Source organism: Armigeres subalbatus, chromosome 3 (genome assembly GCF_024139115.2).
Source record: "Armigeres subalbatus isolate Guangzhou_Male chromosome 3, GZ_Asu_2, whole genome shotgun sequence".
NCBI classification, from domain to species: Eukaryota; Metazoa; Arthropoda; class Insecta; order Diptera; family Culicidae; genus Armigeres; species Armigeres subalbatus.
In genome coordinates, this window is record NC_085141.1 from 126,079,424 (window position 1) to 126,151,512 (window position 72,089).

Genomic DNA, 72,089 nt, shown 5'->3' on the forward strand with positions numbered 1-72,089 from the left:
TCCAAGGAACTTAGACTGTCGGTGAAGATGAAAAAGTGGTCAGGAGGTAGGAATGCGATTTGCTCGAGTGAATAGTGTATAACTGCTATCTCAGCAGTATATACGGAACTAGGCTGTTTGAGCTCAAAGTAGGTGCGATGAAGAACGTTAGAAACACCGAAACCAGTGGAGTCATCAATTTTTGACTCGCCTGTGAAAAAGCTTCTCTTCTCGCTAGCGTGTCCGTATTTGCTTGCAAATAATGGAGGTATGACCTCCGCACGAAGGAAGTCTACTACTTCATGAACCTCCTGCTTCGTGGACAGATCAAAAGTAACAGAGGAACTGTTAGAGTTTAAGAAGTTAGCACGATTGGTGTCTACAGAAGAAAGACTTACCTCCAGCGTTATGTACCAGTGGTAAATACTCATGAATCGAGATTGGGGGTTTTGTTCGAGCAGCTTCTCGAAGTTGTCAATGACCAATGGATTGAGAACCTCACAGCGGATGAGGAACCGGAGCGATAATTCCGCGAAACGATCTGTCAGAGGCAGTACTCCCGCGAGTACTTCCAAGCTCATCGTATGAGTCGAATTCATACAACCTAACAGCGGTACTGAATCCGTTGAAGCTTCAGCATGTGTGTTTAAGCCGCGGACTGGAAGCAAAAACTGCCGTATTCGAGGACCGACAAAATGGTTGTTCGATACAACGTTATAACATCTGCGAGGAAAATCTAATCGACGGTAAATTCTTCTTCGATATCATGTCTGCACTTACTGACTACTACCTCGTTGCAGCATGGCTACGCTCAAAGAACGCAGTAGAACGCCGCAGCTAAATAATAGGCGGCTAAAGCACGGCCCCAAAACTAAGCGCAGCTACAGGATATGGCACATCCTACGAAAGAGCCGCTAGCGTAGTATTTCTTGAAGATGGCTGGAAAGATATTCGATTGGTAGAACCGCAGCCACTGCGCTAGGCTCGATAGCAACGGATTAAAGAAACGACTGGTATGACGGATGATGTAAGCAGTTGGTGAAGGAGATTAATGCCTCAATTAATTGGACGAAACTCAATTTTTCGGAGGATGCTGGATGCAGGATGATCGAGATCGTGAAAAGACGGAAAAACTGCACTACGATAATATAGAAATGAAGTTATACGAGATGTAAAACTCTTTCAGGCAAGGGGCCATGTGCCACAATCATGTGTCCTTACTAAGGACATATATTTTAACCAGAGCGTTAATGAATAAAGCTTCCAATGAATGATTAAATTTGTTATGATTAAATCATTCAACTCTATGATTGAAGATTATGATTAATGATTTAATCATTTTTGATAATGATTAATGATTATGATTAACGATTAGATAAATTTTTGACAATGATTAACGATTATAATTAATGAATAAAACGTTTGGAGTATGATTAACGATTACCGATCGTGATTAAATACTGACACAATACGTGTATGATTAATGATTAAAGATCGGTATGAATAATGATTAATGATTATGAATAATCAAATTGAATGGTTTGCGTATTGATCAATTATCAAGTAACATTTTTACCAAATTGGGTTATTAAAAGGTATGAAAATTAAATGATTATGATTAAATATTAATGAATAAAAGCGATGTATGCAATGATTAAAAGTGATGATTAATGATTAAATTCAAAACAATTATGAATATGATTAGTGATTAATGATTAAATATGAAATTCTATGATTAACGATTAGTGATTAATGATTGAATCATATTTTTTGTATGATTATGATTAATGAATAATGATTAAATAACCCATTATTCATTAATCATGATTAAATTTATGATTAATCACTAATGCTCTGATTTTAACCTTCTTACGAATGAGTGTGTGGTGATTCAAAGGTGGCTGGAGCGCCACGAATAGCACCTGAATAGCGATGTGGAAGATAACGGTGAACGAACCTGGAGTTACGTGCGCAGGGCATGAGCTTTCCAGCTCCGGACTTCCAGAAAATCCAGCAGGAGTTTGGCCGGCTAGAAAAAAAACAATCCCACTGGGGTTGACCTACTACTACCAAGAATTCTTAATATGGAGCTACTTTAACACAGTGTAGGACACCGTTTAATCGCATTGTTTGACGTAGCCTTCAAGGTCTACAAGATTTATACCATCGACTAGTAGCAATTACAAGAGAGTTCCTAGGACAGTACCAGGCGGAATTAATGGACCAACGAAAATCAGACGACTGCGGTGGGTCAAGCATGTAGTGGAAATGGTTCTTGATGCGACGATTGTTTACCCTCCGCGGACTGGGTGGTTGGCGACCTGCAGCTGTAGACCGAGTTGAATGTAAACGACTATTATGTACTGCAGAGGCCACTCCGGTCTCAGCCTGAACACATAAATAACTCATCAGTTTTGCGAGGAAGTTTCTGGAAAAAAATTTAAGAAATATTACAGTAGGTCCATTGAGTCGATATGATTAATTTATTACTTTTACAATAAACCTTTGATATTTTGCAAGACGTATTGGAGCTCCACTCATTATGTCTACTTGGCCAACCACCTCCTAAACGACATTTCACAGAAATATCTCAGAGGGTAAATCAAGTTCGTACTTTTTCAAGCTACTTCAGATCTTTTGATGTCCTGGAGCTCAGATCATTGGGTCTATCCGATCAACTCTACATTGATTGATATATGCTTGCACTGAGAAATACCAAAGTAGATCCTTTCGGTTGATATTTCGAAAGATTTCGTAACACGCATGAGTTCATTAAACTTGATCAAATATAGATTCTGGGGATATTGCATTGATTATTGTAGATGCTTTGATCTCAATTAAAGGATGTTTTGAAAACCCCAGCCATCACATACACGAGAAAATCGAAGTTTTCTGATAAATATCCACATTGTTTAACCCCACTGGGTTCGGATATTTTATAGTTTCAGGAATAAGGGTTTCATAAAATGGTTGGATATACAGCTACTGGGGACATTGCAATAGTTTTGGTTGATCACGTAGATACTTTGATCTAAACTCAATAACGTTTTGGAGCACTTTGAACATCTCCCCTCCATATGATCATTGGCAAGCTTACTCGTTTGAGTATTTCAAATTATTACACAGTGCAATGCGGAGTTTTATTACTACTGTTTCCTCCACATGCTCTCATAGATACGAGTTATGTTGAAGTTCAACTTGGCATAACATATTTTTCCTGGATAACGGGTTTCCAGTAGTCTTGCGAGTAAAGACGTAGGATTGCCAATCCGGAGATGGTGAGCTCGATTCTCGGTCTGGTCTAGGATGTTTTCGAGTTGTAAAAACATTCTCGACTCCCTGGGCAAAGTGTATCCATTGTACTTGCCACAGAAGATTCATACACATGCAAATGGCGGGCATAGAAAAGCTTTCAATTAACTTAGGAAATGCTAATAGAATACTAAGTTGAAAAGCAGGCGAAGTTCAAGTTGGAATGTAGAGCCATAGAAGCAGAAGAAGAAGAGGAACTTAGGAAATGCTAATAAAAGGAAAAGCAGGCGAAGAAGAAGAAGAACCAACAATTTATGGGGAAAAAAACTGCTGAAGAAATTAGGTTCAACTTGTTCAATTATACGCCTACAAAGCAGACCATGCAGTTTCTAGGTTCAAATCGCCAACCGATATGAGTGATATTCTAAGCTTCCTAAGTCCCTTGGGTGAGAAGTGTTAAAGCTAAAGGAGAAGAAGGAGAAGAAGTTTTACTGGACAAGGTGTCGCATGTAAAGGAGAAAGCCTTCAAGGAGATTAGTAATAAAGGACGTTTTCACAATATTGGTACTTTTTCGAATTCAATGTTCAACCGGCACGAAACCCTCAATACTGAAACATGATGAGTCTTTATTTCTGCACAGCATTCATCTTAAAGTATAGTGGAAATTTGTCCCATCAGACCTCTGGAGATCTTACCATACAAGCTTACAAGACTAGTTTTGTTATCTACCTACAACACTTAAGATAATCGATACTCTATATTGCTTCCATCTAGAAATACCGAAGCTATCGGCTGTTTCACCATCAGCAGTGTTTGACGCTGCAACGTTCGTAGCATAATGCGAAGGATATTTTTTGTTGTAATTCCTAGTAGCTATTTGTGTAACAACTTCACCGAGAATGTTTGACCACCATGTGGTTTTAGACATACTACAAATCACGTTGTTTCTTTTCTTCTATTGTCAGGATTAAGCAATTCAAATCAAGTCATCTGAAACATGACGACTTGAACAAAGTCCAATACGTTTTACTATAAAGCAATTCAGGTCAATTGAGTGGAAAAATGTACAGTTCCGTTTGCCTAGAATTCAAGTGTCTTGATGAATTTGTTTTCTCTATCGCACTTCATCGCATTGTACGGTGTCTGCTTCTTATAACCCATTTCCTTTTCTTGGCGATGCTCGGCGCACTTTTTTTCTGCCCGTCTACTCATCTGGAATTAGCTCGCGGGCTGACTTCAGAGAGAATATTCTCTTGTTGCGCAAATACTGTTTCTTCTTCCGGAATTCTTCGTTCGTGCCATGGAGGGTGTCCCACCAACCGAAGAGTCCATAGCACTGGTTAAATCTGAAATTGAGTACGTGCATTAGAAGTCGAATGTAATGGAGGATTTTGTGGTTGCTGGCAGACATATATGAGTCTATAAATGGGAGTACTGAACTAATGTAGAAAAACCAGCGACTCATGGGACAATGTCCTGTCACAACGACACAGTGGATCAAGTGTAAAATAAGGATTAAAATAGAACAGTGTCATGCCTTAAATTTCAGCGATATGGATAAACGAGTGACGCATAATTATTTTTTATCATAGCATTCGCGTATTTAAGGTGTTAATAAATGTATCGGGAAAAGTGGTCATGGGAACCTTATTTTGTATTGAACATCAAATTAAAAAAAAAAACTCGCCAAACTAATGTGCTTTTATTGTGTGTGGAAATAGACTAAAAAAAAATAAAGCTTGAGATTGTTTTCAGTATACTCAACGAGGCAATAGTTTTTGCCGCATAGAACACTTAAATATGATCACTATTTACGCAGCAATATTCCAAATGGAATGAAAAACTAGTTTGTATTTGAGCAGATATATCGCAGTCAATGGATCACAACATTGTATGATGACGTAGAATCGCTTGAGGGTTTGCACGGGCCCTAGTTGTCTGCTGTTTGCTATTTATTGGTACCTATGTCAAATTTACCGGTAAGGTACATTGCCTTGCCTTGGCATTCGTCGCTCATTATCAACGTATGGCGCGGTAATGGCTAAATGTAGATTGGGAAATTGAAATTTTTGGGGGCATGTCTTGAGCATATTAAACATCCTCAAATGTTGTCCGTTCTAAATTTAACCTGCATCTTAAATTGTGTGAGTTTTGGTACAATCGGGGAAAACCTAACAACTTGTTGTAGATCCCTAACTTCATTTTACTACTATCTCAGCAAACAGCGGTCAATGAGCGAGATTATTATTTCTAATATCGTAAAACTGTGCCTTATGATCAAACATACTTTATTGATCCATCTAGTAGTGATACTGTCTTTTTAGCATTTAGCCAAGAAACCAGACTTTGTTCTCTGTCGAATGCAGCTTGTGAGAAAATCGGTTGAGAATATGAACTGTATATGAAAGGTTGGCTAATGGTATACACGGACAGACAGATATTTGCTCAGTTCGTCGAGCTGAGTCGATTGGTATCTATGGGTCTCCGACCTTCTTGAAAAACTTCATTTTGGAGTGAACGTTAGTTTGTTTCACAAAAATGACGAAAATATTAAAACAGTATTTAATTTATGAGAATTGTTTCTATTTAAAATATTTTAAAATATATAATAATTTTTTTTACAATTATTGAGAGTTTTTCACTTTTATGATAATTGTCTTATTACTGCAGTTTTAGCTTTAGCTCAGTGACCAATGTAGATACAAAAAAAGCTTTTGTTACGGAAATCTATATAGTAAGATTTTAAAGTAAGAAAAGAAGTAAGAAAAAGTCCTTTGTTAAAAAAGTTCAGGTTTCAGAGAATCTGGCGAAACTTGTTGCAATTCTCGATTTGTGGACTGTTTCTGTACGAGGCCTTTTCGTCACAATTTTTGCTTTACGACAAAGAGTTGTTTGCCAACTATGTAATGCGGCTTGTCGATCACGCGAAGGTTTGGTTGCCCATGCGAAAGGTCGGCATCGCGGAGCACGAACGCTATTGCAGTTTTGCAACTTCTATGAGACGCTAGCTGAGCTCAAAAAGCTGCTTAGAGTTGGTAGACCGCTGGTGAGTATTCGTTATCGTTTCATTCTCAGTATTAACAAAACACAATTCGAGCTTGAAAATCTTTGAATAGCAATTTAAAGTGTTGATGTTGAAATCCGTACTCGTTTCTAGCACGAATCGAAAAAACAATTGATGTTACTTTCAATCAGCCGAAAATCAGCGTTTTTAGAACCTGCGGCATAATCCTAGCTTCTATTACAGTGAATACTTCCAAAACCATTGTCGATCGTAGAAGTATTCATCGATAACGTGGAAGCACATTTTGAAGTTTAGAAAATTTTATATTCATATTTTATTTCTTCAGAAAACGAACAATTCAATTTAATGTCTGAACCCCTTGGCCAATTTCAACCAAATTTGGAACACATGTTCTCTCATACTACATAGACAATTATATTGTTGGTGGAAGGGTCATTAGAAGACGTTAAGGGTCTGAGGGGTGGTGTATTGTTTAGTTTTTGATCTACTCAGTGTTACTCCTGAACCCCTTGACCGATTTTAACCAAATTTTGAACACACATTCTCTGTCTAAGGAAGACGATATTAGACTGAGTGGGAGTGCCAAAGATCAGCGGTTCTCAACATGGGGTACATGTACGCCTGGAGGTACCTTCGCTGGCCCCCAGGCCCCCCTCGGGCAAAAAATTCTAATGGAAGAGGCTCGGAAGCCTCCTTTCAAGAGGCTCGGAAGCCTCCTTTCAAGAGGCTCGGAAGCCTCCTTTCAAGAGGCTCGGAAGCCTCCTTTCAAGAGGCTCGGAAGCCTCCTTTCAAGAGGCTCGGAAGCCTCCTTTCAAGAGGCTCGGAAGCCTCCTTTCAAGAGGCTCAGGAAGCCTCCTTTCAAGAGGCTCAGGCCTCCTTTCAAGAGGCTCAGAAGCCTCCTTTCAAGAGGCTCAGAAGCCTCCTTTCAAGAGGCTCAGAAGCCTCCTTTCAAGAGGCTCAGAAGCCTCCTTTCAAGAGGCTCAGAAGCCTCCTTTCAAGAGGCTCAGAAGCCTCCTTTCAAGAGCTCAGAAGCCTCCTTTCAAGAGGCTCAGAAGCCTCCTTTCAAGAGGCTCAGAAGCCTCCTTTCAAGAGGCTCAGAAGCCTCCTTTCAAGAGGCTCAGAGCCTCCTTTCAAGAGGCTCAGAAGCCTCCTTTCAAGAGGCTCAGAGCCTCCTTTCAAGAGGCTCAGGAAGCCTCCTTTCAAGAGGCTCAGAAGCCTCCTTTCAAGAGGCTCAAGCCTCCTTTCAAGAGGCTCAGAAGCCTCCTTTCAAGAGGCTCAGAAGCCTCCTTTCAAGAGGCTCAGAGCCTCCTTTCAAGAGGCTCAGAGCCTCCTTTCAAGAGGCTCAGAAGCCTCCTTTCAAGAGGCTCAGAAGCCTCCTTTCAAGAGGCTCAGAAGCCTCCTTTCAAGAGCTCAGAGCCTCCTTTCAAGAGGCTCAGAAGCCTCCTTTCAAGAGGCTCAAGCCTCCTTTCAAGAGGCTCAGAAGCCTCCTTTCAAGAGGCTCAGAAGCCTCCTTTCAAGAGGCTCAGAAGCCTCCTTTCAAGAGGCTCAGAAGCCTCCTTTCAAGAGGCTCAAGCCTCCTTTCAAGAGGCTCAGAAGCCTCCTTTCAAGAGGCTCAGAAGCCTCCTTTCAAGAGGCTCAGAAGCCTCCTTTCAAGAGGCTCAGAAGCCTCCTTTCAAGAGGCTCAGAAGCCTCCTTTCAAGAGCTCAGAAGCCTCCTTTCAAGAGGCTCAGAAGCCTCCTTTCAAGAGGCTCCAGCCTCCTTTCAAGAGGCTCAGGCCTCCTTTCAAGAGGCTCAGAAGCCTCCTTTCAAGAGGCTCAGAAGCCTCCTTTCAAGAGGCTCAGAAGCCTCCTTTCAAGAGGCTCAGGAAGCCTCCTTTCAAGAGGCTCAGAGCCTCCTTTCAAGAGGCTCAGAAGCCTCCTTTCAAGAGGCTCAGAGCCTCCTTTCAAGAGCTCAGAAGCCTCCTTTCAAGAGCTCAGGAAGCCTCCTTTCAAGAGGCTCAGGAAGCCTCCTTTCAAGAGCTCAGAAGCCTCCTTTCAAGAGGCTCAGAAGCCTCCTTTCAAGAGGCTCAGAAGCCTCCTTTCAAGAGGCTCAGAGCCTCCTTTCAAGAGGCTCAGAAGCCTCCTTTCAAGAGGCTCAGGAAGCCTCCTTTCAAGAGGCTCAGAAGCCTCCTTTCAAGAGGCTCAGAGCCTCCTTTCAAGAGGCTCAGAAGCCTCCTTTCAAGAGGCTCAGAAGCCTCCTTTCAAGAGGCTCGGAAGCCTCCTTTCAAGAGGCTCAGGAAGCCTCCTTTCAAGAGGCTCAGAAGCCTCCTTTCAAGAGGCTCAGAGCCTCCTTTCAAGAGGCTGGAAGCCTCCTTTCAAGAGGCTCAGAGCCTCCTTTCAAGAGGCTCAGAAGCCTCCTTTCAAGAGCTCAGAAGCCTCCTTTCAAGAGGCTCAGAAGCCTCCTTTCAAGAGGCTCAGAGCCTCCTTTCAAGAGGCTCAGAAGCCTCCTTTCAAGAGGCCTGGAAGCCTCCTTTCAAGAGGCTCAGAGCCTCCTTTCAAGAGGCTCAGGCCTCCTTTCAAGAGGCTCGGAAGCCTCCTTTCAAGAGGCTCAGAAGCCTCCTTTCAAGAGGCTCAGGCCTCCTTTCAAGAGGCTCAGAAGCCTCCTTTCAAGAGGCTCAGAGCCTCCTTTCAAGAGGCTCAGAGCCTCCTTTCAAGAGGCTCAGAAGCCTCCTTTCAAGAGGCTCAGAAGCCTCCTTTCAAGAGGCTCAGAAGCCTCCTTTCAAGAGGCTCAGAGCCTCCTTTCAAGAGGCTCAAGCCTCCTTTCAAGAGGCTCAGAAGCCTCCTTTCAAGAGGCTCAGAAGCCTCCTTTCAAGAGCTCAAGCCTCCTTTCAAGAGGCTCAGGAAGCCTCCTTTCAAGAGGCTCAGAAGCCTCCTTTCAAGAGGCTCGGAAGCCTCCTTTCAAGAGGCTCAGAGCCTCCTTTCAAAGAGCTCAGAAGCCTCCTTTCAAGAGGCTCAGAAGCCTCCTTTCAAGAGGCTCAGGAAGCCTCCTTTCAAGAGGCTCAGAAGCCTCCTTTCAAGAGGCTCAGCCTCCTTTCAAGAGGCTCAGAAGCCTCCTTTCAAGAGGCTCAGAAGCCTCCTTTCAAGAGGCTCAGAGCCTCCTTTCAAGAGCTCAGGAAGCCTCCTTTCAAGAGGCTCAGAAGCCTCCTTTCAAGAGGCTCAGAGCCTCCTTTCAAGAGGCTCAGAAGCCTCCTTTCAAGAGGCTCAAGCCTCCTTTCAAGAGGCTCAGAAGCCTCCTTTCAAGAGCTCAGAAGCCTCCTTTCAAGAGGCTCAGAAGCCTCCTTTCAAGAGGCTCAGAAGCCTCCTTTCAAGAGGCTCAGAAGCCTCCTTCAAGAGGCTCAGAAGCCTCCTTCCAAGAGGCTCAGAAGCCTCCTTCCAAGAGGCTCAGGAAGCCTCCTTCAAGAGGCTCAGAGCCTCCTTCCAAGAGGCTCAGAGCCTCCCTTCAAGAGGCTCAGAGTCTCCCTTCAAGAGGCTCAGAAGCCTCCTTTCAAGAGGCTCGGAAGCCTCCTTTCAAGAGTCTCAGAAGCCTCTTTTAAGAGGCTCAGGAAGCCTCCTTTCAAGAGGCTCAGAAGCCTCCTTTCAAGAGGCTCAGGCCTCCTTTCAAGAGGCTCAGAAGCCTCCTTTCAAGAGGCTCAGAGCCTCCTTTCAAGAGGCTCAGAGCCTCCTTTCAAGAGGCTCAAGCCTTTTCAAGAGGCTCAGGAAGCCTTTTTCAAGAGGCTCAGGAAGCCTCCTTTCAAAAGGCTCAGAAGCCTCCCTTCAGGAGGCTCGGAAGCCTCGTTTCAAGACACTCAGAAGCCTTCTTTTAAGAGCTCAGGAAGCCTCGTTCAAGAGGCTCAGAAGCCTCGTTTCAAGAGGCTCAGAAGCCTCCTTTCAAGAGGCTCAGAAGCCTCCTTTCAAGAGGCTCAGAAGCCTCCTTTCAAGAGGCTCAGAAGCCTCCTTTCAAGAGGCTCGGAAGCCTCCTTTCAAGAGGCTCGGAAGCCTCCTTTCAAGAGGCTCGGAAGCCTCCTTTCAAGAGGCTCGGAAGCCTCCTTTCAAGAGGCTCGGAAGCCTCCTTTCAAGAGGCTCGGAAGCCTCCTTTCAAGAGGCTCGGAAGCCTCCTTTCAATAGGCTCGTAAGCCTCCTTTCAAGAGGCTTAGAAGCCTCCTTTCAAGAGGCTCGGAAGCCTCCTTTCAAGAGGCTCGGAAGCCTCCTTTCAAGAGGCTCGGAAGCCTCCTTTCAAGAGGCTCGGAAGCCTCCTTTCACAAGAGGCACCCCAAGGCTGCTAGAACAACAATAGCCGAAGAAACCGTTTGTATTCTGCCATGGAAATACGACCTCATTACGTGGTTGAATTGAAGGAGGAATTGTGACCTGTTCTTCTTCTCAGATTCGGATTTAACAGGGGTTTACCCATTGGCGTAACTACAGGGGGGCTAGGCGGGGGGGCTATAGCCCCACCTAGAATGAAGTTAGCCCCCCCTAGAATTTCTACGACTTTGCATGAGTACTGTTTATATGTATCTGGTGCTCTGATCATATCTGGGCGTAACTGCAAATAATTAACTTTTATCATCTCTCTCTACAGTTAGTTTAATATATTTTATCATGTTTTCTAACTTCGAAAAATTAATATATCTTGGGTTAGGAATGCTAAACACGAAGGATATTACGCTCCCTTGATCCTCAGCCACACGTATAATTGGTTAAGGTGAATTTCATACGAATCTAATTTCTAAAGTAAATTACACTTTCGGAGGAACATAACTTCAAAACACAACTCGTTTTCAGGACGCACAAAATTGTTTTTAGATGTGCTTATCACCTATGAATTGACATTTGTGCTGCCAAAATGAGAGATGAGCCAATGTGAGAAATAGGACGGGTATGGTTACATTCATTTTGGGACTTTGTCGAGAGAAATGTTGAATTTGGAACAGTATTTTCATGCTGATTCAATGCTGATTAAATAAATAATAGAAGTAACTGACTAACAGAACAATACAATGGCAAAAATTTTGATTGAATAAAGAATATTCAAGTAAAATAATATACTGCCCGTAATATTTAGACAACATGAAAAAGACAATTGTTTAACTTGAGCAGGAGACACAAGATGCTCAGGTTACTGAAGAATTTCTAACAAATCTTGACTTTTATTTATCAGCAAATCATTAATTCTTCAAGATTTTTAGGTTTGCATTGTACAAAAAGGCTCCCTTCGATTCGACTTATTTTTCCATCATTTTTTAAAATTACAGTTCATCGTAACTATGGAGGTTGTATTGAAGTTGGATGTAAATTTAGGGTTTATTGAACACAAAAGTATGGGTTCAAATATTTCCATAGCGTTTAATTTTCAGAATTTTTAAGTGTGTTACTAAAATGTAAATGAGAAATAACTTGAAATTATTTTTAATCTATATACATAAAAATGAATTTCTGTCTGTCTGAACTTTATAGACTCGGAAACTACTGAACCGATCGGCGTGAATATTTATATGTAAAGGTTTTTAGGCCAGGGAAGGTTCTTAAGTTGGTTCGAGACCCCTCCCCTCTTTAGAAAGAAGTGCTCCCATACAAATAAAACACCAATTTCATCATAATTCAAGAATTAATCAAGTAAATGGAACCAAATCTAGCATGTGAAGGTTTTCAAAGGGAAGATATATTTCTGTTGTGGTTTGAAACCTATCCCCTTCTGGAAAAGGGGGCTTCCAGACAAATGAACCAGAGAGATCTGCATAACTCAAGAACTAATCAGTGGATATTTTTTTAGGCTAAACGAAGTTTGTCGGGTATGCTAGTGGATATATAAAACTCAGTCTTATGTATCTGAAGCTCTTATGTTTTTTACGTACCACGACATTTCTAGATTTTTATTTCAGAGCTGTTCAAGTCGTCACTGGATGTATTGAAATACCCAAGCAGCACAAATCAGACCGATTTGGTTGTTGCAACTCAAATGTAACCAAATTCAGTTATATATAGGTTACAGGAACCTCTGTGGGTAGCTGTTTGGTGGGCCAACTTGCGGACAGTTGAACAAATACAATAACTTTTTTATGTTGACTGTAAGAATAGAAAAAAGTTAGCCCCCCCTAGAATTTTTCCTTAGTTACGCCAATGGGTTTACCTCACAAGTTTCGTTTACGTTACAAGCAAAAACGTCGAGGATTTCTGGTGGAAAAGACTTTCGATTGTTTGGAAATAATATGTCATCGAAAGTCATGGGAAAATTTATTCTAGAACACCAGAAATTAATGTCTTTATGAATAAGAAAGCTGTATGTAAGGGCAATAAATCAATAATTCAGGATGGATGTAGAACCACAAAAAATGAAGGTTGACTTCCATCAAGGATAGAAATCGGTAAAACTGATCAGGAACTTTCTGAAGTTATATGTCTCTACTTTTGCGACTACGATCTTCCTCTGCGATTGTTTTTTCGCTGTTTCATCATGTCGGATGTTCTCTTTGTAGCCCAAAATTTTTCAACCACCTTTACAGAGCTATAATACCTACTTAGTTTTATTGAGCAGTTATGATCACTGTATTAGACGTACATACGTCATGGTTCAGGTGCTATATATATTTAAAGGGGTTTTTGTCCGAGATTTTTATAGTCTTGGTGTTAACTCAGTCGTAAGACACCATGAACTGGCAAAACGAATAAACGATTAACGTCACTAACATATGAGCTGTGAGTTTTTGGAACAGTAATAGCTTATCCAAATTACGCCATTCATGATAATAAATATCATGATAAAGAGTAACTTGATGCCAATCTCCAAACATTAAATTTCCTTTCTAATATTTGACACGTTGATTGTCATAATATAACACTGTATGCAAATCTGACGAGTCGTTTTAATAGTGGTTGGTCATTTCTCACACTTCGTCTTGAAATGTGCAGAGATTTTACAAGTAAAGAGAAGTGTATTGATTCACACTAGAGAGCGTTCACACGTGCGTGTGATTGAAGCCAAGAGAAACATAATCGATAAAGAGTGAGAATATTTTCGGTCGCGTGTGTTTTACTGTTGCATATAAAAAGGTCTATGTTTAGGCGCTCACAACAACGTATTTACATGGAAGAATTAGAACGTAGCCTAAATGTATGCATTTCAGTAAACAGCAAATTGCCATTTTCCTTTACACTTTACACTTGAGGGCTTGTGTGATGAAGAGTGGGTATGACGCACCCTCTTTCATACAAAGATAAAGTGTATTTCAGCACAATGCACTCGGATAACAGATCGAGAAAGAGAAGTTTTTACACGTTCTCTTGAATACACCTCAGAGCGAACCAACCCTGTTTAATACCTACGTTTTTTCAACCATGTTCTGACTTTACCCTCATTGCATTTTTTCGAACCAAACTTACTTCAAATGATGGTAATCGTGCTGTTCGGAGCTTCCCAGGAAGGGCAGGTGGTACCCCGAGTGATCCACCAGGGTGTCCATCATGACAAACACGAACCAGATGGCAATCGTCACCGGGTGGCTGGTCATCAGGGCCGGTCCGACATACACCGGCAGCAGATCGCTGATGACGAACTCGAACGGGTGGGCGTACATGGCGGCCCAGGCGATCGGTGCCGGCCACTCGTGGTGCTTCTTGTGGATGTACTTGTACCAGAAGTTGGCGTGCAGCAATCGGTGGCTGTAATAGAATGTGATTTCCCACATCACGATACAAACCAGCATGTCCCGGAAGATGATTTCCAGCGAGGGTAGCTCCCGAATGGGTGGAAATTCGTTTGTGTTCGTTATGAATTTTCGGCTGTTATAGGTGAGGTACGATGTCGGAATGCCGTACACTATCTGATTGATGATGACGGTTTTGACCAGGGGTTTCAGCTTGCTCCATTCCAGGGGCTCGTGTGTTCCGGGTTGGTTTTTGTACTTGCGCATGAATTTCGGTTTGTTGGTGATATCCATGAACACGAACATTCCTCCGATGATCCAGTACAGGCTGTATGTCCATATCGTAAGCCCCCAAAAATAGAGAACGTCCGGATCGTCACCTGAAAATGGGAAAATGCAGATGAAACGTATTTGCTATAGGGATTTTTTATGGGCTTAAAACAGAACGAATAAACTAAGCATAGGGGAAGAGGCCCCAAAACGCCCCCCCGATGCAAAACGCCTTTTGTGGTTTCCCTCATATTTACCGTCATTAATATGTCCGTAACAAAACTAGATCTAAAATTATGTAGGATAGGCGAAAAAAGTTTCAAAATAGTGCATGTGAAGGTCGGAAAAACCGAAAATTTCCACATTTTGAAGAAACATCTAACATTTTGGCGAGGCAAAACGCCCTAGTGGCAATAACCTACAAAGTACTTGCGTCTCCACGGACTATCCATACTAGAATGCTGATTCGCCGACGCGTGGTACTTTGTTCCCTAGGAGCCGCCAGCTGAAAGGCGTTTTGCCTCATGAGTTTTCCGGCAACAAAATATCACCACTTTTTTGAAATGTGAATATTATCAATATGATTGAGATTTTTGACAATTTTTGAATGGCATCAACAAGCTATCTTGTTTAACTGATGCATAATGTAAAAATACCCATGAATAGCGTTACAAATAAGACAATAGAGCAGTGTTTGCTTAGCTAGGGCATATTGCCCCCCCTTCCCCTAACGAAGATTCAAATGGTTCTCAAGGTCAGAGTAGTTGATAACACATCCAGCCTACGTTGTACCGCGATCAATATGCTCGATCAAGTTTTAGGGTGGTGACTGTCATTATGCCAATTTGTATTCGTATCTGTTTGCGTTCATAAAGATGAGAATCGAAGAACAAAGTGACAAATTATTCACACAACTTCGTATGAGGTTCGGATACTAATTGCCTTCTTTCGTGGCTAAATGGTGAAACATTGTGGTGAGTTTGTGTAATATCGATGATAATGGTATGATTGAACGCAAACAGCTGGGTCTCATGTTTTACGAAATTCAAATCACCAGAAAGACTGTGAAGAAACATTTGAATTGCAAAATCTTCTACTCTAAGGTGATGTATCGATGTCTCGGGCTTTTTTTGTTTCATAATTGTAATCGACTTACAGTAATATTCCAATTTTATTTGCTCATGGTGAATTTTGGGATGATACAATGGGAAATGTGACAAAATAAAAAAAAATCGGTTCCTTAATTTGTTTCACAAATAATACGGGAACAGAACGCATATTTTTTGTCGAAAAGGCTTTTAAAATTCTTTAAAGGTAGGTACTCAGAAATAATCCACGTTGCTCTCAATTTATATAAGGCATGCATCATCGTTGCAAGTTGGATTAATTAGGGCTCATTGCAACTATGTTTTGCACACAAAATGTGACCATTTAGTTATGTCTCTTCGGAATACGTCATCGCATCGCTATCTTTACCTCAGCGGACGCTGTACGTGGCTTCTCGCATAAGCCCAGTACTTGCAGTCAACATGCGTTAGATAATTATGGCAGGACGCGACGGCTCAGTGTCATTGAACTTGACCACCATGTAGCACAACGTGGCTCGTGAATTCCATCGTAGGCCCGGCGAAGGGGCTTGTTCAAAGTTTTCATTGACGTTTCGCGGCTAGTCGCGAACAGGTTTAAGATTCATGGATCCAAAATTATGGTGGTCCGTTTGGTGAGGTGCGTATGGTTTGCGGCTAGACTAGTGCAACTGTTATGATGATTGGGTCATAAGCAGAAGCAATTTGTTCACTATACGTTGCTTTACCATGCATTTGTGCGATTAACCGGTATTTAGAAGCCACTATTTTCACGCAATTGTTTACCACGATGAAGAGATATTTTGTTGTTCATAGTAATCTGAAAGCGAGTCATAATTTGAGACATAATTTATAATTTTATCTCAATCCATCCTTTACAAAACATATCTAAGTTTCAAAGGCAGGCAAAATGCAAAGCACCTTTATTAACCCTTTTCATAAATAAGGGTTTGGTAGTGTCACGTATTAATGCATATGATCAAGCAGAAGTGTATTTATCCATGTTACGAAACAAACACACCCGTCGTTCGGTGGCACGCTTAGCTGACATTGCCTAACGCAAAACAAATGTCTAGCAATAGCTGCATTGTGTATCACAAATTAGAATTCCTATTCGAATAAAATGAAGTAGTTGTTCTGCAACGAATAACATACCAAATTTTTGCATTGACATGAAATAGGTTTTAATATAAGAATTCGGGACAAAAATATACTCCTGTCTGACTTACTTCACATGCTAAAATATCAAATTGGCGCAGACATCAATCAATTTCCATGTTTCCATGCATTACGCAGCTCGATAAACCATCCAGTGTTGTTGAACCTGAGACATGTCCGCCATTAAACATTCTAAGAGAAATTTAAATAATGGCAAGCATTTTGAGGATCAAATTAGACAATCATATGGATTGAATGCAGTGGCATTGAGGAGACGCGTCTATGTGTCATAGAGAATATCAACGCTTTAGTCTGTCGTAGGTAAGTCCTTATGGAGCTGGAAAAAGACATCGTCTACCAAACCTTCCATAGGTAAAACGGATGATGTGATCATGCTTTTGACAAAGTTCGTTATCGGTACAGGGCGTACTCGATTATCCGGAGCGTCGAAAAAAATTCACTCCGGATAATCGAGCCATTTTGTTGTTGCTGAAAATATAACTTTTGTTCAAATAATTTTTATTCCAGTAAAATAAAAGCTTAGAAAATATCCCGTTGGCTCGTGCATGAGTTATGGGGGTTGTGACCACTATTAGAGGTCTGCGCCGATCTGCAAATCGTCGGCGACGGAGTTTGTCATCATTTTGGTCGGCGGCATTTTCGGCGTCAAACAGGATACAGCGTGAATCGGCGTGGCATTTTTTTCAATTGCGTTTGTTACCTACAAATTTTTTCAAAACAGAATTTCCGCGAGCATTTTTTTATTTTCTAAAGTTTTCAAATTTTTTTAGAGTTTTTTTCCCCAAAGAAGATTTTGAAGAATTTTCGCATAAAAATTGGCATTTCTAAGGGATTTCTTTTTAATTGACGGGAAATTGTTACAAATTTTTCAGGAAAATGGTTTTGATATTCTTCCGAACTTACAAAGAAATGTTTTCTAAATATCCGTAAAAAGGAGTGTTTACAACAATTTTTTTTAAATTTCACAAGAAATTATTTAGAATTTACAGAAAAAAAAATCTATGAAAATTCTCCAGAAATTCAGGTTTTGCGGAAAATTGTTCAAAGTGTAGATTTCAACAAGAAATTCTTTGGTTTTCATCGGAAAATTGTTCAGACTGTTCTTAAGAAAATTCTTCAAGAGTTTCACAGGAATCTCTTCGGAATTTACATAAGAATTTTACAGTTTTTGCTCGGAGTTTCCAGTACGAATTTTTGGGAAATTTTACAATTTTTTATCAGAACCTCTTCGCTAAATTTTCAAGCTTCGTCAAAATGCTTCCAACGGAATTTCAATTGGCCAAAAGCCACTTTGCCGAAGCTGATGGCCATGTAGCCAAACTACATTTGGCTATAACGGTTATTGGTGAAAAATGGTTTGGCGGTACGACTAAACTGGTAATTTAGCTAAAAAGTTATATACCCTAACCGGTTGTTTGTCCAGAATAATCGTTTGGCCGATAGGTCGTGGTCGAAAATTTCATTTGGACGAAATGGTAGTTTTCTAGGAGAGGCAATTTGGTCGAAAATGTCATTTGCTGAACAAGTAATACAGCCAAAAATGTTGGCCAGATGCGTTTGTGGCCACTTGGCCGTATAACATGTTAAGGCGAGAGTTATCTAGCCAACTTCCATTTGGGCGAAACGGTTATAAGGTCGAAAAAGATTTGGCCGAAAATGTCATTGGGCTGAAAGCGAAATACGGGCGAAGTGGTCATACGGTAGAACTGATAATTTTGCCGAAAAAGTTGTTTTCCTCAACAGATCATTTGTCTGAAAATAATGTTTGGCCGAAAATGCCGTTTGCCATATGGACAAAAATGGTATTCGGATAAATGACTATATGGCTATATGGCTAATATGGCTAAATTAACATATCGGCCAAGCAGCCTTTATGGGCCGGATGAACTATTCAGCTAAACGAACTTTTCGGAAATATGAGCAGTTCGGCCAAATAAGACTTTCAGCCGTGTAACCATTTCGGTCAAATAACATTTTCGGCCAAATGGCCTTTTTGCCAAACGACCATTTTGCCCAAACGGCATTTTCGGCTAAATCACCTATTACACCAGACTACTAAATTTCCGGCCAAATGACCTGTTCTGCTGAACGACATTATTGACCATATGGCTATTTCACCCAAATGATTTTCGATCAGACGAGTTTCGGTTTAATAATTTTTTCGGCCAAATGACATGTTCGGCCGAACAGCTTCGGGCTTTGTGACCTTCGACCAAACGGTCTTTCCCGTAAAAAAAAATGATTTCAAAGTGAAATTCTTTGGATTTCAATGGGAAATAGAAATTTCACAGAAAATATAATAAAATTTCCAAATGAAATTCATTAGTCTTTCCGCAAGAAGTTGTTCAAAATTTGCATGGATATTTTTTTTAAATGTTTAAAATGTCAGCGACGGCATGATGCCATAAACTGTTGCCGGTGGCGCACACCTCTAACCACCGAGTAGTTCTCCGGAAAATCTTTAGGATCCCACTAAAAGGCAAATCTGCGAATTTCATCGCAGGAGGATTTTTTGAATGCATTTGTTGTCATATTTTAAGTATGGATTTGATGTTGTGGCTCAAACATTTTAAATACCAGCACATAGCACTATTTGCGATGACATTATTAGAATGGTGAATATTTTATTTCATTTATTCAAAATAAGTCCAGTATGCAGTACATAACATCTGTCTCCATTTATCTCCACAAATCGTCTTTTACAGATTCATTTCACCTTGCTCGCTGTGCACCCCGTTTTCTTGTTCTTTTCGGATTATTATCGAGAACCATTTTCACCGGGTAATTGACCGACATTCTGAGCATAACCTATGATTGTGACCAAATTCGATCGTATATCAGTTTCGACAACCGACCTGGAACATATGTGCTACTAGGGTGACATTGTGGTTTATACATGGATCACCTTGGCCACTGAGTGATCCTCTAGTAAATCCCGTTTTATCACCATTTTTAGTATTTTTTTCATATAAATATTCTGGAGAACATTTGGTGGCAATACCAATGCCGTACTTATAATAAACTTACAAATGTTAATAAAAAATCTCGGTGCCTTGAAATGAGGTTCAGGAATTCGCCATATTTATGAATGTTTGATTTTGGTTCCCTTAGAAAAGCGGCTGTTTTCTGGCTTTTTAATATAAGTCTGGCACATATTGGGTACGTTACGGCTGCGTTTGTCTTGGCTATGTCATTTCATGTTGCGCCAAACACTGCTAATATTTTGTATCTTTGTATGATGAGTAAATATATGACTCCGAATAATCGAGCCGATTTCTCCGGCCAGATAATTGATCTCCGGATAATCGAGGCCGCCCTGTAGTAATTGATCCGTTAGTTTAATAACCCACCACCAAAAAGTTGAAAATCTTGTTCAACCAGAATGCAAAATTCTGAGCAAATTATTTTTTGATCTCCAATGATCGGTCGAGATTTTTATACTTGACACTATAACTCTGTTCAATTTTTCAATTTTCGAACAATAAAAGTTCAGTCCATTCCATTCCATTGCGAGACAGTCGTGGTCTTGTACCTCCGGGTCCGTGATCGGATTTTTTTCTCGTGCTGAGTTTTTTTTACCGTGTGAAAGTGTCGTTGAAGGATCCTTAGCTTATAGACTAGGAAGCGGAGCTCATTTGCGACGCAATTGAGTATCCGTGGAAAAAGTTTTCACGTGTTTTCTTTTTAAAAAAATCACGCTTGCGCAGAGTCAGTCTTGCGCATCCATCGAGCTGAACATCATCGGTGCCCCCCGCACCGCCTGTCTCCGTGGTGCGCTTGGGTTATCCAGAGCCAGCAGCAGTCGATCATCTCCACCAACGCAGCCCAAGCCATCTGTTCGCTGTGTGCGGGTAGAGAGAAGACCAACACATACGCCAGGTTGGTCTCGTTCGTGCCACGTGCTATCGTCCGGTGCGTACCACAGCAACCGTAGGCAGCTCTCGACGCAGCAAAAAGTTAAGTAGTTGTAATTTCCCCTCTTTATTCCACTTTTCACCACCTTTAGTTGATAAGATACTCTAATTTGTCTCTAGTAAGTTTTAATTTCTCTCATTTCCCCTCCCTGTTCGTTTTTTTCGTTTTATTTTTCGTTCGTTTTTTTATCCCTGTGTTAATTAAATAATTGTGTGTGTGCCTCGCTGCATCGGGACGTTTGGTCTCCGCAATGCGAAGGCGGCGGGGGTTCGTTGTATCCCTTGTCCCATGATCTTTTGTTGCATTCTGGTGATCCATCCCAGAGTAAAATGGAAACCAGCAACACCGTCTCCACCTCCCCCGTGAATAATGATACCTCTCCCCTTACGAGCCCCCGCCACAAGGCCTACCCACCCGACTCTAGTGGGCCATACGTTGTTTTTTTTCGACCCAAAGGCAAACGATTAAATATCAGTCAGATCAGCAAAGATCTGGAAAAGCGATTTTCATCTGTCACGACCATTGACATGGTTGGGTCCAGTAAGCTCCGTGTCACGGTCAGTGATCGCAAACAGGCCAACGAGATTGCCACCTGTGAGCTTTTCACTCTCGAATATAAGGTGTATTTACCGTCAGCAGTGTGTGAGATCGCGGGGGTGGTGACGGAGGGAGTTATGACATGCGACGATTTGAAACAAGGTTTTGGTCGTTTCAAGAACGTTTCTTTGCCTCCTGTTGCGATACTGGATTGCAAATAAATGTATTCGGTGTCGCAGGAGGGAGAGAAGCGGATTTATTCCCCGTCTAATTTTTTCTGCGTCACCTTCTTCGGGTCCGCGCTGCCTTCTTCGGCTACCTGTTCGGCTGTATGTACCGAAGGTGATGAATTGTGTTAATTGCAAGCAGCTGGGCCACACCGCTCAGTACTCGCTGTGCATTATGCGGAGAGAAGCATGTGGATGGCGCGTGCAAGACGGCACCGAAATGTGTCTATTGTAATGAAAGCCCTCCCCATGCTCTTGAAGCTTGTCCAACGTACATACAGCAGCGAATTCACCAGAAACGGTCTCTTCAGCAGCGTTCTCGGCGAAGCTACGCCGAAATGTTGAGGAAGGCCGCTTCTCCAGTTGTTTCTGACACCATCTACTCGTCTCTTCCTTTGGACGATCAAGGTAGTTCTGACTCCGAAGCTGGGAATGGGGCTCCCTTTGTTTTCAATGGCTCAACGAGGAAAAGAGTAAAACAGAGCCAGCGACCCCCGAAAAACCCAAGAAAACAGCCGCAAAGTGAGCACCAACCCAACATGGACAAATTCAAAGCAAGTGGAAGTACTCAAAAACGTTCTTCTTTTGTGATTTCACATCAGGATGAACGAGAGTTTCCACCGCTTCCAGGAACATCTAAAATCCCAGATGCCCCAATTTTTGCGATTTCTCAGCCAGAAAGAGAACATAGAGAGCGAGCAGAAAAACCTCCGAGCGCTCCAATGTTCACACTTTCTGGCATCGTGGAGCTCATCCTCAACTTCTTTGATGCTTCCGACCCGGTGAAGAACATGGTCAAGACTGTTCTTCCTATTCTGACTCCTCTCCTGAAGCAGCTGGCTTCGAAAATGCCCCTCCTCGAGTCATTTGTATCCTTCGATGGCTAACTTAGTCAATAAGGGTAACATGATTTCGATTCTACAGTGGAACTGTCGAAGTATTCTTCCGAAATTAGATATTTTAAAATTTTTAGTTAACAAATTACAATGCGATGCTTTTGCTTTATGTGAAACTTGGCTAACACCAGATGTAAACCTTCATTTTCCAGATTTCAACATAATCCGCCGCGATCGGGCAAATCGACATGGAGGGGTGCTTTTAGGGATCAATAAACAGCACTCATTCTATAGAGTCGATCTTGCCCCGATGTCTGGCACCGAAGCTGTCGCATGTCAGGTGACTATTCGAGGAAAAGATCTCAGTATCGCCTCGATATATCTTCCTCCAAACACCGCGATATCTGGTAGAGATCTCTCGCACATCTGCTCGTTTATGCCCGAGCCACGGTTGCTCTTGGGAGATGTTAACTCCCACGGAACAGGCTGGGGGGAACTATACGACGACAACCGTTCAACAATGATATACGACCTCTGCGACGACTTCAATATGTCAATTTTGAATACAGGAGAAGTTACACGAGTGGCTCCTCCAGCAAGAGATAACCGTCTAGATTTTTCCATTTGTTCGAGCTCATTATCGTTGGACTGTACTTGGAAGGTGGTCCAAGATCCCCATGGTAGTGATCATTTGCCGATCGAAGTCTCGATTTCCAATGGACATAATCAACATGTTTCTATCGACCTCTCATATGACCTCACGAAGCACATTGATTGGGAAAAATATGCAGAGGCCATCATTGATGGCGTACAGTCGATAGAAGCACTTCCTCCGCGAGAAGAATATGAATTCGTATCCCAGTTGATCCTTAACAGCGCTCTTCACACGGAGCAAAAACAGTCTAGGTTGAAATAACCAACAGCTTGGTTAATTCTATAATCAAATTATGTTTGTTTCAAAATAAAATTTAGTGAACGCAAAGGCATATTTTAGGTTAAATCAAACTCATAAACTTCTTTATTTCAACCAAAGTTGTTTACTTTGAAACTATATTGATTTATGGTTTGTTTCAAGCTAATGTGTTTGTTAGTTTTAAATAAGTTTAAGTTCGTTTTTATTAAATACTAGTTTGTTTAGACCTCAAATAAAACAATTGTTTTCTCGATTGACGCTCCACTTATGTGTTTTTGCATTCGGGATTTCTTACTTTTTACTTCGGCTATGATTAAAAATGGAACAAAAAAGTGATAAATATATAAAACATATTCAAAAGGTAAGATCTACAATAATACAATCTGTATAACTAAACCAATAACACGTGATTTATTATTCTCTATTTTTACAGCAACGGCGGTTTCTTTTCAGAAATATAACTTTTATGACAATGGTGAGTTAAATAAATAATTCTGTTCATTAGACACATTCTTGAAGTTACAATTTCTCAAATTACAGCATTCTCGCCAGTTATTTATGCTGAACGTATGTGGGATCGTCAAGACGCACTACAAAAATTCCGCACTTCCTTGGACAGATCATTGAAGCGCTACATTGAGTGGAGCATTGAAAACAGTCGCATTATTGTTTGTTAAACTTTGTATCTAGGTATTTAAATAATGTAAATAAAAATCATGATTTCCCATACATGTTATTAATTGCGCAAAAAAAAGAAATCAAAAGCTAAAATATGATTTAATTCAAACAAAATTCTTGCTAAGAACAACCTAAATTTTGGTAGTTTTAAAACATGCTTCTTAGTTTGAAATAAACCAAAACGTTGGTTGTTTGCCCAACTGTCAAAAAAAAAGCAAACAACATTATGGTTGTTTTAAACTAAAGTTTGGTTGAATTGGACATCAATCTGGGAAAATGCCAACATTGTTTTCTAGTTTGTTTCAACCAAACAAACATGGTTAAAGCTAACTGATATTTTGTTTGTGCCATATTCAAACTAGAATGTTGGTTGAAATAAACTAAAAATTGGTTGTTTCTACTATATATTTTTCTCCGTGCAGGCACAACGCCGGCCAGTGCCAGGAGCTTCGGTTCGTAGGAAACCACACAGTCCGTGGTGGGATGTCGAGTGTACACAACTTTATCGCAAGAAATCCGCCGCGTTCAAAGAATTTCGGAAACACGGTTCGATCGTTCTTCACAAACGGTACATCGCGCTCGAGATCCAGTTCAAGAAGCTGGTCAAAGTGAAGAAACGTGGATATTGGCGCACTTTTGTTGAAGGTTTATCGCGCGAGACCTCAATGAGAACTCTGTGGACCGTCGGGAGAAGAATGCGCAACGCGTCGTCCGTAAACGAAGATCGTGAAAGTTCGTCGCGGTGGATACTCGACTTCGCAAAGAAAGTTTGTCCGGATTCGGTACCGGTGAAGCAAGAGTTACGTGATGCTTTTGCTGACAGGGATGATATGGATCGTCCCTTTTCGATGATTGAATTCTCACTTGCTCTCCTTTCATGTAACAATTCCGCTCCAGGGATGGATAGAATCAGGTTCAATTTGCTTAAAAACCTCCCAGACGTCGCGAAGAGGCGCTTATTGAGCCTGTTCAACCAGTTACTAGAGTGCAACATTGTTCCGGATGATTAGAGGCATGTGAGGGTGATAGCCATCCAGAAGCCCGGAAAACCCGCGTCGGATTATAATTCGTATCGCCCCATCGCGATGCAGTCCTGTCTTCGGAAGTTGTTGGAGAAGATGATTCTCTTCCGGCTAGACAAATGGGTTGAATCGAATAGTTTTTTGTCAGATACACAGTTTGGTTTCCACAGGGGCAAGGGAACGAACGACTGTCTTGCGTTGCTTTCTTCAGAAATTCAGCTTACTTTCACTAAAAAAGATCAAATGGGCTCAGTGTTTTTGGACATTAAGGGGGCTTTTGATTCAGTTTGCGTTGATGTCTTATCCGACAAGCTCCACGCGTGTGGACTTTCTCCAATTTTAAACAATTATTTGTACAATTTGTTGTCAGAGAAGCGTATGAGCTTTTCTCATGGTGACTCAGCAACTTCACGAATTAGCTTCATGGGTCTCCCCCAGGGCTCATGTTTGAGCCCCCTACTTTACAATTTTTACGTCAGAGACATTGATGAATGTCTCATGCCAAATTGCTCGTTGAGACAGCTTGCAGATGACTGCGTTGTATCCGTTTCGGGGCCAACCTCAGTTGATCTGCAAGGACCATTGCAAGATACTCTGGACAATTTGTCCACTTGGGCTACTATGCTGGGTATCGAATTCTTTCCGGAGAAAACTGAGATGGTTGTCTTTTCAAAAAAACATAAGCCGGCAAAGTTCCCGCTCCAACTGATGGGTAAGACAATCACTCATAGCATGTCTTCTAAATATCTCGGGGTCTGGTTCGACTCGAAATGCACCTTCGGGAAGCACATTGTGTATCTGACACAAAAATGCCATAAACGTATCAACTTCATGCGAACAATAACCGGAACATGGTGGGGAGCGCATCCCGAAGATCTTATAACGTTATATCGAACAACCATTTTGTCGGTCCTCGAATACGGCAGTTTTTGCTTCCAGTCCGCGGCTAAAACACACATGCTGAAGCTTCAACGGATTCAGTACCGCTGTCTCCGCATCGCGTTAAGTTGTATGAATTCGACTCATACGATGAGCCTGGAAGTACTTGCGGGAGTACTGCCTCTGACAGATCGTTTCGCGGAATTATCGCTCCGGTTCCTCATCCGCTGTGAGGTTCTCAATCCATTGGTCATTGACAACTTCGAGAAGCTGCTCGAACAAAACCCCCAATCTCGATTCATGAGTATTTACCACTGGTACATAACGCTGGAGGTAAGCCCTTCTTTTGTAGACACCAATCGTGCTAACTTCTTAGACTCTTACAGTTCCTCTGTTACTTTTGATCTGTCCATGAAGCAGGAGGTTCATGGAATACCAGACTTTCTTCGTGCGGAGGTCATACCTCCATTATTTGCAAGCAAATACGGGCACGCCAGCGAGGAGAGAAGCTTTTTCACAGACGGGTCAAAAATGGATGACTCCACTGGTTTCGGTGTTTTTAACGTTTTTCATAGCGCCTACTTTAAGCTTAAAGAGCCTTGTTTCGTGTATACTGCTGAGCTAGCAGCTATACACTATTCACTCGAGCAAATCGCATCCCTACCTCCTGACCACTTTTTTTTTCATCTTCACCGACAGTCTAAGTTCCTTGGAGGCTGTTCGGTCAATGAAACCGGTGAAGCATTCAGCGTATCTTCTTAACGGGATACGGAAAGCTTTGAATGCTTTATCAAAACGGACTTACACAATCATCATGGCTTGGGTCCCTTCTCATTGCGCGATCCCGGGAAATGAGAAAGCGCTATGGAAGGTGATATTTACGATCGGAAAATCACCTTCGATGAATTTTTCACATTAGTTCGTCAGGAAACCTTGAACAGCTGGCAACAGAAATGGACAAATGGGAGTTGGGTAGATGGCTGTATTCAATTCGCCCGCAGGTGTCGAAGCGTCCATGGTTCAAAAAATTGAATATGGGACGAGACTTCATTCGAACCATGTGTCGTCTAATGTCCAATCACTACACTTTGAATGCACATATTTTCAGAGTGGGGCTCTTGGAAGGAAATCTCTGTGTTTGCGGCGAGGATTATCAGGACATCGATCATATCATGTAGGCGTGCGAGGAGCATCGTGGCCCCAGATCTGCGCTAACTGAATATCTCCGGGTCCGAGGAAAACAACCAAAGCCTATTAGGGAAGTGTTGTCGGGCCTTGATTTCGAGTACATGTCCCTGGTCCACCAATTTTTGAAAGTTGCTGATGTAAGACTGTAACCTTAGTCTGCCCTTCCTCTTCTCTATTGTTCCCCATTACGAATGTCTTTCTCTTGTTGTCCATTTCAATGCCTGTCGTTAATCCCTTCCGTAAGTCTTCCTCTCGTTGTTGTCTCCCAAAAAAAAGTTTTTTTATCCCGTTACAGATGCGAAACATCGCGAAGAATGTCAACTTTGTGAGCATCAGCATCGTAATTACTTAAGCACCCTAAAATCCTTTCCTTTCCTAATGTATAATTGTATTCCCTAACCTCGACCAAACCGCGAGTCATTCGGTTCCCCAAAACTAACACTATGTATAAGAATCAAGAAAAGTATTGTAAAACTTGATGTCGGCTCCGTAACGCTTCACGGCAAATGAGCCTTTCAAATAAACGATTAAAAAAAAAATGAAAGTTCAGTTAATTGAAAGCTGCTGAACTACATTCGAGTTTATTTTAGTTTCTGTCCTTCGTTCAATCATTTTTATTCACTTCCAGTCGATTTGGTTGATGTTAGTTTAATAAAACTGGCTTGACATCCGAACGAGATCGAGGAACTCTTTTTTTTGCAGTTCCGGGTAGATGTTCTATTGGTATTGCGCTTTGCCATAGTTGAGACAAGTGCGAACTTCCAAAGTTTGCAGTAGCCATCGGAAAGTAAGTACAGAGTTAGATCATGTCCCTGCTATCGCTTATTAGAGTGAATCCAGACCCAAAGATGCCTACCGACTAACTGATAATCCTTGTGGAGATGCAGAGGTAAACACGGTCTTCAAATAGCAAAAACTAATTACTAATGTTCCTTCCCTCTTTCTAACTGACTACAAGGACGTGGCAGGCGTCGTTATTGACCATTTGAACATTTGAGTCACTGAAACTTGCACGCTAAGAAGAATTTTCGACTAAATGATTTGTTAGAGCAAACGATTTTTTCGGCCAAATAACCAGTTCGGCCGTATGTCGCTTTCAGCCAAATAACATTTTTGGCCAAACCATTTTCAATCTATGAACCGTTTCAGCCCAACTATCAATGTGGTCAAGTTAAATACGGCAAGATGGCTTTCGGCTTAACGTGTTTTTCGAGCAGGTGGCATTCGAACAGATGGCTTACTGTTTTTTAAAAGGGTTATTTGACCGAAAATCATTCAGCAAACATCTATTTAGCCAAAGGTCACAAGCTCGAAAGTTGTTTGGTCGAACAAACCAATAGTCCGAAACTTACCTGGCCAAAAATGACATTTGGCCAATTGACAACTAGTCATTTGGCCGAATAGGTCATGTTGCCAAAAATTCCATTTGGCCGAAGAACCATTTGGTCAAACGGATCGACATTTTTGGTCATATTACCCCTTTATCAAATATAATCCGTGTAACACGTTCGGCCAAATGTCCCTTTTTGTCAAAAGACTATTTCAGCCAAACGGATTTCTCGGCTACATGACCTATTTGGTCAAACGACTTTTTAGGTTATAAAAAGGTTATACATTACAGAGAAAGATCGACGCTTCGGTTTCCTTTGTTCTGCTGTCCGAAACATGTTGGGTACAGAACTGTCAAATCGTATGGATTCTTTCCTATCTATCCCCAGCAAAAGATGTTCCTAACAGCGACAATTTTTCTCAGTAGTATGTAACTTCTATTGGGCAATCAGTTTTATCGGCCCTATTACCAGCATGGCCGTATGTCCATTTCGCCAAATGTCATTTCCAGCAAAACAGTTTTCCTAATAGCTGTAACAGCCAAATCTTTTTTATAAAAGTTATAACCTAATTACCAAATGATGACAATGGATCGGATATATGACTTTCGGTTTATTATGTTATTCGGTCAAGTGGTATTCAGCCAAATGATTTCTGGCCAAACAATTCTTCGAGTTTTTTTTAACAATTCCTTCAAAATTTCCAATTTTTTTGGTTGATATTCCAAGCAGTTTTCAATGAACACTCCTTGGATATTCTAAACCATTTCGCTGAAATTCAAAGAATTCTTTATTGAAATCCACATTTCGAAAATTTTTCTGCATAATTCTCCTAAGAATTTTCCGTAAAATTTCCGAACAACTTCGTTTGGGAATTTCTAAAAACTTTACTTGCAACTTTTAAATACAAGTTCGTAAAAACTTCAAAGGATTTCTCGATGAAAATCCTAAAAAAGTTTCAAAATGATTATTTTTGGAGAACTTACAGGAGCTTGCTGGGAAGTTCATTTGATTTTTCGAGTAAAAATAACCCGAAAAAATCAAGAAAAAGAATCAAACGCAATTTTTATTTGCTCAATCGATTCTTTAACTTTCAACTTTCCCAAAGAACCCATATTTTTTGACGCCTCTAAGTATTTAAAAAAATTAAACAAAAAATCAAAAAAGTGCTGTTTTTCAAGATTGGTCTAACATTTGCCGACTTTGAACAAACATCGGGTGAGTTTTTCAGGCCGAGAAAATGCGAGAAAGGCAGTGTCACAGGTTTTTGGTATTGTATGTGGCAAACACTATCACTCGTTTCTTGGTGCTTGAATTGTTCTAGAATTGAGTAAACCAGCAAAAATCAGCATGCGAGAACCGATTTTCGACCGAACAGGTTCCTAACATGAATATAAACACATGCTTACCCGACTAGGTAAGTAAGTTAATGTTGGCTTCTGCCTCCATCATCGCTCACCGCACTGCCTCCAATTTGATGAATTAATTATTCATAGTTAATACCTCCGGCTTCGATGACCGGCATCTGTTTTGACGGCGGCGTGGCGTGCGGTTCCGCACCACAATGACTATTGAAAACGAAAACAAAGACATTTCTGCGGTCAAGAGGTGGATCATAAAATCCGCACTGCACTGTAGATTGTAGATCAGTGTTGCAAATTTTATGACCGTAGAATTTGGCTATTGTGACGTGATGTTAATAAATAACTAACGGAAAAATCACTGGAACACCCGAAATTATGTTTGAATAGTCGTTGTGGGTTTGACGAATATTTTTTAACATTTAAATTTATACGAGAAAGGCACCATCACCGTCAGGTAGATTAATCTGGATTTTGTTTCTTAATACGCTTGGTTCTTTTTTTTTTGCACGGGGATGCGTGCGAATGCTATCATACATAATTAGCATAAAATAATAGTTTTTGTTTCGGATACTATATTCACGGCACTACTTTTAATTGATTTGATAAGAATATCCTGAATATCCTGACTTGTCATAAGACAAGTTAGTACTATCCCATTGAATTTCACCAAATGATTGTAACTTAAGTACATCGATCTCAACAGTGAGGCCGTCTTCAGTGTCTCATAGTACACTCGATTATATAGTACTCGCCTGAAGACGGCTTTACTGATGAGGTTGAAATACGTATCTGTAAAGTTATTATCAAGTGGTGGACTTAAATTTGTAATTTATTAGTGTTAACGAAAAGTTGTAACTAGAACTATTTTTCGGGTCAAGAATGCGATAGTACTAACTCGTCTTTTGACAAGTGAGCTGATTTGTTCCGTTTTTTCGTTCCAATGATGTAATCGTGCGTGGTGTCACCAAACACCTTTCATGGAGAAGATTTGTTCTAAAGCAGCTTTGTTCAAAATGGTTTCAATGTTTACTAATCGAATTTCGGAGTGAGTTTTTAAATTATCAGTTCTGTGCTAATTCTCAATACACGTTTCTGAGTATTCAATCATTTGCGCAAATAACTAGGAAGAAGAGCTCAATATATCAGCATACGTGAAGTGCACCATACAACATTATGGAAAGTTGATGAATAATATAATTTTTTATCTTTTTTTTGGGAATTTAAGCTTAGGACTGACGCTTACTGTAGTACCTATCTTCGACACAGTCACTAAAATCAATGATGGTAATGCCATTTCGCCAAATTTCAAACGAGATATAGCTAATCAAATCTGAGTATATAATAGTAAAATTTATTTATTTATTTGTTTAATCCATCTGACATCAAGTAGTCTTAATGAATATTTTAAATGATTATTACATAGATATGTGCCGAATTGTAACCGCTTTCTATAATTTTTTGTTGGTTCTCTATTTCAAATGGACTAGTCCAAGTAGTTCGCCATCAATCAATGAGGATTATTGATAGCCAAAAACACTTGATTATGATTCATTACTGACAAAAATAACCGACAATAGTATTATCTATGACATTCAATTTCGACGAAATTGTTTGCGAGCTCGTTCCATTCTTGACTATTTGAATTTTTGAAATATCATTTACTGAATCAGAAAGTTTATTCCATACCGGAATAAAAGGAATTATACTAATTTTGCCACTGCCAAAACGCAAATTAAATTACGGGTATCTCAGTTGAATGATTCATATGACAATTTTATTTTTCATTTACCTATATAATGCTATATTGACGAAACTTTGAATTTACGCCGGTCATCTCTTAAAGTTTATAATCTCCAAGCATGACAAAAGATGCAAGATGGCAACCTAATCTTCTGCGCCCAGGTGGCTCACGAGAATTCGAGTTGTAATGATAGGACGACCCTCGCCGTTATATTCAAATGTGTAGCGCCGAAATCCACTTACCGGAACGCGTGTCTACCGGCGGCATTGACATTGGCTGCTGGCTATGATGTGAGAAATGATTCAAAGGAAGTAGATTTGTTGAATCATTCGAAGTGGCTTGATGCATCAATTATTATCATTAGTCAACAGCGGCGGCGACAAAAACATCATAGATCGGATTCAAAAAATTCCAAAATATGGTTCTTAGTTCCACAATTAATTCGATATCACGTGCTATTTATACTCTGGGTAAATTTCGCTCATCTACTGAAATTTTGAAAAAAATATCACAAAATTTGTCAACTTATTGTAAAACTCAAGAGTAATTTCAATTTCAAATTTTCTCTCTCATCCCAGCAGCATAGATAAAAAATATTTAAAAAAATTCCAACAATGTTCCTAGGTGTAATGCAGCAAAAGTAGCCCCAGTTCCTTAAATTAGAACACGATCTGTATTCTAACCCGGTTGACTTCGAAAATAAACAGAACTAAAACGAATAAAATAAACAAACAGCCGAGTGATGCCCTACGGCCTACGGGAGAAGCCGGTATCGGTTGAAGTTGCTCACCATGCGGCATGTCATTAGGCATTCACATACGGCGGGAATTAGCACCGTGCACGATAGATGGCCGATAAACTGTAATCAACGGAATGCATAGATTGAAATGGTGACTATTATAGTGTAGCGTGGAAGTCCTACACCCATAATTAGGTGTAAAAACTGATTAGCAGCCAGTTGTGTAATAAAGTTGACTACAATAATAATCGTAGAATTGTATAATTTCAGGAAGAAATGCTTTGTGTTTCAGTGGTTCTTGATTTGCCGAGATTCGCTAGCGGTGTAGTCGGATTTTGATAAATACCAGCAACACTGGTGATAAAACTTATGAAGAAGTGCAGATTTTAATGGGTGTCAGTATTGAACCTAAATTTGCCATCTGCTGTGCTATGCGACCGTTTCTATTTGAATTCAAAAGTCAAATTATGTTTTTATTTTCCGATATTCTTCATGGCTGAAAAAGACAATTTGCATCACTTGTTCATCATGGGTTAAATCTCATTGGCATGCGGTTTCCACAGAACGAAATTTAAGACAAAATCCCAAAAGCTTCTGAAACTTTGTAAAATCTAAACGCAAAGAGTGTGGAGTGCGGACAGCCGTCAACAGTACATTTGGATCAACAACGGGCCAACATCTCGTCGGATAAGTGTGAACTTTTCGCTTTCTTCTTCAGCACGATGTTTGTGTCGAACTCAGGCGGTATGAATAGTAGCTTTGGAAATGATAGGCTAGAATTTTTGCGTACAAAATTCTCGCTTAAATTTTGAAGAGGACCTAAGTAACATTTTTTTCATAAATTAATTTGAATATTGCAATCAACAGACCAATTGATTGCAGTACTCATTTAATTATTGAAAAAAAATGTTACCTTGGTCCTTTTGAAAAGTTAAGCGAGAATTAATCTAGAAAACAAATCGGTTCTTAAAAATTATATCTCTTTTTTTCACAGTTTACATATTATATACACAGATAATCAAGATTTGAAATTCTCATACAAAATGTACGAAAAACCATTTCAACAAAGAGATTGTTTTTGGTTCTTGAGTCTATTCTTGAGTGAAGGGCAGTCATACAAATGCCAACTTTGATTTATATATATAGGGTAACGGAAGGTAATGTTAGGCCTGGATGCAACGTTGGCTCATCATGCAAATTAATCAATAATTCAACAATAATACATCGTTTTGTAGAGAGATATTTATCAATGCTTCTTTGAAAAAGTGTATCAAGCCGACTTTATTTATAATACGCAAGATTCATGCATTCATTGATAAACGCAATAAATTTGCGTGAAAATTTGCTTGGACTCGGTTTGTTAGCACCCACTTAAGTAAGCAGGCAGTGCAAGAGATTTTTTTGCCCAATAAAGTCACACTATTTTAGCATTCATGTTAAATTCACTATTTTCATTGGTATAGTGACACAATTGACCAAAATTTTTGAACAATTTTAGAACACTCGTTGCCAAAATTCGGCTGACGATTTTCACTTGAAGCAGCACATTATAATTGGCTACCTTACGGCATACAAACGATTTACAGTGAATAATGCACCAACATTTCATGGGCCGAAAAAGCATCCAACACCAGACCCGAGATTACGAAAATTGGCCGAACATAAAGTCCATTTCGCACAAAACTTTTGATGGAATAAATAATAGATTTTGAACTATTATTGCTGTTCTTGAATACTTAGCGTAATAACCAAAAGTAAGAAAGCCGTTTGGCGGCATAATTTCGGTAAGATCTTCAATATATGAATATTTACATCGATAAATGTGTTCAACCACAGCATAATGGGCTAAGGTTTGAGCCTTATACCCTAGATGATAAAAAGTTGAAAATTCAATGCAAATTGTACGAAAAAAACATTTCATCAAGAAGATTGAGTTTTAATTTTCAAAGGATTCCAGTATTATCATAAAAATTTTCCTCGTAAATTAAAGAAGAATAAGAATATAAATTAGTAAAAATGGGGCTGTATATTCTTGAGTGATGCGTGGTCATACAAATTCCAACTTTATTTTTATATTATAGAAGAAGATTTCCAAACGACATTGAATTTTTCTTTACAAAATATTGTAATATTATTGATTACTTAGGGCAGTAATCACTGCTATAATAAATGCAGGTGCGTACTCATCAATGGTTAACGTTAGACTGCTTTATTGAAATCTTTTTTTCGTTCCAATTCAATTCACTAAGAAAGAATAATGCAACGCCACGCGTGTTGTGTTTTATGCAGCCCGGTGGGATCCCTATCACACAATAGGTTTGTTTTACAGCCAACATTGCGGGACCATATCCCACTCAGGGGTGCCAATTACAAGATACAATTTTTATAAGTCTGTATCAGTCTCAGCAAAATGTCTGCATTTTTTGTATGGAGTTTAAAAGGTACAAAAATTAGAAAACTATTTAAAAATCATGCACTTTTGACTACGTAGAATATTGAGAAATCATTAATCAAAAAGTCGGTGTAAGACTTAGTCGAGTCAAGTACGAGATACTCAGGACCGGATTTAGCCGGAAGGGGGCCCCGGGGCCGACGGTATGTGGGGGCCCCAAAATGTACAAAAAAGGTTGGTTTTGGTACATAAGAATTGTGGGGGCCCGGGGCCACGGCCCCCCGCTCCCCCCCATAAATCCGGCCCTGGAGATACTGAAGACAAGTAAGATTGCTGTTGAGGTCGAAATACGTTTTTTGGTATTTACTGTAAAGTTACAATCAAGTGGTGGAATTAAATGGGATAATACCACTAATACTATCTCGTCTTATGCCAAGTGAAGATATTCCACAACAAAGCTCTGAATAATGTTATTATCTATATGTATGTTGTTACATAAGCATAAATTGATAATATTTACGCAATTTCCTAACTGAAAAAACATTGGGAAGTCCAAAAGTGTTCGGTTCGGAAGAGAGGCACAGAAGGAATAAATCCGTTTGGAAAGCCAAAGAACGGAATTGACAACTTTTGGGTTTACAAACGGAGAACCTTTGGTCTTTCAAACTTTTTTGGGCTTCCGAACGGAACTCTTTTTGCGCTTTTGAACAGAATTCTTTTGGCTTCCGAACGGAATCTTTTTAGGCTTCGGAATCCCAAAAGGATATCCCTTGTACAGAAACAGAAAAAAAAATCCATTCAGAAGCCCAGATGGCTCCTGAAGAATTTTGTTCAGAAATTCCTTCCAGAATCCCAAATAATTTCGTTCGGAAACCCAGAGAAAGGCCTTGTTTTTGGGTTTACGCACCGATATTTTTCGGTTTTCTGAACGGAGCTCTTTTTGGCTTTCGGATTCCTTTTGCGCTTGCTAGGAAATCCCATAAGTATTCTAATCAGAATCTCTTGTCCAGAAGCAGAAAAAGATTCCGTTCAGAAGCCCAGAACGCTCCAATCGGAAGTCCAAAAGTATTTCTTTCGAAAGTCCAAAAGGATTCCGTTCGGAAGACCAAAAGTATTCCGTTCAGAATCCCATCAGAATTCCGTTTGGAAGTCCAGAAGGATTTCTTTCGCAAGCCCAAAGCAATTTCTTTCAGAAAATCGGAGGGATTCCGTTAGTAAACTCAAAAGGATTACGTTCGGAAGTTCACATAATTCTGTACGAAAATGCGTACGAACGGATATCTTTTAGGCATACTAATGAAATTCTTCAGGGCTTTTAAACTGAATCATTTTGGGCTTCAGAATGGATTGATGTGGACTTCTTTAAGGAATCTTTTTAGGTTTCCGAAAGGAATCAAAGAATCTTTCTGTTTGAATTCTGTTTGGAGCCCAAAAGGGATCCCGTTCAGAGGCCTAAAATGATGACGTTTGGAATCCTTATAGAATTCTGGACGAAATCCGCATAACGATTTTGCTTGAAAACCCAAAATGGTTTGATTGGAAAGCCCAACAGGATTCTGTTTGGCACTCCAAAGTTTTTAAAAACTGAATGTCTTTAAAAGTCTGTAACTTCAACGAAAAGTCTGTATAACGTCAGTAATCTGTATGATGTCTGTATGCAAGACCAAATGTCTGTATAAATACTTGGGATCCCTGAATACTGACAGTTCTGTATCCTAATGAAAATTAAATGTGATGTTAGTAAACAAAACACATACTATCATGAATTTTATACTGAGATGTTGGCTAGAAAAACCGGAATTTCAGCTAAAATCTCCGGGAATATTAGCATTAGCATTAGCATTGAGCAATTCGAAGGTTATAACTTTGGTAGGTTATATATTATATAGGTTAAATATTTGGTAGAACGTGAAACACAGAAAGAACTAAGATAGAAATACAAAGTAGGAAAGGGACGAGCCTGGAATTGAACACACGACCTCCTGCTTATAAGGCAGATGCGGTAGCCACTAGACCTCCGAGCTCGTCATTCAGTTAAAATCTCCGAGAACATCTGCGAAAATTCCTACATAAATTCATCAGGTGCCTAGGGTGTGGTGGGGTTTGACTGTGAGCTCTGTTAAACTTCTATGAAAAGCTGCATGTATCCGCATGTAGGCTCCACCAAAGCGACCGTGTGCCACTCAAAGCGCACAAGCCCAAGTCCTGGTGTTAGGTGGAACGCTAAACAGACCTGACGCAACGGCCCTCCGACCCAGGAGGTTTGCGTAGGTTTGCCCAATGAGCCAGAATGTCGGACAGTAATCCGGTGAAAATGGTTCTCGACAACGATCCGACGGGAACAAGAAGGCGAGGTGCACAGCGGGCAAGGTAGATCGATCGGGTGGAGGGCGATTTTCGGAGTCTCTGCAGACTGCGTGGTTAGCAACGTGCAGCCATGGACCGAACTGAATAGGCCAGACCAAATGCACAGACCACTCCGGCCTTAGTCTAATATAAATAAACAAATGTTTACAGAAATCCAACTGCTCTGAGAACTTTCGCAGAACTTTTTTTGATTTTTGAGTATTTTTAAAGAAATTCTTGTGGTCATCGTGGAATTTAGGAAGAAATCTCTGCAAAAACTTTTCCTGCAATACGTTAGAAATGTCCTCCTTGAATTCCTGTGGAAATCGTTTTGGAAATTTCTGCACACATTCAGCGGTTAATTGACTTTTCCGTAAAAAAATGTATCTCGATTTTTTGTATCAGTCGATTCTTTGGTTTATTCAATAGGCTGGTTGAAAAAATCGATTTTACTCCACAGCGGTCATCTGTTTCTTGATGATGTTCTGAGTGTCTTCTGAAAATTTGAGCCCATTAGGATTAAAACTGATTTAGCACAAGCCGTTTCAAGTTTCCATGCATCTCCATCTTCCATCTTATTTTTTCACGCATGCTGCGACGCAGCAAAGCTGAAACAATAAAAATGACAGTTGTGCGTTGCTTCCGTATCGAATGGTGTGCCCTTGAAAACGCGAGTACTTTGAAAGTTGGATTCCGTGAGGGGCTAAGGGCTAAGTGATGCCCTCAAAGAAGTTTAACGATCAAAAGTGATATTGATAATGCTCTCGTATCTTTGACAAATTTAATTGTCGAAGCCAAAGGCATTGGCGAAATTATTTGGCGAAATTATTTGGCGAAATTTGCAAAATGAAATAAAAAAAAGTTTCGCTATTCTGAGAAATACCAACTTTGAGAATAATGTCTCGGAGTTGGATCCCGGTTCGAAACCCTTTTGGAAATTAACGAAAATTCTTAAAAAAAAACTCAAAAGCCAATTCCAGCGCTTAAAGAGAGCGCTTATCTAGTAACTAAAATATCTTTTTCTTTACCCTTTTTGGTTAATTTATTTATCAAATGTTTTCAATTGGCATACTTCCCAGATAAATGGAAAAACGCCAAAGTTGTTCCTATTTTGAAGCCGAACAAAAATCCAGCTGAGACTTCTAGTTATAGCCTAATCAGTTTGCTTTCTTCAATAAGCAAACTGTTTGAAAAGATTATTTTAAATAGAATGATGGTTCATATCAATGACAATTCTATTTTTGCTGATGAGCAATTTGATTTTCGCCATGGGCATTCAACCACTTAATATCAGTTATTAAGAGTTACCAAATTAATTCGACTCAACAAATCTGAAGGATATTCCACTGGAGTTGCTCTTCTTGATATAGAGAAAGCATTTGACAGTGTTGAAGGTTTGATTGTAAAATTGATGAATTTTAATATTTCCTCTGTATGTCATTAAACTGATCCAAAATTATTTATCAGATCGCTCACTGCACGTAAACTATCAGAATTCTAAATCTGATAGATTACCTGTAAGAGCTGGTGTTCCCCAAGGCAGCATACTGGGGCTCATTTTGTATAACATTTTTACTTCTGACTTCCCTGATTTACCACAAGGGTGTCAAAAATCATTGTTTGCAGATGACACGGGCCTTTCAGCCAAAGGGCTAAGCCTTCGTGTCATTTGTAGTAGATTGCAAAAAAGTTTGGATATTTTCTCCACTTACTTGCAAAAATGGAAAATTTCCCCGAATGCTTCCAAAACTCAGCTTATAATTCTCCCACATCTGCTAGATCAAATCAATCATCAATCAAATTTTAATAATCACATTGAAGCCAAATGTAACAAATATTTTTTTGTCTTTATTATCGAGACTTTCAGCCCGAGGCTGGCTCGTCTCGTATGTAACAAATATATTAAGTGTCTATATCCACTTATAAACAGAAAATCAAAACTTTGTCTTAAGAATAAACTTTTGATTTACAAACAAATTTTTTGACCAGCCATGTTGTATGCTGTGCCAATATGGACTAGTTGCTGCAATACCAGGAAGAGGATTCAAAATAAAATTTTGAAAATGATTCTGAAGTTGCCTCCGTGGTATAGTACCAATGAACTTCATAGAATTTCTAATATTGAGACATTGCAACAAATGTCCAACAAAATAATTTCCAATTTTAGACAAAAATCGTTGCAATCTTCTATTGCAATGATTAACTCCTTGTACCCTTAGTATAAATTAGGTTAAGTTTAGTTTAAGTTGAAAACATTGTAATTCCTACATGGTTTAATTCAACCAGAGGAAATATCCTAACTGCCAGAGGCAATTGAAATGTATTAATAATAACTAAAAGCGTAACATAGCAAATAAGGATGATAGTGTTAAGAAAACACGGAACACTTAGTCTAAGAGATGAATGAATGTATTAGATAATTAGCAAATAAAATTAGTCGAAAAAAAATCCATCTCTTTATGTAGGTTTTCTTATAACCTGCGCTTAATGAGGAAGCGTTATTATCAGTATAATGAAAAAATAAATTGCCCCATACTAATTTGCATGCAAACTTGAAACGGCTTGTGCTAAATCAGTTTTAATCCATATGAGCTCAAATTTTCAGAGGACGCTCAGAACATGATAAAGAGTCAAATGACCGCTGTGGAGCAAAATCAATTTTTTGAACGACCCTATTATTTAAGGTCATCTGCCCCGAAGAACACATATTTTTTAAAGTCTCTAGCTCCTTCCAAAATTGAAAACAAAAACCGATAAAGAGCTGCACGTGTAAACCGGCCTGAAAAGTTCACACGATGTTCGCTCAAAATCGGGCAAATGTTAGGCCAATCTTGAAAAACAGCACTTTAAGTATCTTGGCTGTGCATATGCACAGCATATGTTTCGAAAATGGACAAATTGATATGAAATTTGCGAAAAAGAATCCACGTGTCTTGGAGGGACTCGAACCCTCAACCTCCTACTCTCTAGATAGGCGTGATAACCCCTACACAACAAGACCACTTAAAGGTCACGTTTGCGGAAAAGCCATCAGAATCCGAGTACCAACCTCCACCGCGGTTAGCTCTCTTTTTTGCTAATTGAATATCTTTCGGATGCTTGATTTGTCCAATCTCCACATGTGCTTTACTATTGTATACCCACAGCCAAGCGAGTGCACATTGTTTATTAAACGAGAGGATCGCACTCCATGCCCCCCCAGGAACTGTCTGGGCGGGACGGTATAGAATGCGAATTCAATCGCACTCTGCTGTGCCAAAGGCTTGCTTGGCTAAAGCATTTGATGAGTTTGATTGCCTTAACGTAAGCGGTCGCGTGTACTCAGACGACTAATGACGGTGAAAGACCGACACTTGATTACAATTAATTGCGTATTATTCGGCAACTCGGCCGTACGAAAACTATTTTTGTTAAATATCTTGGCTGTGCATATGCACAGCATATGTTTCGAAAATGGACAAATTGATATGAAATTTGCGAAAAAGAATCCACGTGTCTTGGAGGGACTCGAACCCTCAACCTCCTACTCTCTAGATAGGCGTGATAACCCCTACACAACAAGACCACTTAAAGGTCACGTTTGCGGAAAAGCCATCAGAATCCGAGTACCAACCTCCACCGCGGTTAGCTCTCTTTTTTGCTAATTGAATATCTTTCGGATGCTTGATTTGTCCAATCTCCACATGTGCTTTACTATTGTATACCCACAGCCAAGCGAGTGCACATTGTTTATTAAACGAGAGGATCGCACTCCATGCCCCCAGGAACTGTCTGGGCGGGACGGTATAGAATGCGAATTCAATCGCACTCTGCTGTGCCAAAGGCTTGCTTGGCTAAAGCATTTGATGAGTTTGATTGCCTTAACGTAAGCGGTCGCGTGTACTCAGACGACTAATGACGGTGAAAGACCGACACTTGATTACAATTAATTGCATATTATTCGGCAACTCGGCCGTACGAAAACTATTTTTGTTAAATATCTTGGCTGTGCATATGCACAGCATATGTTTCGAAAATGGACAAATTGATATGAAATTTGCGAAAAAGAATCCACGTGTCTTGGAGGGACTCGAACCCTCAACCTCCTACTCTCTAGATAGGCGTGATAACCCCTACACAATAAGACCACTTAAATGTCACGTTTGCGGAAAAGCCATCACAATCCGAGTACCAACCTCCACCGCGGTTAGCTATTTTTTTTAATTGAATATCTTTCGGATGCTTGATTTGTCCAATCTCCACATGTGCTTTACTATTGTATACCCACAGCCAAGCGAGTGCACATTGTTTATTAAACGAGAGGATCGCACTCCATTCCCCAGGAACTGTCTGGGCGGGACGGTATAGAATGCGAATTCAATCGCACTCTGCTGTGCCAAAGGCTTGCTTGGCTAAAGCATTTGATGAGTTTGATTGCCTTAACGTAAGCGGTCGCGTGTACTCAGACGACTAATGACGGTGAAAGACCGACACTTGATTACAATTAATTGCGTATTATTCGGCAACTCGGCCGTACGAAAACTATTTTTTTGTTAAATATCTTGGCTGTGCATATGCACAGCATATGTTTCGAAAATGGACAAATTGATATGAAATTTGCGAAAAAGAATCCACGTGTCTTGGAGGGACTCGAACCCTCAACCTCCTACTCTCTAGATAGGCGTGATAACCCCTACACAACAAGACCACTTAAAGGTCACGTTTGCGGAAAAGTGGGTATACAATAGTAAAGCACATGTGGAGATTGGACAAATCAAGCATCCGAAAGATATTCAATTAGCAAAAAAGAGAGCTAACCGCGGTGGAGGTTGGTACTCGGATTCTGATGGCTTTTCCGCAAACGTGACCTTTAAGTGGTCTTGTTGTGTAGGGGTTATCACGCCTATCTAGAGAGTAGGAGGTTGAGGGTTCGAGTCCCTCCAAGACACGTGGATTCTTTACGCAAATTTCATATCAATTTGTCCATTTTCGAAACATATGCTGTGCATATGCACAGCCAAGATATTTAACAAAAAAATAGTTTTCGTACGGCCGAGTTGCCGAATAATACGCAATTAATAGCACTTTAAGATTTTTTATTTTAAATTTAAAAAATACTCAGAGGAGTAAAAAAAATATGGGTTCTTTGGGAAAGTTGACCTTAAAAAAAATAAAGAATCAATTGAGCGAATAAAAATTTTCGACGGGAAAGGTCAATTCTTGTTGATAAACGTCCGGGAATTCTTGTAGAATTTCTGTGGTCAGCGCCCCAAAAATTTCCGTGGAAACTCCTCCAAAATATTTCTTTCTAATTTTTCGGATTTTAAATGCTACAGAAATCCTCTTTGGAATGTAGACATTTTTTCAATAAATTCCTCATAGAAACCTTTTGAGAATTCCTTAGGAACAACTTCAACCTAATTTGGAATATACATTCTCTACAATAGATACTCCTAGAGCGGTGTTGCAGCTAAACGAGCTGCAGAATTGGCCTGATGAAGGATCAAAACCGACAAGCGGTAAAAAGGTGTGAGAACAGAGAGCGAGTATAATGCGAGATGTGAATCAAGATTTTTTTATGTACAGGTTATCCGACTTGTCAATATCCCCAACTCAGCCATCTTGGATTTTTGTATGGAATTTATGCTCGTTTGTTTACGTTTTGCACTGAAAATGTATGTTTCCCCCCCGCGCTGGTTATTCCCATCTACTGACGAAGTCGGATAACCTATACATAAAAAATCTTGATGTGAATGAAGAATATTAACTGTCCCAATGTAGCTGTCCCAATGTTTCAAAGTGTCATTTTCACCATCCTTATTTTTTAAGATGACATTTTGAAGTGATCCTCATATTTTACACACTAGAGATGGGAAAACGAATCACTTTGCTGAACGGATCAGATCTGGATCATTCAGTCTAATGATCCGGATCTTCTAAAAGTACATTTGTTTGAGAAACTGCATGTATCATGTATCTATATTAGGGTGGCTCAAAAAACACTTTTTCAAATTTTGTGATGGGCCGGCCTCTTATTCGGTTCTATTTGATGCCCTGATGCTCTGGACAAAATTTCAGCCAAATCCGCCAACGTTTGGGCGGTGCTAAACTCGTTGGAAGTTTATATAGAAAAATGTATGCAGAAACATCCAAAAACAGTGATTTGCAGTTGGAAGGCACAATTTATGATCAAGAACAATGATACTCATTCAGATCTTGTATAATTAAATACTGAATGTTATGCTGAAAACCGCGAGAAGATTAGAGTTTATTAGGCAAAGATATTAGCATTTTACTGGAGTATTGTAGGGGTGAATTTAGTTCTTTTCAAAGGTACAAGAAACGAAATTTGCTAAAACCCCACTTTAGAGAAATGCTAATAACTTAGCCGGGCAAACTCTAATCTTCTCGCGGTTTTCTGCATAAAATTCTGTATTAAATTCTTCAAGATCTGAATGAGTATCATAGTTGTTCATCGTAAGTTGTGCCGTCCAACTGTAATCCACTATTTTTGGATGTTTCTGCATACATTTTCCCATATTAACTTCCAACGAGTTTAGCACCGCCCAAACGTCAACCGATTTGGCTAAAATTTTGTCCAGAGCATCAGGGCATCAAATAGAACCGAATAAGAAGGCGGCCCATAAAAAAAAATGATAAAAGTTTTTCCCATACCAATTTGAGCCAAGCCAAGTGCGAAAGCTGTAAACAGTACCTACTCCATAATTGCTCTTCATAATGCGTGCGGTAATTCAACCCCCTCTAATAATTATAGGATTCTAGCTTGAATAATAATAATAATAATGTAGTTTCTCAAACAAACGAAATAATTTTCATACATTCCTGAAAAAAAAATCCTGTTTTTTTTTCAGAATACTTATTTTTGGACGAGGATTCAGAATCTGGCCAAAAATTTTGCATATGCAGTTTCTCAAACAAACGATTCATATATAGAATAAACTTTTCATTTTATCATTTTCTTATAAATGTTCTGATAATTTACTGATCCGATGAACCGGGTCTCCCAAAGAGAGAGCTATGAATCATTCACTAACATCAAAGATCCGGATCATTTTAATGGCTCCGTCTCCAGTACACACGGCCAAACACGTTGGACCAACATTGACTGTGTCCTTAAGAAAACGCTTCGGTTACGGCTTTGTTTCGGCGTGTGCGAAGCTGTTTGAGCGACCGTTGGATCAGTTTGATCTAGGTTTGAGCTAACGTAGGCGGGACTACTGTTTGCCAAACGTGCTTGTAGCGAAGCTTCACAAATTCCCATACTTTTTGGATGGTGCGACTTGGTATGCGGTACGCTCATCTTCAAGACATTCCTGTTTCAACCGAAAAGGAACGCCGTAATTGTAAAGGATTGAACAAGGGTAAGTGGAGATATAGGGAGCGGGACCATTTGGGCAGCACCCCCTATTCCCGTCCACAACATTAATAACTCGACCGCGTTCCAACCAAATGGCTTGATTGTTTCTACATCACTAGATATCGATAGGAACTAACCATGTACTAAAAAACAAGTAATTCAGTTGTAATGCGCTCGAGTAATGAACGTTGCAGACGGGAATAGGGGCTACTGCCCAAATGGTTCTCTGCCCTAAATCGTAGATCAGCATATATTGTATATTCTCTTCCAAACCAACCACAGTTTGCACAAATCTTTTTTACCAAATTAAGAAATCTGTAATCAGAGATGGGGAATCTGGTCCCCGATCAGAAATTCTTCAGCAAGTTTATCGAAAATTTTCTCAAGAGCGTTTTATTTGGGATTTTTTGCTTTGCCAACATTGCCTTTTCATCCGTAAATCTGAATGAGAAATACAATAAATGCTGAATAAACACTATTTGCAATAACAAATATTATATTTATTGCCATAATCTGACAAAGTAACGTTTTTAGAAAAATACATATTCATCACTTTTTCAGATAACGATAGTTTATTATATCGCTGCTTTGGGCTTTACTCTTCGATTGTTGAAGGGTGTTGGGATTAAATATAAAAAAAGAACCTTTAATTATATATGGTCATCGGAATTGTATAGATAAATGTTTTTTAAAAGAAATGATTTTTTCAAATGTATCATTGTCCCTTCAAATCGTTATTTTTGACTGCCATGCTGCTATAAACGTGCTCAAAGCGAATAATTCATGAAGGCATTTTATTTATTTGTAGTTTTTAATAAAGCTTGCTATTGCTATTCTCCTTTTTCAATATCTATTTCCAAATAGCTTTCCTGTGCACTAAACCAATACTCATCATATCAAACATAATCAATTTCTTCAATTACTGCAAAAGAAACGGATAACATTAAGGGGGTCGACCCGATTTGTGGTCATCAAGACGTATATACCTGAGCACCTTTGTTTTGCTACGAATCTGCTGAATATCCACTTTGGAAAGTAGCACTATCGCACGTTTCAGTGTTTTGCTTCCACCTTGTAATGAATTCTTTATTTCAAATGTCTGTAAACTTGTTTTTCGGCGGTACACAACAATTGGTGCTTGCGTTCAGGCATGTCTTAATACGATGCCCAAACATTGGAAAGACTTTTTCCTACCTCAATTTACTGTGCGTGACATCAGTTTTCGATGCAATAATTGCTGCCTAATGCATGTCATCAAATACATGGCACTAAACAGTTTTTCGGGAACACATGCATCCGTTAAATGTGGATTTCATACAACATTCACTTCAAACCCTCCCTCAATTGCGTTCTCCAAAATATTTGCTCTTCACATCACGAGTTCGTTCATAATTCACCAAACATGTCACCACGCACTCATTAATCGTTTCGCTTGGCACTATGTTATTCAAAGGCACTAATCAACAATAAAGGAATATTTACCAACGACATCCAGGAAGGAATCCCATTTTCTCTGGAAAAACGAACTGGAATTGACACTACCGGGAAGCCCGATGGTCACATTGGCCACGGGATCGAACATGGTCGGAAACACTTGTAGGCGCAAAAGATTTTAACAAATGCGACCACAAACCCCCCAACTTTGTGCACTTTTCCCAAAATCCACCACTAAATCACTGCGATTCAAATCTGTGCCGAACACTGGCCGGGATCAGGAGAACCTTTCTCGCGCACACTCTGGAGATCAGATCAGGAAAGCGTTATTAGTCGCCGGTTGGCCGAGAGCAACTGAAATTGTGCTGCGATCGGTGGTTTGGGTTCTATACCCCGGTCCAAAGTGTGGTGCCAGCCGCAAACACGCGCACACGGTAGATTGATGGATCGTGTGGATTTTTTTCCCTTGTCGAGATGGAAGTAATTCGCAACTACGATGACGTCGACGCGTGATGACGGCGACGAGTTCGCCGAGGTGGTTAAGGAGTGAGCTATTTGACTGTCCAGTCCAGGTCAACCCAGCATCGCGCAAGTAAATAACGGACAACAACAAGTGAACTCGGCTCAACAATTGGCCGGGTTGCCGCGCGGTGGTCAGTACCGGTAGAACTAGGCTGAGAGTAGTCAGGTACTTGCATACGCCATGTGCAAAGTTATTCAAACACGAATATGCGATGTTTTCGGCCGGTTGAGTTGTTTTCATGACAAGGGTTGAGGTGACGGTTTTTGTTGCTAATAAAATAAGTGACGAATGTGGTATTGGTGACAGTTTAGTTTCTCGAAAACATCCATTAGTTGAGCAAAGCACTTGTACTAGAAAGAAATTGTTAAACAATTCCATGTACATAGTATGCGTTAGACTGGTTCACAATTTGTTTTAAATATGAACATGATGGTTGCGAATCCTATTCTTTACACGCGAAGCTTATAACTACAGGCTACCGAAACTATTGGTGAAAAAGAAATTTGGAAACAAAAAATATTTAATGATGATTGCCGATTTTATTCCAATTATACGACTACTTTTTGTTGTTTTGTGTTATGACATGACACGATATCCATCAAGGCAAATTTCGTTTATAACAACTCAGCAACTCACATCGCACTTATAATTTATTTCCAATCATTTTTCTCTCTTACTTCTCACCCCACACTTCACAATTATCAGATTGATCATCCTATTTTGTCTTCTATTTTTGATGTTTTCTTACATACATATAGATCTTCGCTTAAGTTTTTTTTCACATTATCATATCAAACTCAACTTGTAGAATCATGTATAACTAATAATGCTGCATTCCAAACTAAATAAACATTCAACATCAAAACAATATCCGGGCAACTTTTGTAAAGACGACGAAACCTTTAGGGGAATTGTGGGTAAAACCGACACTGTGGGTAAAACCGTCACCACTTCAAATCTCTGATTTCAAGTGATTATCGGACAGAATTTCGACACACTTTGAATTGTGTTTATAGTCATTTTGTAACTGGCGGAGACGTGTAAGAGTCATAATAAACAGACAATTAGCATTGGTCACCATTGAGGGGATAAGTTATGTAAAATTTTGACATCGGTGTATAAGCTTTTTCGACAATAATTTGTTGATTTTCAGTATTTATTCCATCTCCGATCCATAATTGAACATCATTTTGAGTGTGTTGTGGATAAATAACTAACTTTTCTAATTATAAACATCCACATGTATCTTATCATTATTATGATGTCAGTTGGGGTAAATTCGACATCTGCCATCGAATCACGAAATACCTCTGTTTTTTTAGACTCATCATTCCCATAATATAATTCAAGTATTGGAAAATGAGGCGCCGGGAATATAACTTAATCATAGACTGATTATACATGCCATATCATCATTGGGCGTGACAATAGGTCTAGGGGGTAATATTGAGTCATCAAGGAAAACCTGCGGGTCGAATAACAATAGCGCCTAAAGAAGAATCGTATTTTTTAGGCCTATTTTGCTCTTAGATATATTCAATCCGTTCTCTAGTGTCCTAGTGTTCTTTTGTGATCCATTTTCACCTCTGTAAACATGTAGCTTGTCACCTACGGAACTACACAGATAAAAATATGTTGTGATATTAAATGTATTTTCATGCACATATTTGGAGCATGCAAATAAACTCAAAATTCAATCGATATAAGCATTTTCTCAAATCGAAATAAATTTAAACTGTGCTTGCTTGTAAAATTAAACCAAATTTAATTGAATATCGAATGTTTATTAGTTTGTTCGGATCAGCTGCAATTTCACACGTCGTTGAATTTTCAAAACTATTGGCTGTGTAGTCATTTTCATTTCTTGTCATAACTGCACCATACGTATTTATTTTGAATCGCCGTTAAAAACAACTTTTAAAATAAGTGAAATTTAAATGTATGTCAATATTTAATTTGTTACTAAAATTCTTATATATGTTTCACCCGACCCACTAAAGAAACTAAATAGAATATGTTATGTGGTGATGATTTTAAATATATAAAATTTAGTTCAACCATCGCTTATGAGTGACCCCTAAACATGAATTTCATACACAAATATCAAAATGAATGTGTTAAACATTTTCAATTATGTTGTAACATAATCTAGAATTGTTCTGATGTTCGATTCCATAACGACTTGATGTGTCGGTTTTACCCTCATGTGGTGTCGATCTTACCCGCACCCCAGCTGGTTGGGCTGGAAGATGGACTGTTCGCGTTTTTATCATAAATCAAAATCTGTCAAGAAATATTGTCCTGAAACCTCATAGACTGATGCATGAAGAGCCAAAGTATGCTTGTATGAAATTTCTAGACCGGAAAATTGCATCATAGATTGGGGAACTGTGAAGTTGCTTAAGGTGTCGGTTTTACCCACTTTTCCCCTAAATTTCACACTTGCCGAGAGATGTGTCTGACTTAACAAATTGTTATTAGCGTTTCGTAAATGGTTTACAGGTTTCTGCTCCACTTTTTTTTTTCGCGAAGCTCGTAAAAGAATGACTTTTTGATTCCTAAAGGTTTTGTGAACCCAGAGATTTTTTGTTTCTTATCGATAACCCTTTTATTTAAAAAATAACATGTTTGTGTCATCCTCTCACATTACACGGATACAAATTTCATCCGTTTGATTCTAAAATATTCATGCGTTTATTCACAAACTGGGGCCCTCCTTAGCCGTGCGGTAAGACGCGCGGCTACAAAGCAAGACCATGCTGAGGGTGGCTGGGTTTGATTCCCGGTGCCGGTCTAGGCAATTTTCGGGTTGGAAATTGTCTCAACTTCCCTGGGCATAAAAATATCATCCTGTTAGCCTCATGATATACAAATGCAAAAATGGTAACTTGGCTTAGAAACCTCGCAGTTAATAACTGTGGAAGTGCTCAATGAACACTAAGCTGCGAGGCGGATCTGTCCCAGTGTGGGGATGTAATGCCAATAAGAAGAAGAAGAAAGAAGAAGAAGGAAATGCTAATATCATCTTCCAAACTCAGACGTACATGTTCATGATAGAATTAGAGGCGAAAGTATAGAATTGATAGTTCCGTTAGGATACCGGCAGGCATGAAGAATGATTTTATAGAAGTCGAATTTGAAAGCGAGCGGAGGGCAAAAATGTGTGATGGCACATATCACACGACCTTCCTTCTGCCAAGCTCCCGTATGAAGGGGGAGGGAAGAATATCAGTGTGGAAGCTGATATATCTCCACTGGCAAAAGGAAGGTGGTTTGACTTGCTCATGTGCCATCGCGTGCGGAAGGATTTTCTATCGACAAGCACTGTCTCCAAATTTCTAATATGACATCAGCATTTAGTTGAATAGGATTTTTATTGTACAGTTCTGTTTTCTCATTGCGTCCGTCTCGTCGTAACAAACTTAGCTTCCTCGGAGAGAACAAAGCAGAGAAAGGCACTGCTGATGTACCGTCGACCAATAACAGCTGAATTTATGGATGCCCCCACCAGACCTTTGCAGGAGTCTATTAGACCTGTGCAGGAGTTCATCAAATTCACTCACCCGATGGATTTTGACATTTGAGCGGGTCGTCTACTCGAACAAAAGTTCATTTTGCGTTCATTATGCGACCCGCTCAAACGTCAGAATTTCATGGCGGAGTTCATTTTGCGTTATTCTATAATGCAATGGTGTATTCATCTTGGGCCAGGTCCGATTTGAAGCCAGCAATGAAATGGAAGCAAGTTTTTTTCTAATCTGTCCCACACCTCAAGCCTGTCTTCAACTCAGTGCTTTAAAAAGTTTCTGAAATAGCCATGGACATTTTTTCTCAGATATGAGATCTCCGTCATCCAAACTCGTAGGTCGGGATTCTAGTACAGGATCCCTCTCTTTTTCCTGCAACGTTTTTTGATTCTGTTGTACTTTGTTTCAAATAACGTCTACCATCTCGGTTATAAAAAGCTTCCGCAATAACGCTAACTTGGTTTGATTATTTTTCTTGGTGTCTTCTTTGTAATTTCGGAAAATTAGCTGATCATAATTTTTTTCATTTGTCAAGTAATCAGCATCTGCAAAGGTCGGTTATACGCCTTCGAAATACTCAGAGAAACTAGATCAACATGTTTCCCTTGGTCGAAGGCACTCCACAGGGTCCAGCAATTGAAGTGCTACATTAGAATAAACAGATAAATTGATCAAAACAAAAATATTTCATTTTAATTTCATTTAATTTCACAAGAAAATATATCACTTTTTGGAAGCTCACTGGTCAAGTTAATCTTTTCGTTCTTGAGTTTGATTGCCCATTAGAGTGATTCAAATTTTGACTTATTCGCTCCCCTGTGCTTAAACGATTGTTTTTGCTATTTTAATACTCCTCCCAAATTTTTAGCTGATTTGGATGTAATTTGACTGTGCACGTGCCATTTGAAGGTTATATGAAAATTACTATGAGAATTGCCACTTATGTAAAGGATCGTTTCGTGAAGCAGCCCAGAATTTATTTGAATATATTTAATGCATCGCCATCATAGAATAGATCCTAAGCTGAAAGTCAGTTGTTGTTGCGAAGCAATCTGACTTTTGTGAGCAAAATTATAAAGAAAACAGAAATGCTCATTATTGATATTGATGTTATTCTTTTACGTGTTAAATTGAATTTCCCGTAATTCAGTATTTTACTAATATTTTTTGTTGCCAGCATCAAATCGTTTAGCAACAACGACGATATTTTCCCTTGTTAAATTTCCTACGTTGCTAACGTATTCATACACTTTAAAAGCTTAATGGGCAATGATGAGGAACGGGTTTCCACAAAAGTTACTGTTTTCATAGTAATTTTCATACAAACTTCAAACAGCTTGCGCTCAGTCAAATTACATCCAAATTAGCTAAAAATTTAGGACGATTATTAAAATAACAAATGTCATCGTTTAAGCAAAGCAAAAAAGTCAAAATTTGAATCACTCTATTGCCCATCGCAGACGCATCTTACGAGTTCTGCAGATGATCTTGTGGTATTTTACCAGATTCCATCAGATGTCTCTTCAGGACCTGCATGAAAAACGTGATGGTTCAAAGCAGACGTGGCGTCAAACATACTCTACACAACAACATTCATATGGGTCAGGTCCTGCGAACTCGCTGGCCGCTCTAAGCTCGTAATGAACCATGAAAACCCTTAGTTAAGTTTTTTTCGCTTTTTGATTCGGCATCTAAATCCTGTCGTAAGACCCAACCCTTGTTATCAAAGTAACGACGTGCCCACGGTTCGACGACCTTTCATAGAACTAGTTCTTTGATCCACAGGAGGTCAACGAGAACGGCCGGTAGTCAACGGTGTCGCAGAAATACTATATTTAGGGATCGGAATTAGACCTGTTCACTGTCGAATATACATACTTTCGGAATTTTCGGAACTTTCGGATAAACTTCTGTAGAAACTTTTGGGTGAATTCCTTGAGGAAGTTTTGGATGAATTCTTGAAGATCTTTCGATTGAATTCCTGGATGAACGGATGGAGGAAGTCATAGAGGAATTGCAGAGGAATTCCTGGAGAAACTTCTGGAGGAATTGCTGGAGGAACTTCCGGATGATGTCCTGTAAGAACTTTTGGAGGATTTCCTGGAGGAAATTTCGGGGGAATTCATGGAGAAACTTGTAACTCGCCAGCCTGTCGACCTTTCCGTTCGTAGAAGAGTGGCTTAAGCGCCACTCGTACAAGAAGACAGCCCAGCACGCAGGTTTGCCTGGCTTGAGACCCTTTAGAATAGGTCTAGTTTTTCCGAATTCCGGATGAACTTTCGGATTTCCTGGAGTAACTCCCCGATAAATTCCTGGAGGAACTCTTAAAGGAATTCATGGAGGAACTTCCGGAGGAATTTCTGGAGGAACTTACGGAGTATTTCTTGAGGGATCTGCCGGATGGATCCCTGAAAGAACTTTCGGAGGGATTTCTGTGGAGCTTAGGAGAAATTTCAGAGAATTTTCGATGCATGCAATCAGTTCACGCCGACCCACGCCGCCGACTATAACGGCATAACGTCACTACCGCTGGCTGAAAATGATCTATCACGTCGTCCACGTGAAGTTTCAATCGGCGCACAGGTCTAATCGGAATGTCGTGGCTTAGTCGCCACTCGTCAGAAAAGTCTTAACTGGTCCAGGCTTGATTGATCAGATGGGAGAATACTACTTTTGCGGTAGGGAGCATCGGATACACCATTCCATTCGGACCCAGAGATTTCCCATTGCTTCTGGCATGAGCGAAGGAAAGCACGGTGAACGACAAGGGCTGGTTCTGCAGCGTTAAGGCCCTAGCGGCTGTGAACTTGTAAAATTCGGCTGAGCAATCAATATTCGCCTTGTGCATTGGTCTATTTTTTTTATTTTATAACCAGACTAAGGGCGAAGTGGCCTGTGCAATACATAAAAGTCTCCTCCATTCGGCTCGGTCTATGGCTGCACTTCGCCAACTACGCAGTCAACTACACCTTCCTATCATGTTTTTCGTCTTCGGCGAGTTGATGACTAGTCCAATCCATTTAGCTTCGCTTTTCAGTCTGATGTAAGCTTCCATCCTCTCAAAGTTACGTGCCATGATATCAATGTCGTCGGCGAAACCAAATAACTGGACGGACTTCGTGAAAATCGTACCACTCGTGTCAATCCCTGCCCTTCGTATTACTCCCTTCAAAGTGATGTTGAATAGCAGACACGAAAGACCATCGCGCTTTTCGAAAAGCAGTGCAGTTTCTAGTGCATTGGTCACGGTCTTTCTTATCGATGTAGATGGGGGAAGATCTACATTTGTGACTGAACGCAATGACTTTCCTCAAAGTTTGATGGCGGATTGCGCTGGATTAATGGAGCCAAGCAAGTCCTCCCAAAGCTTCCAGCGGAATGTATAGAAATCGTGAAGCGTTAGTGAGTAACTGTGCTCTAGCGCGTGTTGGATGCTGCTATCAAAGTACTCCCACTAGGCGGCATCAAAACGCCATCGGTAGTGGTAGGGGGAGAGGCGATAGCATTGACCTGAATTGGGAAATTAATACTTTCTAAGAGGTCAGAAGCAACCTCCCTTTAGTTCGGAAGGATGGGCCGGCTTATGTTGATCACGCCAATGGCGGTGGCCAAATGGCCATTAAACAGGGTGAGTGAACTATTTTGCCTTCTTGGGCAACATTTTTGTGGTCTTACCGGTTCTGTCGGAGGGCATTTATATCTCTCAAGAGAAGAAGGGAATAAGGGGTCCTAATAATGGTGTAAATGCGTTCCATTCACAATAATAATAAGAATGCTACCTCGAAGACGGACTCCAACGAAAGCCTTCATGATACCGCTACTTAGGACATCATGAAGGCTTTGGTTGATTCGATAGACCATTTGATTCAAACTCCAGAACAATTTGGAGATCTTTCAACTTCATACATGGAATAATTGAAAGACAAATAATCGAAGGTCAAAATTGAGTTGACAACGAGGCTGGGAACATCGTGGAAGCCTTGGTTGATTCGGTAGAGCATTTAAATCTAACTTCAGGACAATTTGGAGATCGTATAACATATCATATGCCTGAATTTGGAGAGATTTTACAATACCTCATCTGCCGTAATCTGGAAAAGTGACGTAACAGCCATTTTACAACAGGCATATTTTCCATTTTTCTGTTAAAGAGCTGGCGTATACGTCACTTTTTCAGATTACGGCAGTCATGTAAGACACAAGTGAATGTATTTAAAAGTATCCAACGATCAATAAATTAAGTGTAATACTAGAAACTTAAGCAAAAATTCGTTTTACGTCACATTCGGTTTACGTCCCCCCAATAAGTGACGTAAAAAGAGGGTTGAGTGTAGTTCGATGTACAGATCGTTTTAGTAGCTTGAGCTTGAGCTTGAGCTTGATTGACTGTCCGTAGTTGCTACTCCATTATGACCAGATCAGCTGTTCTTGAACAGGGATCCAACAGATGTTTGCTTGGAACTAGCACACATCTTCAATGTACAAGTACTGGTGATCTCATTTGTTAGGTCATACTGGCGCCTGCCACGTCAGAATGCAAGTTAATGTAGGGAAGGGGGAGGAAATGATGATGCAATCACTCGCCCACTGCAAGCCGAATATACCTCTGCACTTGCCACGAGTTCATGCGGAATTTGTTGGAATTTCTGGGTTAGGTTGGAGAGGCAGAGGTCCGTCTTGGTTAATGAGCTGCCAATGTGATAGATAGGAGAAGGTAACTGAAGTTGAAGTATAGGAATAGTAATGGAAACGGTATGGAACTCCATTTCCAGTTCTAGCGATTGCTAGAACATGAGAAATAAAGAAAAAGATACAAAGTAGGAGAATGGAACGGACCTGGGATTGAACCCACGATCTTCTGCGTACGAGGCAGAAGCAGTAGCCATATGACTACCAAACGATGTACAGATCGTTTTAGTAGAAATAAAAAAAAATGGGAAAAAATCTACAGAAAAGGTGTGGCCGATAAATCGGAAAATATAACATTAAGTTGCAAATTATATAATATATAGCGCGCAAAATGCGGCCGAAGGTTTTTCGTATCCTATTTCGTTCCCTAGTTCAAAGAAGTACGAAACCCAACAGAGTTACTTGATGTTAGAGTTCACACATCTTATTTAAATGAATCTTTATTAGACCTCTTCATGTTTTCAAAAAGTATCAAAAACTCAACCGATCAGCCCCGAATCACAATAATTATGCTAAAATATGCCTTCTGTCAAATTTTCAGTTAATTCGAAAAAAAATCGAGGTGGCTCAAGTGGATTTGGTGTTTTTTCAATTTTGATAAAATTATAACAAGAGATATAAACGCCGGAAATCATCGCAAAAACCACTAAACGGAAGCTTTTGGTGTGCTCTATAAGTATTGTGAACATTGCGATTAGCTCCATTCACGTTTTGACCATGTTAAAGTGTTAGGAAATTTTTTTTGAGCTTTTAATCACTCAAATGCACAGCGAAAAATGAGCACTAATAATACAATAAAATTGCAATGATTTGTAATAAAAATTTTTTTTTTTATTTCTTTATTTGAGTGATTTTTAAGTAAGGTACAAAGTTCATCACTTGTAATAAAATAAGAATTTTGTAGAACAACGACTATTAGGGGTACCAGTGTTTTTATGCACTTAAAAGCTTCAAAATCACTTTAACATCCTCAAAACGTGAACGGAGCGAATCGCAATGTTCACAAGACTTGTAGAGCACACCAAAGGCTACCGTTTAGAGGTTGTTGAGATGATATCTTTTGTTAATTTTTTTTTCAGAATTTTCAAAAATAGCTCAAAAACACTAAATTGACTTGAGCCACCTCGAATTTTTACCCGAATTAGCTTAAAATTTGACAGAAGGCTTATTTTGAATTGTGATTCTGGGCTGACCCGTTCATTTTTTAGTAGGGGGAAGTGTACCGGTTTTGGCCACCTTAGTGCCTAATTTGGCCAACCCTAAAAAATGCATATTTTCCAAAAACTATCGATCATTTTCCACAGCGTAAGGGATATATCTCCTGTTACGGCTAATAAAACCCTCGGAAATTGCTTTATTAGGAACATGGCCAAAATTGATACAGTAACCTTACTTTTTGAAAACATTAAGAGGTCTAATCTATATGACATCAAGTAGAAAAGCTTGTAATATTAACAGGCTATTACAATGTTTCATGTTACAAAACAGTAACAATTAATTACTATGTCTGAAACTTGATTTTGCATATGTACAACATGTGATAGATTTAGTTCGGAAAAGGTATTGGAGGGTAACCGCCCCTTCGGTGGGGTTTGATCCCACGACCCCAGTTCGCATGACAGGTGCTTTCCCTACTAAGCTACGAAGGACCTCCGTCGTCCACCGACGACGACAATTATTTGAGAGAATGTTTAAAAATCCAAATTTTTCTATAAAATTCACTTATGCATTCCGATGTAAACCTCGATTCGTTTATAGCATACATAATTACATAAGCATATGTCGTGAGGATGTTATATAATCTATTGCACAATACTCTGCATCCAAAACAAAGAGAGACAATTTGAGCAAACTAAACATCAGTAAAACATGTCGGGTCAATGTTTTACTCTTTGCAATGCTGTTTAACAATTTATTTTGCTAGGCATTTTTATGTTGCCATGCATAACAGTGCGACTTGAACATCGGTGAAGGCTGGGTTTTAATCAGCGTCTTTATATGTGTTATGAAGGCGAGTATACATATGAAATAAATTTTTTTTTCAAATTTGTTGCTCTTGAATTTTTTCAACTCAATATGTCTGTAACTTTCATTTGTAGCTTTGATTATTTCCAATGCATCCACGATGCTTCGCCGCTACCCAGAAACCAAAACTCATTGAAGATTAGTTTCAAATGATTACGGAAATCCTGATTTTATCCGTTTCCTGCACAATGAAGTTCTCCTATTCCATTTTGTTCTGCTTGTTGCGAAATCACAGCAAATTCTACGACACTCGATTCTATTTTTGGGGTGTGTCAAATATCTTCTCTGGTGGTCGACTAACAATCGACTGGTCGCGCTGCTGCCTTATCACATTACTTATCGATTCTGGCTGCGATTCAGGATGATCAGTAACACAAAAGACCTTCGCAACCTTGTCGGCGCAAATGTACATTTTTTAGATTTCCACTTTATTGTTCAGTTGTTCGATCTATTCACATACTCCCCTTCATAAGCTGAGCGTTTGTGCCGTCATATTAGCCAGGCAGGCGCGGCTAACGTGAACGAAATAAGTATTGGTCAATTATTGTGGTTTAACTTTATCATCACGCAGCGTGTAAACTCGATGGATTTCTTGGTCATAAATGAAGCGACCGGAATAATATCATAATTCCGTTCCGTCGGATTCGACCGTGTTACGATGACAGGTTTGAAATGATTGCGGTTAGTATTCTAGAATGAGGTTTCTTATTGTTAGCCCTGTAATAACTTTTTCAAAAGAAGACCTTTGTCAGAAATGTCATGACGCAACGAATCCAATTCCCATGGTTTCATTTGCTGGGGTAAATCGTCGAAGGCATTGGAGGGGCAGCAGGGACTATGTCCAAGGGCTTGACGACCCCTCCCCATGGCCACTGCGAGTTAGGGGGCCTGCCTAGGATGTGGTGGGGTTTGACAGTGGGCTCTGTTGAACCTCTGCAAAAAGCTGCATGTGTCTATATAGACAGGCCCTATCAAACCCAGTCAACACATGAAAGTATATGTTGTCGTGTAGGCTGTTGAAGTGGAGGCGATATAGGTGCTTCTCCATACAACATGTATGTATATCGTGTATCAATATCGTCTCCAATTTAGCATCTTGTATTGCACTATGTACGACTTTATATTGACTGAAAAGCGATCGTGTGCCGCTCAAAGCGCACAAGCCCAACACGAGTGCCAACCGGCACATCAGGATTAATACCAGTGAGATCCTGATTACGGTATACTGGTCACGACAAGCGACAAAAACACGCGCGAAAGTAATGCAAAATAAACGACATGTAAAATAAACGTAAATTAACAAAATATGTCTGGCTGAACATTCTTATTTAACGTCAAATAGAGATAACATAATTAGCTTTCCGATTACTATCAATTTGGTTGAACAGCCGTGATTATTACTTTTTTTTTTCAATTTAAATCCCGTTTCTTTTTTACTTTCCTTGCGTTGAAGAAATGATGCCGCGGGTGCCTCATCCGAAATTCAAATGAACAATCGCTCATTTTGAGCGATTAATTGTTTATTCTCGCGAAGGATAAACAATTGAACAAATCAAGGAAATGCTAATACTGTAGTATAGAAGTTGCATAGTCACATCACTTTCCATGGTGAATCCCGATCTATGTTACTGATTACCCCACACAACTAACACAACTTCCTTCCCGTGATAATTGTGGAGATGCAGAGGTATTCTCGGTCTCTAGTACTTCCCCAACTGACTGTAAGGACTTGGCCGGCGCCGTTATTGATCAACATTTGAGAGCTGCTGAAACGTGCACTTCGAGAATAGATGGTAAACCCCAACCACTATTCACTTGGATCGTAGTGCAATTTGCACCAGTTCTGATCAATCACGGAGTAGCAACCATTGATATGTACAGTCAGTCTAAGCTAAGCTAAGCTAAGCTAAGCTAAGCTGGGGTAAATCGTCGAAGGCATTGGAGTGGACTTGAATGTTTTGGGACGATCAGCTTTCAATGTTACCGGAAGAATTTTCCTGGAATGCAAAGTCCTTAATTTGTTTCAAAAGATTTCAGGCTGTAGTCTTTGAGGAGTGCTTACGTTTGCACCAAAAGTACATCTTCTTCTTCTTCTTCTTCTTATTGGCATTACATCCCACACTGGGACAGAGCCGCCTCGCAGCTTAGTGTTCATTAAGCACTTCCACAGTTATTAACTGCGAGGTTTCTAAGCCAAGTTACCATTTTTGCATTCGTATATCATGAGGCTAACACGATGATACTTTTATGCCCAGGGAAGTCGAGACAATTTCCAATCCGAAAATTGCCTAGACCGGCACCGGGAATCGAACCCAGCCACCCTCAGCATGGTCTTGCTTTGTAGCCGCGCGTTTTACCACACGGCTAAGGAGGGCCCCAAGGGCCCCAAAGGTACATTATTATTTATTTATTCAGACTAAGGCCGAAGTGGCCTGTGCGGTATATAAGAGTCTTCTCCATTCGGCTCGGTCCATGGCTACACGTCGCCAACCACGCAGTCTACGGAGGGTCCGCAAGTCATCTTCCACCTGATCGATCCACCTTGCCCGCTGCGCACCTCGCCTTCTTGTGCCCGTCGGATCGTTGTCGAGAACCATTTTCACCGGGTTACTGTCCGACATTCTGGCTACGTGCCCGGCCCATCGCAGTCGTCCGATTTTCGCGGTGTGAACGATGGATGGTTCTCCCAACAGCTGATGCAATTCGTGGTTCATTCGCCTCCTCCACGTACCGTCCGCCATCTGCACCCCACCATAGATGGTACGCAGCACTTTCCTTTCGAAAACTCCAAGTGCGCGTTGGTCCTCCACAAGCATCGTCCAGGTCTCGTGTCCGTAGAGGACTACCGGTCTAATTAGCGTTTTGTAGATTGTCAGTTTGGTACGGCGGCGAACTCTATTCGATCGGAGCGTCTTGCGGAGTCAAAGTACGTACGATTTCCAGCCACTATGCGTCTCCGAATTTCTCTGCTGGTGTCATTTTCGGCAGTCACCAGTGAGCCCAAGTACACAAATTCTTCTACCACCTCGATTTCGTCACCACCGATGCAAACTCGCGGTGGGTGGCTCACATTGTCTTCTCTTGAACCTCTGCCTATCATGTACTTCGTCTTCGACGTGTTGATGACTAGTCCGATCCGCTTAGCTTCCCTCTTCAGTCTGATGTAGGCTTCCTCCATCTTCTCAAAGTTACGTGCCATAATATCTATGTCGTCGGCGAAACCAAATAGCTGGACGGACTTATTGAAAATTGTACCACTCGTGTTAATCCCAGCTCTTCGTATTACCCCTTCCAAAGCGATGTTGAATAGCAAACACGAAAGACCATCACCTTGCCGTAACCCTCTGCGGGTTTCGAAGGGACTCGAGAATGCCCCTGAAACTCGAACTACGCACATCACCCGATCCATCGTCGCTTTGATCAACCGTGTCAGTTTATCCGGAAAACCGTGTTCGTGCATTAGCTGCCATAGCTGGTCCCGATCGATTGTATCATATGCGGCTTTGAAGTCGATGAATAGATGATGTGTGGGCACGTTGTATTCGCGGCATTTCTGCAGTACTTGGCGAATGGCGAACACCTGGTCCGTGGTGGAGCGTTCGCCCATAAAACCCGCCTGGTACTGCCCCACGAACTCCCTTGCAGTTGGTGCTAGTCGACGGCATAAGATTTGGGAGAGTACCTTGTAGGCGGCGTTCAGCAATGTGATTGCGCGGTAGTTGCTACAATCCAACTTATCGCCCATTCGTAGATGGGACACACGACATCTTTCATCCACTCCTGCGGCAAAACTTCCTCCTCCCAAATCTTGGTAATGACCCAGTGCAGCGCTCTAGCCAGTGCCTCACCACCGTGTTTAAATAGCTCTCCTGGTAGTTGGTCAACCCCAGGGGCTTTGTTGTTCTTCAGCCGGCCAATCTCCTCCTGGATTTCCTGGAGATCCGGAGCCGGTAGAATTATGTCCTGCGCGCGTTCTCCCAGGTCCATCACCATACCGCCATCTTCGTCTGCCACATCGCCATTCAGGTGTTCTTCGTAGTGCTGCCGCCACCTTTGGATCACCTCACGCTCGTTCGTAAGGAGGTTCCCGTTTATGTCCTTACACATATCAGGCTGTGGCACGTGGCCCTTACGTGAACGGTTCAACTTCTCATAGAACTTTCGTGTGTTATTAGCGCGGTACAGTTGCTCCGTTTCTTCACGGTCTCGATCTTCCTGCTGGCGCTTTTTCCTCCGGAAAATCGAGTTTTGTCTGTTCCGCGCCTGTTTATATCGTGCCTCGTTCGCCCTCGTGCGGTGTTGCAGCAATCTCGCCCATGCTGCATTCTTCTCTTCCACTAACTGCTCACATTCGCCGTCATACCAGTCGTTTCTCTGATCCGGGGCACCGTGCCTAGTGCAGCGGTTGCGGTGCTACCAATGGCGGATCGAATATCTCCAGCCATCTTCAAGAGACGCTGCGCCTAGCTGCTCTTCCGTTGGAAGTGCCACTTCCAGCTGCTGCGCGTATTCTTGGGCTAGTCTACCGTCTTGTAGCCGCCCAATGTTAAGCCGCGGCGTCCGACTTCGACGCGTGTTGTACACCGTCGAGAGTTTTGAGCGCAGGCATACTGCAACGAGGTAGTGGTCGGATTCAATATTCGCACTGCGGTAAGTGCGGACATTCGTGATGTCGGAGAAGAATTTACCGTCGATTAGAACGTGATCGATTTGGTTTTCCGTTTCTTGGTTAGGTGATCTCCATGTGGCCTTGTGGATATTTTTGCGGGGAAAGAAGGTGCTTCGGACTACCATTCCGCGGGAGGCTGCGAAGTTTATGCATCGTTGGCCGTTGTCATTCGAAACGGTGTGCAGACTATCCGGTCCGATGACCGGTCTATACATTTCCTCCCTTCCTACCTGTGCGTTCATGTCACCGATGACGATTTTGACGTCCCGCAGTGGGCATCCATCGTATGTCTGCTCCAGCTGTGCGTAGAACGCTTCTTTCTCGTCGTCGGGTCTCCCTTCGTGTGGGCAGTGCACGTTGATGATGCTATAGTTGAAGAAACGGCCTTTAATCCTCAGCTTGCACATCCTTGCGTTGATTGGCTGCCACCCAATCACGCGTTGGCGCATCTTACCCAGCACTATGAAGCCGGTTCCCAGCTCGTTGGTGGTGCCACAGCTTTGGTAGAAGGTAGCCGCTCGATGCCCGCTTTTCCACACTTTCTGTCCTGTCCAGCAAATCTCCTGCAGCGCCACGACGTCGAAGTTGCGGGGATGTAATTCATCGTAGATCATCCTGTCGCAACCTGCGAAACCTAGCGACTTGCAATTCCATGTTCCAAGCTTCCAATCGTGATCCTGTATTCGTCGCCTAGGTCTTTGCCGATTATATCGAGTCGCATTATCTCTTATATTGCTCGTAATGATTGGTTTTCTAGGCGGCTTATTGGGCCTGCGCAAACCTCCTGTCTCGTCGGAGGGCCGTCGTGTCAGGGCTGTTTAGCGTCCCACCTAACACCAGGACTTGGGCTTGTGCGCTTTGAGCGGCACACGGTCGCTTTGGTGGGGCCTACTTGCGGATACATGCAGCTTTTTATAGAGGTTTAACAGGGCCCACTGTCAAACCCCACCACATCCTAGGCAAGCCCCACAACTCGCAGATGGCCTGGGGAGGACATGGAGGTACATGGTCTTTTTTATACTTTATTAAAGAGGCTTGTATCCCTACACGGCGTGTTCAGTTCAGAACAATCACAAAAAAATGAGCATGGCTAAAATTTCAACTACGTAAAAATATTGCTTCTTATCTTTCATTTCCTTGGGTATTTTAAGAAAAATCTACCGGGGGTCCCGAACAACTTTTTTTTCCTTTCCAAATGGAATCTGCATTCTAATCTAATACCAGCTGCCCTCACGAGTTGACTCGTCATTTATTTTTTTAACTATTTTTCATGAATAAATGCAAGGAATGAATATTCTTCATGTTCTTTTATTTTGAACCTAATTTAAAAGGCTCAAATGTGGAAAAGCATGACGGAGCCAAAATTATTAAGATCAACATTTGGCTAGCAAACATACTGCTTCGCAAGGGTTGAACCCACTAATATTTTTAACAGTGTTTGTTTAGTTTCAATTTTATACTTTTTGGATTTAAATGATTATTAGCGAAATTCGTAGAAATTATTCCAGATAATTGAGAAATTTCAAATTGATTGTTTGAGCTCAAAAAACGACAGGATTCCGACATTCAAGACATAACGATTTCTGAAAACCTAATGATTTTTTATAACATTTCCAAGATAATACAAAACTATTTTAACCTACCGAGATAAGCATGCCAAGACCATGCTGCAGGTGGCTGAGTTGTATTCCCGGTTCGGTCTAGGAAATGTTTAGGTTGGACATTTCCTCGGCATTTCTATGTGGGATGGTTTTATAAAGATATTTTTGGTTTTGAAAGTAAGGAATACATTTTATTCTATAGAGTTTTTATAAATATTAACGGGGCTTAATAATTAGTAAAGCTTTTCTAAATTACGCTTCTGATCATTGTTGAGCTAGATTTTTTCCACTAGATAGATGAATAAAAGTAAAGCTCATCGATTACTTCAAAGTCTGGTGGTTGTACCAAGAGTCATGAAAATAAGTGTCTTTTTGGAAGAAGATGCATTTGATGCAAAGGGCAGGAGATTGATTTTCGTTTACTGGTTAACTTTTCTGAACTCTTAGGCAATTTAGATTTCATTAGAGTCATCCCTTCAGCACGATTTTTGTGTCTAAAAATTCAAACTCTTCTCCAAAAACTTCTAAAACTACCCTGGTTCTGATCGTCCAGGTTTTGTGTTTGCGTTTTATGTTGGTGGTATTCGGCTTGACCAAATAATTTAACGTTATTGAAAGTGATTGCCAAAAGCAAAATAGCAATAATGCGACAACACAATGAAAAGTGGACTAATTTTTAAATTGGTAATGAATTTCGAGTGAAAATAATCGTTTCGAATGAGTATTTCTCCAAGCTCACGCAGTGCAATATCATAGAAAGTTGCATGTTTGCCACAACATTTGTAGTAAAATGAATTTGCTTGTCTGGATGAATCACTCGTTCTCATCAACTATGCATCGCAGCGATATGATCTCTAGGACAAAATACAGTACATATTTTTAAGTTTTTTTTATACCCATGTCACTTTTTGTTGAAATCAGAAGAGATATTATTTTAAACTAAAAGCTAGATATTTACTTCTATTTTTGCCTTTATTGTGCACTTAGCATGACTCATTTTTGCGCTCATCTGTTTACCGTATATCAATTGAAATCTGATTTCTATTTGAATAAGGTATTAAGGATTTCTATGAGCATGTTGGATAGTTTTTAGTGATAAATTGAAGTTACACAATCAAAAATACGACAGAAAAAAGTGTAAAAAGTGAATTATGTGTATCTACATTACTTCTCCTTCTTCGTTTTGGCATTACATTCCCCACTAAGACATTGCCGCCTCACAGTTGAGTGTTCAATCAGCACTTCCACAGTTATTAACTGCGAGGTTTCTAAGCCAAGTTACCATTTTTTTAAAATCAAATTTACCACCAAAGTTTCAATTTTGGTATATATTTGGGAAAGAATTGGGTGTATATGTGCATAAGATGACGATGCAGAGCATAATCTCCATCCAAGCCTTTCTTAGCTGTTTGCAGGGGATAACATAAATATATCGAGTTCGGCTTCGTCATGCTCTTTGACGCTTGAGCTCCAACAAACTACTAATTTAGACTATAACTTGGTAATTTCGTTACCCCTGAGTTTATATACGATTATTGGAATAAAAAAATCCAGGAATCTCATTGTAAATGGGACGCGATTAATAAAAATCGTTGGTCTTCCAACTACAAAGATCCGTTTCAGGGAGAAAAAAAAGTTGTTCGAGACCCCTCGGTAAATTTTTTTCAAATAGTCACGAAATGCAAGCTTAAGAGCTATATTTTTACGTAGTGAAAGGTTTGGCGATGCTCATTTTTTTGTCATATAGGTCCCCCATACACACGCCGTGAGGCTGGCTCACCTCTGATAACATGTGAAAAGGCTTTTTTTAATGATTTCTGCTAATGCTGCTATTGCTATTGATCATTGGCCCGAATAGATTTAACGTTCGATGTGAGCGAAGTTAGAGGGTGAGTGACGTTAGAGGTGTGCGCCGATTCGAAATTCACAGGCGGCGACATGTAATAATTTTGGTCGGCCGTTTCTATTTTCGGCCGTCGACTTTTCGATTGGCATAACACAGGAAGTAAATGAATACTTATTCAATCTTAGTTTAAAGTGACGATTTTTTGTGACGAAGTAAAGATTATTTGAGGGCTAGTCCGGTACACCTTATGTATTATATATTCTGAAAGCATATAAAATAGGTTCAAAAGAGATTTTTTAACCTACAACATCCAGTATCATGCTAACTACTCTATTTCATATATTCAAATTCCCCATCATTAATGATTGTGGAAATGCTAATAAAACACTAAGTTATAGTTGGAATGTAGAGCAAAAGAAGAAGAAGTAAGCTTTTTATGCAGATACTGTATTGAAATTGTCAGATTTCATTACAACGATTGTATTAAAATATTCTGAAATTGTATATGTCAAAATATTATACAGCTTCTGTAAGGTTCTTATGTACTGCACGAAGTCCGGTGCAGTTCTTTGAGCACGAACACTTCTGTACGAAGTTGCTTCACTGTTTTTGCCATTACGGTTAGAGTTCTACTGATACAGTTGTCAAATTGTGTCTGCTGATTCATGGACTACTATGATTGATGCTGCATGGCTAGTTTCTTTAGTGTTAGTGTTAAACAAAAGATATTTTACTTACCAGACATTGCGAATCTTTTCAAAATTTTCCATTTTGCGGATTCCGCAAAGTTCTTTCGCAGCTGTCAAAGTTTTACCGCAAGCCTGCAAATCTTCAAAACACTGAAACAAAAACCTGATATTTGGCGTTGTTATCGTAGAGTGCCATGCCAAACAGCAGAGAAAAAGTATGAAGTGACAGCTGCGGTAGTTTGAATATTCAACCGGAAAAAGGAAAGTTTTCTCTGGAACAGCAATAAAGATTGTCCAATTTTGTCCATTTTTTAAATGCAAACGTTATGTTATGGATCATGAGGTCAGGGTTTCGATTCCTGCTCCAGTCGTGGAAACTTTTATATAAGCAATACATTCTTCACTGGTTACTGGGTATTGTCCGTTCACCTGTCATAAGACGAGTTTATTACTATTCCATCTAACTCCATCACGATGTAATCTTTATTTAGACCCCAGTAGTGATATTTCGTTGCCGGAAAACTCATGAGGGAAAACGCCTTTTAGCTGGAAGCTCGTAGAGATCAACGCAAAACGCGTCGGCGAATCAGAATTCTAGTATGGATCGTGCGTGGAGACGCGTAGTACATTGTAGGTTAGTCCCACTAAAGCGTTTTGCCTCCGAAATGATAGACGCTTCTTCAAAATGTTGAAAATTTTGATCGGATTTCAATCACTCTTTGTATTTCGGAATATTTCATGCTTTGAAGAAGGTGCCACAAGGTATACTTTTGTGCCTGGATCCGACCAAGTGCAAAATTTGATAGAGCCACCATTTTTTTATATAACTTTATGCCTAACTTTATTTTAAATGGGAACCCGAGCAAAGTCTGAAAACATAATAAGGGCATATAGAAAACATATTTTGATTTTGACATCAAATTGGAATGAAAATTTGTTTTTACATATGAATCATCATGATTGATTACATATTTTGATTTCATTTTGCCCTAGATTTCTACATTGCATGATATGACATCAAGCTGTGTACTTATTTTGTTATCGGAAACCAATATTAAAATTAGTTTTCGATTTGCTCTCATCAATAGCAAGAATAGTTTTCGATTTGATGTCACATTAAAATTTCTCTGCTACTTATACGTTTTGTTATTTTAAATTAACAACAAAACAACAAATTAACAACCAAAGAGATATCAAATTAAGCAATCATAATTACGCAACACCAAAGCAAGTTATCGATTTGCTCTCAAGCATTGCTCGGGAAATAACTCTTTTATAAATTTGATTGTGGGTGAATTATGCGTTCGAGAAATGATCTGTTCGGGTGTTTGGTCTTTTCGGGAATTCAGACCGATCAGACGTTTGTGCCAGAATCGCTTGAGTAGCTTAGAACAGAGGTTCCCAAACTGTGGGTCGCGACCCCCAGGGGGGTCGTGGGCTGTTCAGTGGTGGGTCGCGAAAGACAAATCTTAATTCATAATTTTGTTACTATTTTGTCCCGCAAATCTATTCCATATTTTGAATAAGGATCTAACTAATGATTGGATGATTAAAGAACAACAAACCTGACGAGGTTAACGGCCTTTTTTTGTTATACGATACCCAACAAACAACGACAAGCTACAAATAAGCATCTAAGTTGAATTATTGTTTATTTATGATCTTCATAGTTGAATAAAACGGATCCTGAATAATTCGCTAGACAGGTTTCATTTCAGCATTTGATTCAACTAATATTCGACTTGGTCTATTTATTTATTTACCACCTTTATTTGAAGTCGAACTAACATTTTAGTTTTATCACATTTCAGCAGATTGGAGAAGTTCATCAATGTGCTGAACTAATGATTTTCTAAATTCTCTGTTCGACTATGATGTGATGCTCTAAAAGGGTGGTCGAATTGAGTTTGAGAAGTAGATTAATAAGCAAGCATTAGACATTCTTTTTAACCTTTGTCCTTTTTAACCATTGGATTTCACCTTTGTCGGATCTATCCCACAGTGGAAGAAAACATTATAGGTAATAGGTTATGCTTTTTCTGTTTGAAAGAAAATCGCGATAGCTGGAATTGATGATATTTGGACAGGAAAATAATGATTTATTTTCAAGAACACTCAGGCTTTTTATATTCGTGGGGCAATTCATAATTATTTCGTGATACATAATTAATTCCTGATCTATAAAGGTGTTGGAGATTATAACCAACAAAATTGCTGGAGCAATGAAAAAAAATTATGCAGTTGTTTTAAAGTTGTGCGGAAACGAATACAAACAAATTCATACACCCAAAAAACAAATCTGACAATTATTGTTTAAAATCTGGACATATACAATTCTGTAAGCTTTTTATACAAATATTGTATTAAAATAATACAAATCTGTATTATTTCAATATAACAATTGTATTAAAATCTTCCAAAATTGTATATGCCCAATTATTATACAGTTTCTGTAAAGTTCTTATGCAGAACTGTATTAAATTCTGCCATCCGCTGGTTGGGTGTATAAAATCGACCATATTGCATATTTGTTACAGATTTTATATGTACTAGTTGTTTTTCTAAATGTAAATAAATTTCGATGTGTAGTTATTTAATTGCTGCATGTGTGGTATTGATGGCACAATCATATCGCAGCCGGTTATTCAGAGATTCCGAGCAAGGTCGAAAATAAATCCATTAAATTTTTATAAACTTCGTTTTGACATTATTTTCATATATTTTTCCCCAGTGTTCGATGGTTATGACTGGCTGAACAATGGTTGAAATAAAAATCTTCTACAGTTATTAACAAACTGTAGTTTGACAGATTGACTTGTTGAATAAGAGTCCAATCATGATTCATATTCAGCCATACGATTATTTATGTTTGCGTCGAGAAGGCCATAACTTACAAATCAAGGATGGCGCGGATGACAACGTTACCGGCGGATGATCAAATGTCAGCAGTTCGAGACCCGATTTAGGAAAATTTTAAAATGATTATATGAAAATAGCAAATTTCATCAACATACGTTCTATAAAGATCTTGATGATGTTATACTTAATACGTTATTATTTTCGAAATATTTACATGTAGCTGAATTAAGCCTAAGTAAAATGCTTATTAAAGATTTAACAAATCAGGTAATAAAGTTGTTTTCCAAAATTAGATGTTGTAGCTGTATAACTTCTCCAAAATTGTGTGAACAAAGCCTGAACAGAAGTTGCGATAAGAAATAATACAGACATTATTCAACACAGTGCTGAATTGAATCATCACACTGATGTTAGTTAAACTAGTGAATGTTTGTTGGGTATTTGGGAAAGTAGAAAGAAGTCTTATACAATCCAAATGTAAGCCCCGAACCCAATCCAAAACCAATCCTAATCCAATTCGAATTCGATCCATATCAAATCCAAATCTATTTAAAATCCAATCCAAATCTCATTCAAATCCAATCCAAATCTAATTCAAATCCAATCCAAATCCAAATTTCATCAAATAAAAATTCAATTCAAATTCAATCTGAATAAATTTCAAATCCAATCCAAGTCCAATTAAAATTCAATTCAAATTCTATCCAAATCCAATCCACATCCAATCCAAAAAATTGGCGGATTTTTGACAAATACAATGATGGGATATACATCAATTTATTATAATTTGTCCAATCTAACGCCAATCGTCCAATCATTTTTATCCAAAAATCAATGGATTTGGTACCTGGTGCTGGTGGGTCGCAAGCAATATGGGATTCTGCTAGGTGGGTCACATATCCAAAAGTTTGGGAATCTCTGGCTTACAACACACGTGGATGAAAACTGTGTGCTGGGGCATATAAATGAAAAAAGTCTCTTGAGGAGCGCCCGCTGAAGATTTTGTCATTTTGTTCCTTAAAAAAATGAGACCACTATTATGACTACTTCACGACTAATTCTTATTTCCAGAACACCTAAGCAGAGAACGCCTATCGATAACTACTACCTGTGATGGATCCCGAGTCTTTGGAACGTAACAAATGTGTAGTATGTTAGTAATATTGTTGTTGAACACAAATCGTCCAACTCAATCCTTTGTAGCATAGATCATCATCATCATTATCAGAAGACCATCACTGATGCAGTATTAAATATTCGGCAAAAGCTCTTCGCATCTAAAATGAATTCGAAAGAAAGAGTGGATGACTGACGTATCAACAGCTTCTTTTTTGATACATATTGATTGCGGAGCCAAGTTATGTTCACATAGCAATATGTATGCATACAATAATATAAAATAAGTCTATAAAACAAATCAAATATGTCAATCACGATTTATTTTTGCAACTTAAAATTTTGTAAAATTGTTAAAAACTGATCGAGTCGAGTCGAGTCAAGTACGAGACACTGAAGCTGGTCTTACTTTTGAGGTCGAAATACGTAACTGTCAAAGGTACAATCAAGTGGTGGAATTAAATGGAATGGTACAAACTCGTCTCATGACAAGTAAAGATATTTCACTAAAAACTCAAAATAATGTTCTTATAAAAACAGGTGTTATTTTTTCCTTAATTTTCGATAATAAATAAACATTCAATGAGAAGTATTCCCTGATGAAGTCGTACTCCTGATAAAGCAATTAAGGCTGGGTATCTGATAAATGGAATTGAAATATTGACAAGTTATTAACTACATTTGATTTGAAACGCCACAGAGTTCAGCACAGACAGCTCATTTGTGAAGTATTGAAAATATTCGTTTGTATTACTTTGTAATACAATATAAGTTTGTAACTTCATGTTGGCTGTAAACTAAATAAATGAGCTTCATGTTGGCCATGATATCGACACATGCCACCATATCAGTTGGTTAAGGACGTCACATGGTGATAAACGGCAATGTGTATGCAATCAGTCAACGTGTTTCCATTTGACTTATTTTTCATTTTCTCGAAGGTAATTTATTCCAGACTGAATATTATTCATGGTGGTTTCTACAAATGAAAAAATCTACAGGATGATTGTCATAAAACATTCGAACATTCAATAGCACCAAACTGCATTCTACCCTACGGAATCCGTCATATGGTTAAACTTGTATATACGTCACGTATATGATGGCGCTTACGGCAGCAATAAACACTTCTGTCTGGTTAAGCTTTAGCTTTTCTGCGATTGTTGAAATTCACAAAAAAAGCGATTCTGAACGTTCATTCTGAGGCTCAGTAATCAGCTACATTCGGGTGCAATGCTGGTGTTTTTTTCTTCTCCCAGGCTTCATTGCGCAGATCGCACCCTGTCGAACGCCGTACATTTGCACTCATGACGCAGGGCGATGAGCAGGTAGAGTTAATGTACGTGCTAATGAGTAATGTCAATATTTATAAGAAAACAAACTTTCAGTACGGATATGAGGAATATTCTATATTACAATCAATAATGGAAGACACAAACGTTGATCATTTCCTCGAATGATTCGTAGTAATGCACAGTGGAAGATCTTGTTATAAAACCTTTATTACATCCTTCTAATGAAATGATTTTTTACGTCATACGGTTTGCTCGCCTTTGATGTTGGTCGTTATTGAAAATTAGTTTAGAGTTTTGAAGTTACGCCCAAAATTCTGTTTTGGTATTCAGAAATTAAGGTGGGTTTAGTCCTTGATTTCATTTTAAGAGAAAAATGACAAAAGCATGATAATTGGTCAACGTTTATTCGTGGTTGCAGAGGATGTTCCGGAAAGTAGCAGCGTAGTAGACAAGAATGGCTTTATTGAAACAAGCGAGAACAACCTGGGTAAGCTGTGCACATAGTGGAAGAGTGGACTACAGATGCCACCTGGTGGAAGATTGAGGAGTTCAGAGAAGCAAAGGCCGAGGTAGAGCGGGCAAGAACCAGAGCCGCCAAGTACGAGTACCGTTAACGGTATTAGGCTTTAGAGAAGGAAGTAAAATGCTGATGCATATGAGACAAACGAGCGTGTCTGGACTTCTTGGGCGACGAAGGGGAGAAAGCTGCAACAACTGGCGATATTTGCCTTCTCTACAAGGTCTCACGAGGTCTTGCAAGCAAAGGCGTATGATTGGCAATCCGGAGATGGCGAGTTCGATTCTCGGTCCAATCTAAGATGTTTTCGGGTGGGAAACATTCTCGACTCCCGGGGCATAGTGTATCCATTGTACTTGTCACACAATGCAATGACGGGCATAGAAAAGCTTTCAATTAATAACTGTGGAGATGCTAATAAAATACCTTATTGGTTTTCAAGCTTTGGATCTTTTCTTCTTCTTCTTATTGGCATTACATCCCCTCAATGGGACAGAGCCGCCTCGCAGCTTAGTTTTCATCAAGCACTTCCACAGTTATCAACTGCGAGGTTTCTAAGCCAAGGTACCATTTTTTGCATTCGTATATCATGAGGCTAACACGATGATACTTTTATGCCTAGGGAAGTCGAGACAATTTCCAATCCGAAAATTGCCTAGACCGGTACCGGGAATCGAACCCAGCCACCCTCAGCATGGTCTTGCTTTGTAGCCGTGCGTATCTTACCACGCGGCTAAGGAGGCCCCCCTCAATCATTTTATGTTGTCTTATTTTTATTACCTTACAGGACAGTTGTTAAACTGTCGGTCAAACCCAACTAGTCTGTTTTAGTTGATCTTCATTGTTTAATCAGTAAGCATTGAATCAGCACTACTCCTACTTCCTTGAGAAATGATATCTAAGACTAAAAGTAAAGGGAGCGTTATATTCTTCACGTTTTTTTTGGTAATGACTTGTGCAATAGTCTTCGCTCCTGTAAGCTTTTATTCGCTGACGATCTAAATATATATTAAGAAATTGAGACTAGGTTGGATTGCTGCGTTCTCCAAAATGACATTTCATCCAAATGACACTTCTACGATGATGCTCATTAAATGGTATGGAAGTCGATGTTGCTAAATGCATTTCCATAACATTCAGCCGTTTGCGAGAGCCATTGCTGACTGATTACTTTATTGGAAACAGCCGTTTACTACGAGTTTCATCGATTAAAGACTTGGGAGTCATTATTGACTCTAAAGTCAGATTTAACGACCACATCAACATGATCACAGCCAAATCGTTTGCCATGCTGGGATTTTGAAAAGAAACGCGAATGCATTCCAGGACATATGCGCTAAAAGCGTTGTATTGTGCTCTCGTCCGCAGTCTTCTAGAATATCCAGT

The 72,089-nt window shown here is 39.9% G+C and overlaps 1 protein-coding gene across 1 annotated transcript; it reads right to left on the reverse strand.

Moving 5' to 3' along the window:
- Positions 1-3,838: 3,838 nt before the first annotated feature.
- On the reverse strand, positions 3,839-45,799 carry LOC134220433 (fatty acid hydroxylase domain-containing protein 2-like). The gene is made up of 3 exons (XM_062699492.1): positions 45,396-45,799; positions 13,655-14,297; positions 3,839-4,578 (listed from the first exon to the last, which is right to left on the reverse strand). The coding sequence occupies exons 1-3, from the start codon at positions 45,493-45,495 to the stop codon at positions 4,437-4,439; spliced, it is 885 nt and encodes a 294-aa protein (XP_062555476.1). The 5' UTR covers positions 45,496-45,799; the 3' UTR covers positions 3,839-4,436.
- Positions 45,800-72,089: the final 26,290 nt, after the last annotated feature.

Coding starts and splice junctions, on each gene's coding strand:
- LOC134220433 (XM_062699492.1), bottom strand. CDS start 45,495: ATGTTCGATCCCGTGGCCAATGTGACCATCGGGCTTCCCGGTAGTGTC. Junction 14,298..45,395: donor TTCCTTCCTGGATGTCGTTG/GTAAATATTCCT, acceptor TCCCATTTTCAG/GTGACGATCCGGACGTTCTC. Junction 4,579..13,654: donor CACGATTACCATCATTTGAA/GTAAGTTTGGTT, acceptor ACTCAATTTCAG/ATTTAACCAGTGCTATGGAC.